Source organism: Primulina eburnea, chromosome 7, assembly GCF_022965805.1.
Source record: "Primulina eburnea isolate SZY01 chromosome 7, ASM2296580v1, whole genome shotgun sequence".
Classification (NCBI taxonomy): domain Eukaryota; kingdom Viridiplantae; phylum Streptophyta; class Magnoliopsida; order Lamiales; family Gesneriaceae; genus Primulina; species Primulina eburnea.
This window is the reverse complement of record NC_133107.1, coordinates 34925777-34997865: the sequence shown is the minus strand read 5'-3', so window position 1 is coordinate 34997865 and position 72089 is coordinate 34925777. Positions and strand designations below refer to the sequence as shown.

The following is a 72089-nucleotide window of genomic DNA, read 5'->3' as shown; positions in this document are numbered from 1 at the left end:
CATACCCGAAGGTAAGCGGTGAATCCCCGACTACAATGCATCGACTCCTATATGTTTCGACATGACACCCAACCTTGCCACCTGATGACCCCATAAGAGTCGGTAAACAAGTCAAAGTGAAATGCTAGCACATAGAGTCTCAATGTTGTCCCGGGTCATAAGGACTAATGTTGTACAACCATAAACTAGGACGTTTCCACTCGATAAGTGAGAACCACTTGGAAAGTCCTTTAATGGAGGGTTGTTCAGTGCACTCTACCAGGAGCACCTATCTGAATGCTCGGACATCACAATGTCCCCTACCAATGAAACATGGTACTCACATCGCAGATACTAGTCTCTAACTCGAGCGGCCTATATCCTTCTTAGTGGCGGCTGAATCGACTAGGAACCGTTTAGAATATACAGTATTACAAATATGAGTTTCATGATACTCATCATATGAGCATCTCATATTTTTTCTACTATTTGTATATTCAAGGGCTTTATCTATGCAACTAGCATGGGTATACAGATAAAGATGTGCCAAAATAATAATATCAAATATTACTAAAATAAAGATTGCTTATACATAGAGTTTCATTGTGAACACTCGGCCAACACTTGGCTCGACGGGCACCTGCTCTAACATATTTGTATGGAGAGAAGTGCCAGATCTTTACCGACCACAAGAGCCTCAAGTATTTCTTTACGTAGAAGGAGCTGAACATGCGTCAGAGGCGTTGGTTGGAGCTTGTGAAGGATTATGACTGTGCCATTAGCTACCACCCGGGTAAAGCTAATGTAGTTGCGGATGCATTGAGCAGAAAAGTCGCAGTGATGGCTCATTTGACGATTCAGAGACCTCTTCAGCTTGAGATGCAGAGGTTTGAGCTAGAGTCATATCCTCAAGGTAGAGTTCTCCGTCTATCTACCTTGGCTATTCGGTCCTCTCTTCTGGACCGTATTCGCAGTGATCAGCCATCAGATGAGCAGTTGACAAAGTGGAAGCAGAGAGATGAGGCCAGGGGAAGTGTCTTGTATGCAGTTAGTGATGGCATTGTGAGATACCGAGACAGGATATGGGTTCCTAGCAGTGATTCTATCCGAGCAGATATTCTTTCAGAGGCCCATAGGTCGCTGTACTCTATTCATCCATGAAGTACGAAGATGTACAAAGACATGCAGTTATTGTACTGGTGGCCAGGAATGAAGAAGGATATCGGACACTTTGTATCCGAGTGTCTGACTTGTCAGTTAGTGAAGGCAGAACATCAGAGACCAGCAGGTTTTCTCAAGCCTCTTCCTATTCCCGAGTGGAAGTGGGAGAATGTTACCATGGACTTTGTTACCGGTTTGCCGAAGTCAATCAGAGGAACAAATGCTATCTGGGTGATTGTTGATCGTCTTACCAAATCAGCGCACTTCTTGCCTATTAAGACGATTTTGACCATGGTTCAGTATGCAAAGTTGTACATCCGGGAGATAGTCCGACTTCATGGTATTCCAGTTTCTATCGTATTTGACAGAGACCCCAGGTTTACTTCCTCATTTTGGAAGAGTTTGCATTCGACGATGGGTACGAAGTTGTTATTTAGCACAGATTTCCACCTTCAGACAAATGGGCAGTCAGTGTGAGTTATTCAGATTTTAGAGGATCTTCTCCGTGCTTGTGTTATTGATTTTTCCGGGAGCTGGGAGTCGAACTTGCCATTAGTGGAGTTCACCAATAACAACAGCTTTCAGTCGTCTATAGGAATGGCTCCATATGAAGCATTGTATGGCCGTAAGTGTAGATCTCCTATTCATTGGGATGAAGTAGGAGAGAGAGCAGAGTTGGGTCTAGAGATTATTCAGCAGACTGTCAGTGTAGTAGACCAGATCCGTGATAGGATGAGGACTGCTCAGAGTCGACAGAAGAGTTATGCGGACCAACAGAGGAGAGATTTAGAGTTTGCAGTGGGCGATCATGTTTTTGTGTAGGTGGCACCTATGAAGGGTGTCATACAATTTGGGAAGAAAGAAAGCTCAGTCCGAGATTCATTGAACCATTTGAGATCCTCGACAGGGTTGGAACGCTAGCTTATCGTGTTGCTCTTCCGCCGAATCTGGCCGGAGTACACAATGTGTTCCACGTCTCCATGCTGAGGAAGTACATGGTGAATCCTTCGCATGTTCTGAATTTTGAGCCGTTGTAGCTTACTCCAAACCTGTCTTATGAGGAGAAACCAGTGCAGATCCTAGACAGACAGGAGAAGAAGCTTCGGAATAAGCTGTTTAAGCGAGTTAAAGTCAAGTGACTTAACCATTCAGAGGAGGAAGCTACGTGGGAGTCTGAGCCAGAAATGAGGAGTCGGTACCTCGAGTTATTCGGTAAGTCTTAATTTCGAGGATGAAATTTCTTTTAAGGGGGGAAGGATTGTAGAACCCGTAAATTAGACTACGTATAAGCCATGCATAATTCTAGTATTTAAATTAAAATGATTTTTATTGCATGAGAAATTAAATTCTTTTCTTTAAATTTAATTACTTATTTTATTCAGTAGTTTAGTTGCTATCTTTTCAGTTAATTAATTGAGGCCGGACTGGAGTTGGAGTAAAGAGATAAATTTTAATATTTAGAAAATATTCCTAGAATTTATTTAAGTTAAATAATAAGTGAATTTATTGTAAAAGATAGTTTAAGGAATTATTTAAATAAGTTGAGATAAGTAGCAAACAAAGTTCAATAATTAATTCCTTAATTCTCTAAAATATTTAATGAGTAGATAAAACACTAAAAATTTAAAATATAATATTTAAGAAATATTTTCCCTTTATTTAACTTAGAATTTTCGATCCTCTCAATTTTTAGGATTTAAAAGTTGTCAACTCACAATTTAATTGATCTCCTTCCTTATCCATTTTTAGGAGATAAGTCCCTCACTTTTAATTCTACAATAATTAGTAATTTAGTTGTCGTGTATTTCTTTTTGTTTTCTTCAAAACAAAAAATTTCCAGGCATGTATATGTCTTTATTTACTCCTCAATCAAGTCATATACTGATTTTAACATCCCTTGTGCACGATCATTAACCATGAAAATCGAAATGCATGACAGCAACTTTGGTACCATGTACAGAATTTTCTTGCCTTCTTGAACACTTCACGCCTTTTCTTTGTTTCAATGGTTTAAGGTGTTGGTTCGATTCCAAGCTTCCAAGGCTGCGTGTAGACACGTACTAGGGTGTGTCAAGACCATGTTGGTCCATTCAAACAAGCCCCATGCATGCTAGAAACCGAAAATGACAGCAACTCTTCATTCATGCCATTTTAATTTCGAAAAATTTTCTGTTTTGCTGTCAAGGAGAGTTTCTGATCTTGGCTGCCCTAAGGGCCTGTAGCCATGGTTAGAACACTTCCCTATCATTTCTAAGACGTGACTAAGTCGCCCTTTTGGAGGCTTGGTCCATGGTGAATCGGTTTTTAAATAAAAACACAAGAACAGTCCATAGCCCCTTCGCCCCTTTCGAATTCTGGTGGTGTAACTTTAGAGTTTAGTGGTGTGGTGTGAATCTTGTTTGGCCTCTGGCCCATATCCATGGTTCATACCATACCCCTTGATGTCCAGATCATGCCATGGTCAACCAAATGACCACTGGAATGGTCCATGACAGCAGAAGAGTAGCAACACCCCACGCGCACAGAATTACTCTCGGGTGGGACTTTTCGATAGTTTCTGGGTTTGGTTCGAATGTGGCTGGCCTAAGGCCCTTAGCCATGGTTCAAATCATTCCTTAGGATGTTGGTAAGAGGTTCTGGTCAGTGGTTCAAGCCCCAATGGCCAGTAGCCTCGCAAACGACGCAAAGGAAATGCAAGCATGCTGCTGTAACTTTTGACAGCAAGTGTGCTGTGGTTCAGAGGTATGCTCGGGGTTCTTGGTTGGCTTCTAATCTATGGCCTTGGATTGGACAGTACCTCATCATGTTGGGAAGGTCATGTTTTTGGCGTTTTGTGATTCGGATCATTTTAGAGGTCGTACGAGAATTTACAGTGCAATGTGCCAAAATGATTCTTGAAAGACCGTTTCACGTTTTTTGCCTCCATTCACTAAATTTCGAGTACTATAAATTTAGGAGCATTATTTCATCATTCTAGGCATATTTTAATCATGACTATATGATGGTTCAGTGTTGGTTCGGGTCGGTATGGAGTCATGATTAAATACGAAGTCGTTGGGCGTAATTGTCGCGTTTTCGGATTTAATTGCATAGTTTGGTTAAATAAATCAATTGCATATTTTTCATGTTAAATTTAAGTCGCACTGAGCCTGGGAGCGATCCAACCCAATAAGTAAAATTATTACAGGATATTTAATTATGTTATTTAATTATATTACGAGCAAAATATTCGTTTTGAAATTTATGCGATATTGCTTGCGGTCAGTTTACTATCATGGGATTATTACTTCACCCGGGCGTCAGTTACCGGTTAGTTCAGTTGTACCACCCAGTATACTGTGGCATTAGTCTGATCAGAAGATTATTATTTCACCCGGTCCTCAGTTACCGGTCAGTTCAGTTCAGGGACCACTTGCGTGGACTATAATCTCACCAGAAAATTATTGCAAGTTACTTAATTTCAGGGCTCCAAGGAGCAAACATTTTCACTTATGATATTTTCAGTTCATTTATGCACGTATTATAATTAATCATGACACGATATTTTACGTTACACCTCAGGACACGATATTTCCTCTTGCATGCGATTTTACTATCTATTTACTTGTTATTTACGATATATGCATGTTGAGTTTTTAGACTCACTAGACTTGATTGTTGTAGATACTGATGATGTGGGGACAGAGGGCGGGGACCAGTGAGCTAGTTTGGGTCGGCAGTAGTGGAACCCGAGGACTTCATTTGCAGCATTTACTATTTTTAGGCTCAAATATTTTCCTAGTTGTTGGATTATTTTAAATTATTATTTTTCAAACAAACATTTACTTCCGCTGCTATTTTGAATACTAAACTTTATTTATCAGCCTATTTCATGAGTGAGGCATTTTATTTAATTAAAGAGAAAATTTTTAAATTTTCCGCAAATTTTCAAGCACGGATTTAGAGGCCTCTACATTTCGTTTATTAGGGCTTTTAGCAGTATTTCACGCTCGAACGAGAAATAGAGACCAGGGACAGTTAAGGAAAATTTTTTTATTAAATAATTATTTTTAATTATTTATTATATGATGTAAATATTTGTGATATTTGAAAATGGGCCATTGTAGGATATTTTTACTCGTCGAGTCATTTTAAACCGGTATGCATTTTTTAGCAAATCGGAGAATATTTTGAGGGTTCGGGCAATATTTTCAAAAAATATACCTAAACCAAATTTTAACGGATGTGTGTTTGTGCTTAATGGGACTACTTTGATGTAGAATGGGCCTAGAATCCTACTCAACCTCATTATTTTAATTAAGGGCTCATTATGCACTAATTATTATAATTAACCCTACCTCCCAAAACCCTAAACACCACACACACATTTTGGCCGCCCCTCTCCCTACTCCAGTAACAGATTTTCATGAACCTCAGCAGCCATTCCCCTTGTCTTTTCTCGAAATATTTCAAAAGAACTCCTCCTGGTTCCTCTAGTACCCTTTCTACGCGATCGTATCAAGGTTTTTGAGCGTAAATATGTAAATGCACGTCCTATACCTTGTTTTTCTCATCATTCACATCATTATATGTCTATTTGTGTGTTTATGCATGAAAAATATCATATCTAACACTTAATGTGCATATGGACCGAAATTTCATGAAAAACGCTACATTTTCCTTCATGTAACCTCACGAATTTTGTTATGGTTGAAGGGCTGCTGGATCCTTGATGTTTAAGAATCATTTTATAGCAATTTTCGAGGTTCTATAAGGGGTAGATCAAATCAGATCACGTCTAGGTGAGGGTGTCGATCGTTTGGGTCATGTGGTGTACATATCAGCTAGATCGTGTAAAAAGGAAATAAAGCTTCTAGGTGCTGATTTAGGTCATGAGTGGTCCATTTCAGGGCTTGGGATGGTCCTTGGTTGGCTGGTAGTGAGGCAAGGCATGGATCAAAGCTTGATGACAAGCTAGGTCATGTTTTGTGGGTGTAACGTACCGTACTTTTTACCATTCAAAATTTGCGAAAAAATTAAAAATTTTCTTAAACATAAAATTTCATAGGTCGTCACTTGTCATTTAACTTAATAATATTAAAATCAACATTCCCAACTAATATTTTCCAACAAAGTACTTATTTCAAATCATCTCACATCCAACATAAAAACATAATATTTTAAAGTTTTCATAAAACATAAACATAGTGGTCCTCGGGTTTAGCCTTCCGCTCAGTCCAAGCCTGCAACATAAAAACTTCAAGAACACATTAAAATTCATAACTTTCTTAAAACACGATTTGAGCAGTCATACGAAAAACATCATAACTCACTCTTTTTTAATCCAAATAACTCGAATTTTATATCAAATCGAACGTATCGAAAAGATCTACGTTTTTGTAGTTGAAAGTTTTCTCAAAATATGTACCGAAAAATTGCAGTTTTCGAAAGAACATCAAAACAGAAATTTTCGGATCTAATTTGAGCAGTCATACTAAAAACACCATAACTCACTCGTTTTTAATCTAAATAACTCGAATTTTATATCAAATCGAACGTATCGAAAAGATCTACGTTTTTGTAGTTGAAAGTTTTATCAAAATATATACCGAAAAATTGCAGTTTTCGAAAGAAAAACAAAAACGTGAATTTGGTGATCCAAAATTGTTTCAAACTTGATCTAGACGTGATTGCTCAAACTTCTACGCATCGTGATATAGCCCATCAAATTGTTTAAAGGACTTATTGATAGGTTTAAAATTACCGAATAGACGACGAAATGGCGGAAGACGAAGGGTCGAAGTCCAAGATTCGGTGACCGACTTAGTTCAAGAGTGATCGAAGGGGAGTTCGAGTTCGAAGTAGTTCGGTGGATCCGATCAGAGGTTCAGAGGCGGAATGGCATGTTCACGGTCGAAGTATGATAATAAGCGAAAATGAACATAAAGTTCACTTCCGAAAGGTTCGAACAACACCTATAATTGGCGGATTTCCTCATTTTGACTCGCCAATTCAGAGAGTTCCATAGCATTTCAGTCGTTTCTGACAGGTTCTAGTCTTGTTCCGAGATTTGGGCACTAACGGGGAGCTGCTGGTCTTGTAGCAGAGCTGTGCTCTAGTTGGGAGCTAGCGGCATCAGCGGGCTAGCGACGGACGAAGGTGTGGAATTTTATCAGTATTTATCTCAGGATTATCTAGTTAAGTCTGGTAGATAAGTTTAGTGATGGTTTTCACTTGATGAATAGGCTTGGATTAGACCTGTTGTCTGGTGGTTCCAGTGGATTAGGATTACTGTGATAGAGGTACGAAAGTACTATCCGAGATATCCTGGTTGAGTATACATTCTTATATGTGTTGCATGATTATGTGGTGCATTGATATATGTCATATGATGCATGCTATTATGTCACGTTTATTACTGCACGTTGCATTTCATGTTGAGCCGTATTCTCCTTCGAGATAGCCTTTGCTGTTGAGCTGTATCTCTTTCGAGATAAGCTATATCTTGGGGCCGCTCAGCCCTGTCTTGTGGACGCATGGACACCGAGAGTACACAGTGGCCGACGGGTCGGGAGGGCTTCGGTGGTCCGGGACATTTTAGGTCCACGTCTGTCTTGTAGTGGATGCAGTGACCCAGAGGTTGGACCGCGCGGCACTATCCACTTGGCGCCTCTAGACTGAGCATTTTGAGATCCTTTGTGATTCCTGTTTCTTGACTACCCTGGTATCATATCATAGCATGTGCATTTCATATAGGTTTGTATACTCATACTTTTGTACTGGGCGTTCTTATCGCTCACGTCCTCGGTTTTGTTTATTCTTGGACACCCCATTCCCTCGGGGCAGACCTCAGGTTGGACAGCTCAGGAGGAGCAGGAGGAGGACGTTGAGTAGCTGGTTGGTTTAGTTTATCGGTATTGTTTTGATTCGATATGGTTGTATTGGATATTTTAGTTGAGTTATTCTAGACTTCGATTGGGTTGTATAACCATTATTTTGTTGACTATTTCCGCTGTTATCTCTGATTATATTTGATTAGGTTAATTGCATGCTTAGTTTTTGATTAGTAGGTGATTCTGGAACGGGTCACTACATTTATGGTATCAGAGCATGCGTACGATTTTGGGATATAGATTTCTGTTTTGGGATTTCCGTTGACCAATTTACTAGTTTTCCCTATTCTATCTTGTAGCGATGGCTGACCATTTTGATGACGAGAGTAGTCAGGGGAGTGTAGGTCGATGAGGTGATCAGGACGATAGTAGACGTCATCGTGAGCATCGTCATCGTCGGGATGGTCCTAGGCGTTTTGATTTGCATCGTTTTATTCAGATGGGGCCTAAGCCTTTAGTTGGTGGTGAGACTCCCGATGATGCTGAGGATTTGGTTAGGGCGCATGGAGAGTTGTTTCGTTTTGTTCATCCTCTAAGCTTGATTTCGAGGACGAAATCGTTTTAAGGGGGGGAGAATGTAGTAGCCCGAATTCCAAATTGGGTAATTAACGGAGTAATGGTGATTAAGAAGGTTTAAGGTGTAATTTTGACCGAGTCATGATCGGACGGACCGAAGATGGTTCGGAAGCACCGAAGGGTTCGGAAGGTCCGAAGTGAGTTCGGTGGATCCGATCATTAGGTGTCAAGAGTTGATCGACACGTGGGAGTTCGGACGTTCCGAAGTGAGTTCGGTGGATCCGATCATGAGGTGTCAAGAGCAGCTGGACACGTGCATGTTCGGACGGTCCGAAGTGTATGATCGGAGGATCCGATCATGAGCTGTCAAGAGCTGATGGACACGTAAGAGTTCGGACGTTCCGAAGAGGGTTCGGACGATCCGAACATGGCCTATAAATAGTGGTCGGATTTCCTCATTTTGACTCGCCAATTCAGAGAGTTCCATAGCATTTCAGTCGTTTCTGACAGGTTCTATTCTTGTTCCGAGATTTGGGCACTAACGGGGAGCTGCTGGTCTTGTAGCAGAGCTGTGCTCTAGTTGGGAGCTAGCGGCATCAGCGGGCTAGCGACGGACGAAGGTGTGGAATTTTATCAGTATTTATCTCAGGATTATCTAGTTAAGTCTGGTAGATAAGTTTAGTGATGGTTTTCACTTGATGAATAGGCTTGGATTAGACCTGTTGTCTGGTGGTTCCAGTGGATTAGGATTACTGTGATAGAGGTACGAAAGTACTATCCGAGATATCCTGGTTGAGTATACATTCTTATATGTGTTGCATGATTATGTGGTGCATTGATATATGTCATATGATGCATGCTATTATGTCACGTTTATTACTGCACGTTGCATTTCATGTTGAGCCGTATTCTCCTTCGAGATAGCCTTTGCTGTTGAGCTGTATCTCTTTCGAGATAAGCTATATCTTGGGGCCGCTCAGCCCTGTCTTGTGGACGCATGGACACCGAGAGTACACAGTGGCCGACGGGTCGGGAGGGCTTCGGTGGTCCGGGACATTTTAGGTCCACGTCTGTCTTGTAGTGGATGCAGTGACCCAGAGGTTGGACCGCGCGGCACTATCCACTTGGCGCCTCTAGACTGAGCATTTTGAGATCCTTTGTGATTCCTGTTTCTTGACTACCTTGGTATCATATCATAGCATGTGCATTTCATATAGGTTTGTATACTCATACTTTTGTACTGGGCGTTCTTATCGCTCACGTCCTCGGTTTTGTTTATTCTTGGACACCCCATTCCCTCGGGGCAGACCTCAGGTTGGACAGCTCAGGAGGAGCAGGAGGAGGACGTTGAGTAGCTGGTTGGTTTAGTTTATCGGTATTGTTTTGATTCGATATGGTTGTATTGGATATTTTAGTTGAGTTATTCTAGACTTCGATTGGGTTGTATAACCATTATTTTGTTGACTATTTCCGCTGTTATCTCTGATTATATTTGATTAGGTTAATTGCATGCTTAGTTTTTGATTAGTAGGTGATTCTGGAACGGGTCACTACACATCGCACATATAATTTTTGCATAAATAACAACACAACGCATAATATGACAAGATCGATGCATCAAGAACAGAATATACGTGCCTTTTGATATTTTAAAATACCGAAAAGACGATACCGAAACGGAGATGATACGGGAGACGATCCGGGACGAACTTGGCTCAATTTCTTCAAAGAAAACTTACTAAATATATGCTGGAAATTTTTAGAGGAGATGTGCTCGTTCAATGAAAAAAAAGAAGGAAGAAAATGAAATAAAGAAATTGAGAGAGGAGTGTTTTAAAAACACAACCTTCTCTTTAGTCAAAAATTTTAATAGCATGTTTTGTTTTGTGTTTTGTGTTGTGTGTGTACGTGTATATGTGTGTGTAAATGTGTGAGTGTGTGTGTGAGTCAAAGTGTGTGTGCTTGTGTGTTGATATATATATGTGTGTATATATATATACCTACATATATATAAACAATTGTAACATATGTATTTAATATACTAAAAATCTATTTAAAAACATTTAACATACTAATTTAAAATAAATCTCATATTAACCCCATTATAAATTTTAAATTTAAATAAGATGCACAAATACTACAACTCTAAAATTTTAAAATCAATTAATCATTTAAATAATTAAGCTCTTAAATTACTAAAATTAATTAAATTATTTAAAATACTCCATCCTTATCTTAAATAAAATACTGCATTAAAATTTACTAAAAAAATCGTCCCTATCTCCTTTCCTCGATCTCGCCTCGAATAATCGCCTGAAACATAAAACTCTAGAAAACATTTTAACATACATTAAATAAACATAAATAATTAAAATAATAAATTTCATAAATTAAATATATGCATGGATTTTACGTATACTGATTTTGGGCTTTACAATAGCTCCCCCCCTTATAAAAATTTCGTCCTCGAAATTAAGTCTTACCGAACAACTCTGGGTAGCGGATTCTCATATCTGCTTCTGCTTCCCAAGTGGCCTCCTCCACTGATTGATTCAGCCACTGGACTTTGACTAACTTAGTCGTCTTATTTCGAAGTCTACGCTCTTGTCTGTCTAAAATTTTAATCGGTCTTTCCTCATAAGACAAATCTGGAGTCAACTGCAATGGCTCATGGCTCAGAACATGCGAAGGATTTGCTAGATACTTCCTCAACATCGAAACGTGAAATACATTGTGCACTCCGGCCAAATTCGGCGGTAGGGCTACACGATAAGCTAGTGTTCCAACTCTGTCAAGAATCTCGAACGGTCCAATAAATCTCGGACTCAGCTTACCTCTCTTCCCAAATCTCATAACACCCTTCATAGGTGCTATCTTAACAAATACATGATCACCTACAGCAAATTCAAGATCTCTCCTTCTTTTATCAGCATAACTCTTCTGACGACCCTGGGCGGTCTTCATTCTGTCACGAATCTTAACCACCACATCTGCAGTCTGCTGAACTATTTCTGGACCAAGTTCTGCTCTCTCACCAACTTCATCCCAATGAACTGGCGATCTGCACTTTCGTCCATACAAAGCTTCATAAGGAGCCATACCTATTGATGATTGAAAACTGTTATTGTAGGTAAACTCCACAAGTGGTAGTTTAGACTCCCAAGTCCCCTGAAAATCAATCATACAAGCTCTCAACAAATCCTCTAATATCTGAATCACTCGCTCAGACTGGCCATCTGTCTGAGGGTGAAATGCAGTACTGAATAACAATTTCGTCCCCATGGCTGCATGTAAAATTTTCCAGAAGGACGATGTAAACCTCGGATCCCTGTCTGACACAATAGAAACTGGAATCCCATGCAAACGAATTATCTCCCTTATATAAAGCTCCGCATACTGCGTCATGGAGAAAGTCGTCTTCACTGGTAAGAAATGTGCTGACTTAGTTAGTCGATCCACTATAACCCAAATGGCATTGGATCCTCTGACTGACCTCGGCAAACCAACAACAAAATCCATGGTGATATTCTCCCATTTCCACTCTGGAATGGGAAGTGACTTAAGCATCCCTGCTGGTCTCTGATGCTCTGCTTTCACCTGCTGACAAGTGAGACATTCTGATACATATCTGCGGATATCTCGTTTCATCCCTGGCCACCAATACAAAATTTGCAAGTCTTTGTACATCTTGGTACCTCCTGGGTGAATAGAATACGGAGATACATGTGCCTCTGACAAAATATCCTGTCTGATTCAATCACCACTAGGCACCCACATTCTATCTTTGTATCTCACAATACCATCTGACACTGTGTAGAGAACACTGCCCTTCGCTTTATCTTTTAGTCTCCATTTCTGTAGTTGCTCATCTGAAGACTGTCCTGCTCGAATACGATCTAGCAAGGAAGATTTGACTGTCAGATTTGACAGCTTAGGAGCTTTGCCCTTGCGATAAACTTCCAAGTCAAACCTTTGAATCTCATACTGAAGAGATCTCTGAGCTGATAAATGAGCTATGACTGCAACTTTTCTGCTCAATGCGTCTGCGACAAAATTAGCTTTTCCCGGATGATAGCTAATTTCACAGTCGTAATCCTTAACCAGTTCTAACCAACGTCTCTGTCTCATATTTAATTCTTTCTGTGTGAAGAAATATTTGAGACTCTTGTGATCAGTGAAAATCTGACATTTCTCACCGTATAGATAGTGTCTCCAAATTTTCCATGCAAAAACAACGGCTGCTAACTCAAGATCATGTGTCGGGTAGTTTTTCTCATGTACCTTCAACTGTCTGGAAGCATAAGCTATGACCCGACCTTGTTGCATCATTACTGCTCCTAAACCGAGCTTAGATGCATCAGTGTATAACACAAAATCTCCTTGCCCTGATGGCATGGCTAACACTGGTGCTGAAATAAGAGCTTGCTTCAAAGTATCGAAGCTCTTCTGACATTCATCGCTCCACACAAACTTAGCATTCTTCTTAGTAAGTGAAGTGAGTGGCACTGCTATCGACGAGAATCCTTGAATGAACTTACGGTAGTAACCAGCTAAACCCAGAAAACTTCGGATCTCAGATGCATTCTTTGGTTCAACCCATTCTTTGACAGTTGCTACTTTCGCTGGATCCACCTCGATACCACTACTAGATACTATATGACCCAAAAACGCTACCTTTTCCAACCAAAATTCGCACTTATTGAATTTCGCAAATAACTTGCGACTCTGAAGAATCTGTAAGACTATCCTCAAATGCTGGTTATGTTCTTCATGGCTCTTCGAGTATATGAGGCTGTCGTCAGTAAATACTATGACGAACTGATCAAGATACTGATGGAATACTCGGTTCATTAGATCCATGAAAATAGCTGGAGCATTCGTTACTCCAAACGGCATCACTAAGAACTCGTAATGCCCATACCGGGTCCTGAAAGCTGTCTTGTGGACATCTGCATCCTTCACTTTCAATTGATGATATCCTGATCGAAGATCTATCTTAGAAAATACAGTAGCTCCTTGCAATTGATCAAACAAATCTTCTATTCTAGGCAATGGATACTTATTCTTGATCGTCACCTTATTTAACTCACGGTAATCGATGCAAAGCCTCATGCTCCCATCTTTCTTTTTCACAAATAGTACCGGTGCTCCCCAAGGTGAGAAACTTGGGCGAATAAATTCCTTGTCCAGAAGCTCCTGTATCTGTTGCTTGAGTTCTAACATCTCAGCTGGAGCTAATCTGTATGGTGCCTTAGAGATTGGCACGGTACCTGGCATGAGATCGATGGCAAACTCCACTTCTCTATCCGGTGGAAGTCCTGCAACATCATCTGGAAAGACGTCTGGAAAATCTCTGACTACTGGAACATCTGATATAGATGGAGTGGTTACATCAGGTGCTGACACAATACTGGCCAAGAAAGCCTGACACCCTTTGGAAATCAATCTCCTCGCCTGTATACAGGAGATCATGCGAGGAAAATTCCTCCATCTAGCTGGCTCGAATAGAAACTGCTCCATGCCTAATGGTCTGACCAACACTGATCTCTTCTGAAAATCAATAAGAACTCGATTCGTTGTCAACCAATCCATTCCCAAAATGATATCAAACTCTGGCATTGGCAATATGATCAAATCTGCATACACCAAGTGACCCTGCAGTTCTAGATCAATATCTCTGACCACACTGGTGGCTAACAACTCTTCCCCTGATGGAAGTGTCACTGAAAAGTTCACGTCTAGGCCAATTGATGCAAACGTGGTTGATCAAGTACCAAAGAAAGCATGGGAGTCGTTGGAGTTGCCCGAAGGACCTATAACGAGGGGACGAAGCAAGAAGTTTAAAGATGCACTTCAAGGACTCATGATGAGCTATCAAGGAAGTCCTACAAGTTGGATGTCTAAATTAGAGGAGGTTGGGAATCATGAGAATGATATTGGAGGTCTTTGGAATGTTATTCAAGTGCAATTGCCGAAGGTCCAGCGCACTCGTGCTAAAACAGAGACCGTACCCGCGGTCCAATTGCCGAAGGTGTAGCGCACCCGCGCTCAAAACAGGGCCGCACCCGCGGTCTTGTTAAAAAAAAAAAAATTTGTTTTTTTTTTTTAAAAAAAATTTTTCCCGAGGCTGTACCGCACCCGCGGTCCAGTCTTCAGCGCACCCGCGGTCCTTTGGCGCATTTCCGTGACAAAGTTGCTAATTAGCTCATTTAAGCTTTTCACACTACTTTTCTTGTATTTTAATGATTATACAATGCATGTATTATTGTTGAACGAATCATTATTGAAGATATATGAAATTGTATTGAGTTCTCTCAATCTTGCAAGGCTTGTGCTTTGTGTTTACTAAAAATCAAACTTATCAAAGATTTAATCTTTGTGGCGTTTGTCGATTGTTTCTCGCTCGGATTGTCATAGGCTTTGTTCTTTGAAGGTTCGTTCTCGATTCAATTGTTTTATCGTTGATATTTGTTGCTAAGTTAAATAACTTAGAGGGGAATATCACAAATCTTTACTTGTTTCAAAAGATCGGGACAAAATAATCGTTCCTTGTTTGTTAATGAATTGAGGGTGCAATTTCTATATTCGTGCTTGCCTTTCATTCGTACGAGGATTCTTATCATTTGGTATCAGAGCTTTGGCTCATTGAATTCAAGTAAGTTATCTTTGTTGTTATTTTCAGATCTGACTATCCTTTGTTCTGTTCTCATATCTGTGGTATTTTTTTTTTCTATCGTCATATCTATCAAAAACAAAAACAAAAATTCATTCTGTTTCAGTTTTGTGTTATCCTTTGTTCTATTTTAAGATCTACGTTATTTCTATCATCCTTTGTCATTTGATAATCCAGAATCATCGAAAAAAAAAAAATTTGTTTCAGTGTTATTCTATCGTTCTTGTTGTTGTGCAATCCAAGTGAGATAGTTGCAAGTGTTCACAAGTTGAATCTTGTTAGTTTGATAAAAAAAATATATATATAAAGATTGAGCACACCTTTGAAAGAATTATCAAAATTTGAGTGAAAAAAGAATTTGAGTGCGAGTGTTATTTCTTTGGAGTGATCGTGAGAATTTGGGTGAGGAAAATCTTTTATTTCTACTAACATTTTATTGCAGGTACAAAATCTGAAATTAAAATGGAGAGGGAAGTAGGAGAGAATTCGAACCAGGGGTTATCTAAGGTTCAAATGGAGGCGTTATTTGGGCATTCTAGTAGAATGTTGAGGGCCGAATTGGATCCTTTATATGAGAGATTGGAAAGGCTTAAAGTTAGTACGAGTGAAAATAAATCTAAGCCTAAAGGTTTGGGTAGAGTGGATGAAGAAGAGGATGATTATGAGTTGGAAGGAGAAGAGGAGAGTCAAAACGAGAATTGGGGTAGAAGTGGAAGAGGTAGAGGATTTGGTAGGGGAAGAAGAGAAGCCTTACGTGGTAGGTACGAAGATGTGAATAAAGAAGATAATAACATAGGTAGCATTAAGATGAAAATTCCATCGTTCCATGGTAAGTCGGATCCCGAGGCTTATATAGAATGGGAAAAGCGAGTTGAATTCGTGTTTGATTGTCATCAATATTCCGAACAAAAGAAGGTTAGGTTGGCCGTGGTTGAATTTGTTGATTATGCACTTATTTGGTGGGATCAATTAGTGACCACTAGGAGAAGATGCAATGAGAGGCCTATAGAAACTTGGGATGAGATGAAGAGTGTAATGAGGAAGAGGTTTGTACCAAATCACTACTATAGAGAAATGTTTAAGAAGTTACAAACTTTGAGACAAGGTGTAAAGAGTGTTGAGGACTACTATAAAGAATTGGAAGTAGTCATGATTAGAGCAAACATAGATGAGGATAGTGAGGCTACTATGGCTCGTTTTCTATGTGGTTTGAACAGGGAAATTCAAGACCAAGTGGAGCTTAGACATTACTTGGATCTAGATGAAATGGTGCAAATGGCGATAAAAGTGGAGCAACAACTCAAGAGGAGAGGAGTTGGTCGTACCACACAAGCTGGGAATACATCAACACCTTGGCGTTCCAATGTTGTTAAACGTGAAGAAAGCAAGGTAGTGGTCAAGCCCAAAGTTGACACTAAACAGGAGGCGCCTAAGCAGGGAATGCAAGGTAAACCTGAAACTCCTATTAATCGTTCTAGAGATATTAAATGTTTTAGGTGTCAAGGAGTTGGACATATTGCTAGCCAATGTCCCAATAAAAGGGTGATGGTGTTGAATAATTATGGGGAGTATGAATCTCATAGTGAGGGAGATGATGGAGAGGATGAAGATGATATGCCTGCATTAGAGGATCCTGATGAGGGATATGAAGCAGTTGTGGGTGAGGCATTAGTGACTAGGCGTATCATGAGTGCCCAAGTCAAAGAAGAGGAGACGAATCAGAGGGAAAATTTGTTCCATACTAGATGTTTTGTCAGTGGCAAAGTTTGCAACATTATTATAGATGGAGGAAGTTGTACCAATGTTGCTAGTCTTGAAATGGTTGAAAAATTGAGCTTGCCTACTTTGAAACATCCCCAACCATATAGGCTACAATGGTTGAATGACTGTGCCGAAGTGAAGGTGAACAAACAAGTTTTGGTTGCGTTTTCGATTGGGAAGTATATTGATGAGGTGTTGTGTGATGTGGTGCCAATGCATGCTTGTCATATTTTGTTAGGGAGACCATGGCAATATGATAGGCAAGTGACACATGATGGGTTTAGAAATAAATATTCTTTTGTACTCAAGAAAGAACCCATTGTTTTACTTCCTTTGTCCCCAAAGCAAGTATTGGAGGACCAATTGAAAAAGAAGAAAAGAGATGAGGCCGAAAGAAAGAGTGAATTAAAAAGTGAGATGGCCTTTGAAAAGAAAAATGAAATGGCTAAAAAAAAAAAGTGATAAAAAAATTGAGATAGCCATACAAAAGAAAAATGAGGAAAAAGAAAATGAGAGGAAAGAGGCCAAAAAGAAAACATATATGGCCCAAAAGAGTGAGTTGAAGCAATTGATGCACACACATGAACTACTTGTGTTGATTGTTTATAAGGAGATCCTCCTTAACACAAGTGATATAGCCCGGTTCCTTCCGAGCATTGTAATTTCACTTTTGCAGGAATTTGATGATGTATTTCCGGAGGAGCAACCTCAAGGATTACCACCATTGAGGGGGATTGAGCACCAAATTGATTTGGTACCCGGAAGTGTATTTCCAAATCGTCCAGCTTATAGAAGCAATCCGGAGGAGACTAAGGAGCTACAACTACAGGTAAGTGAGTTGTTAGATAGGGGTTTTGTGCGTGAGTCCATGTCTCCTTGTGCTGTACCTGTTTTATTAGTTCCTAAGAAAGATGGCTCATGGCGTATGTGTGTAGATTGTAGGGCAATCAATAATATAACCATCAAGTATAGGCATCCCATACCTAGACTAGATGATATGTTAGATGAATTGCATGGTGCTTGTATTTTTAGCAAGATTGACTTGAAAAGTGGTTATCACCAAATTAGAATGAGGGAAGGTGATGAGTGGAAAACGGCTTTTAAAACCAAGTACGGGTTATATGAGTGGATGGTCATGCCTTTCGGCTTAACTAACGCTCCTAGTACCTTTATGAGGTTGATGAATCATGTCTTGCGTGCTTACATAGGGAAATTTGTTGTAATTTATTTTGATGATATTCTTGTGTATAGCAAAGATTTAGAAGAACATGTTGAGCATTTAAGACTTGTACTGATAACACTTAGGGATGAACATTTATATGCTAATCTTAAGAAATGTGATTTTTGTACAAGCAAACTTGTCTTTCTTGGTTTTGTGGTAAGTTCACAGGGGATACAAGTGGATGAGGACAAGGTAAGTGCTATTCGAGATTGGCCAACGCCTGCTAATGTTAGTCAAGTTCGAAGCTTTCATGGCCTTGGAAGCTTCTATAGGAGGTTTGTAAAAGATTTTAGCACACTGGCGGCACCGATGACGGCGGTGATTAAGAAGCACGTTCCATTCCATTGGGGCGAGGAGCAAGAGAAGTCTTTTAATATTATTAAACAAAAGTTAATTAATGCGCCTTTACTTGTTTTGCCTGATTTTTCTAATACTTTTGAAATTGAATGTGATGCTTCAGGTGTAGGTATTGGTGGTGTTTTGATGCAAGGAGGACGACCAGTGGCGTACTTTAGTGAGAAACTCAATGGAGCAGCGCTGAACTATCCAACGTATGACAAGGAGTTGTACGCGCTTGTGAGGATCTTGGAGGTGTGGCAACACTACTTGAGGCCTAAAGAGTTTGTGATTCACACGGATCATGAGTCTCTTAAGCACCTTAAGGGGCAACAGAAGTTGAACAAGCGGCATGCTAAATGGGTGGCATTCATAGGTACATTTCCCTACATAATCAAATACAAACAAGGTAAGGATAATGTAGTGGCTGACGCACTATCACGGAGGTACGTATTAATCTCTACTTTGGATTCGAAAATCTTGGGATTTGAACATATGAAAGAGTTGTATTTGTTGGATGAGGATTTTAAGGAGATATTTGAAACATGTATGCATGGTCCACATGATAAATTTTATTTGCATAATGGGTTTTTATTTAAAGAAGATAGATTGTGCATTCCTAAGTCATCAATTCGTGAATTACTTGTGAGGGAGGCACATGGTGGAGGTTTAATGGGGCATTTTGGTGTGGCTAAAACTTTGAGTTGTTTGCATGAGCATTTTTATTGGCCACATATGAAACGTGATGTTGAACGTGTTTGTGAAAAATGCATTACTTGTAGACAAGCTAAGTCCAGAACACAACCACATGGCTTGTATACACCACTTCCCGTCCCTAGTGAACCTTGGGTTGATATTTCTATAGACTTTGTTTTGGGGTTGCCTAGGACAAAGAAGGGGAGAGATTCTATATTTGTTGTTGTGGATAGATTTTCCATGATGGCACATTTTATTGCTTGTCACAAAACTGATGATGCATCCAACATTGCAGATTTGTTCTTTAAGGAAGTCGTTAGGTTGCATGGTATGCCTAGGACTATTGTGTTTGATAGTGATGTTAAATTCTTGAGTTACTTTTGGTAAACCTTGTGGGCTAAACTTGGCACGAAACTGATGTTTTCTACTACATGTCATCCTCAAACGGATGGACAAACTGAAGTTGTTAACCGAACTTTAGGAACACTTTTGCGTGCTATCATTAAGAAGAACTTAAAGAATTGGGAGGATTGTTTACCATTTGTTGAGTTTGCTTATAATCGTTGCGTGCATTCTACTACAAATTATTCACCATTTGAAATCGTATATGGTTTTAATCCTTTGACTCCGTTGGATTTGATGTCTTTACCTGTGAGTGACAGGTTGAACATGGATGGCCAGAAGAAAGCTGAATTCGTTAGAAGTTTGCATGAGAAGGTCAAGGATAACATCGAGAAGAAGAATTTACAATACACGAAGCAAGCCAACAAGGGAAGGAAACAGATGGTTTTTGAAAAGGGAGATTGGGTGTGGTTGCACTTAAGAAAGGAAAGATTTCCAGAGAAGCGACGTTCAAAGCTTTTACCTAGGGGTGATGGACAATTTCAAGTAATTGAAAGGATCAACGACAATGCATATAAACTTGATCTGCCAGGTGAGTACAATGTCAGTTCTACTTTTAATGTTAGTGATCTTTCGTTGTTTGATGTAGGAGATGATCAAGATTTGAGGACAAATCCTTTTCAAGAAGGGGAGAATGATGCAAACGTGGTTGATCAAGCACCAAAGAAAGCATGGGAGTCGTTGGAGTTGCCCGAAGGACCTATAACGAGGGGACGAAGCAAGAAGTTTAAAGATGCACTTCAAGGACTCATGATGAGCTATCAAGGAAGTCCTACAAGTTGGATGTCTAAATTAGAGGAGGTTGGGAATCATGAGAATGATATTGGAGGTCTTTGGAATGTTATTCAAGTGCAATTGCCGAAGGTCCAGCGCACCCGCGCTAAAACAGAGACCGCACCCGCGGTCCAATTGCCGAAGGTGTAGCAGGGCCGCACCCGCGGTCTTGTTAAAAAAAAAATTTTTTTTTTTTTAAATTTTTTTACCGAGGCTGTACCGCACCCGCGGTCCAGTCTTCAGCGCACCCGCGGTCCTTTGGCGCATTTCCATGTCAAAGTTGCTAATTAGCTCATTTAAGCTTTTCACACTACTTTTCTTGTATTTTAATGATTATATAATGCATGTATTATTGTTGAACGAATCATTATTGAAGATATATGAAATTGTAATGAGTTCTCTCAATCTTGCAAGGCTTGTGCTTTGTGTTTACTAAAAATCAAACTTATCAAAGATTTAATCTTTGTGGCGTTTGTCGATTGTTTCTCGCTCGGATTGTCATAGGCTTTGTTCCTTGAAGGTTCGTTCTTGATTCAATTGTTTTATCGTTGATATTTGTTGCTAAGTTAAATAACTTAGAGGTGAATATCACAAATCTTTACTTGTTTCAAAAGATCGGGACAAAATAATCGTTCCTTGTTTGTTATTGAATTGAGGGTGCGATTTCTATATTCGTGCTTGCCTTTCATTCGTACGAGGATTCTTATCACCAATGGACTTGATGTCCAAATGATTAGCAAAGGTCTCCGATGTAAAGGAGTGAGTGGCTCCTGAATCTATCAGTGCAGTTGTGGCTAATCTCTTTATGAAAATATTTCTTGAGAGATGTTAGCACAACACCAAACTTATATCCCAAAATACTAGCAATTAACTTTAAGCATAGTTAAAATCAATATATTCCAAGTCAATCTAAAATCTTACTAGTACACTAATAATCTCAAATAAAATTTCCATATGCAAGGCAAATAATACCGAGCTTAAATAGAAATGATTACCGGTCAGTAGTGTAGTGTCTGGGTTCGCCTCCTGTGCGTGCATGGCGAATACCCTCCCTTGGGTTGGCTGCTTCCACTGAGGACACTGCTTCAGCATGTGATCCGTAGATCCACATTTAAAACACTTGCCTGATCCATACAAGCATGGTCCTGGATGCTGGCGGTTACACTTCGGGCACATTGGGAAAACAACGGGCCACTGAGGCGCCCCCTACTGCTGGATAAGACCCTTGCCCCTAGGTGGTCCTTGGTAAGGCTTCTTCCCAGGCTGCCCCTGAAAAGGTTTCTTGTACTGGGGTCGCTGATGCTGATGTTGTGGCTGCGGTGGTGCCTGGTAGGGCCTCTTGCCCAACCTATCAGTCTCAATGTCTCTCTGGTCTTGCTCCGCCGCCAGAGCTCCAGAAACGGCAGCTGCATATGTAGTAAGGCCAGTTACTCTCACATCACGGCGCAAGACTGGCCGCAAACCACCCATGAAATGCCTCAGTTTTGCTCGAGCATCATTAGCTATGAGTGGCACAAAGTAGCAACCCTGTTCAAACTTTCTCACAAACTCAGCCACACTACTATCTCCCTGTCGTAGTGTCATAAATTCCGTAGTCAAACGGGCCTGTACCTCCTCAGTGAAGTACTTAGCGAAGAACATCTCTTTGAATCCATCCCAAGACAACATCGGCAAATTAACTGCCACCGATGCACTGTCCCACCATCGTCTTGCATCCCCTGCTAGGAGAAAAATGGCACATCGGACTCGATCCACATCCTGCAATTCCATATACTCAAAGGTCACCTCTATAGACTTAACCCACTCTTCCGCCACCATAGGATTCGTAGTCCCTAAGAACTTCTGAGGATTCATCTTCTGAAATCTCTCGTACACTGCCTCCGGTTGAGTCCTCGGTCCTGTACCTCCTGCTGCTGGAGCTGGATTCCCCGCAACCTGTGCGAATAACTGCGTCATAGCTGCAAGCATCTGCGCCTGCATATCTGGAGGTGGAGGAGGAGGAGTGGCTCTTTCCCCATCACGAGACTCTCGGTCCTCATCCCTAGCTCCACGGGCAATCAAACGTCTAGGAGCCATACTGTTCTAAAATTACCCAATACGTAAACCCAACATGCATATGAACATGATATAAATAACATAGGATTCACGTAACTGAACTTAAAAGTATGGACATGCTGAAAATAATAACTTAATGCATACTACACTAACATAAATCTTTGAAAACTTAAAACTTACAGACTTGAGGTGTGACCTTATGAGCTTCTTGCGACTGGCAGTAGGCATAACCCTTTACAAGAACACCGCTCTGATACCAACTGTAACGTACCGTACTTTTTACCATTCAAAATTTGCGGAAAAATTAAAAATTTTCTTAAACATAAAATTTCATAGGTCGTCACTTGTCATTTAACTTAATAATATTAAAATCAACATTCCCAACTAATATTTTTCAACAAAGTGCTTATTTCAAATCATCTCACATCCAACATAAAAACATAATAATTTAAAGTTTTCATAAAACATAAACATAGTGGTCCTCGGGTTTAGCATTCCGCTCAGTCCAAGCCTGCAACATAAAAACTTCAAGAACACATTAAAATTCATAACTTTCTTAAAACACGATTTGAGCAGTCATACGAAAAACATCATAACTCACTCTTTTTTAATCCAAATAACTCGAATTTTATATCAAATCGAACGTATAGAAAAGATCTACGTTTTTGTAGTTGAAAGTTTTCTCAAAATATGTACCGAAAAATTGCAGTTTTCGAAAGAACATCAAAACAGAAATTTTAGGATCTAATTTGAGCAGTCATACTAAAAACACTATAACTCACTCGTTTTTAATCTAAATAACTCGAATTTTATATCAAATCGAACGTATCGAAAAGATCTACGTTTTTGTAGTTGAAAGTTTTATCAAAATATATACCGAAAAATTGCAGTGTTCGAAAGAACAACAAAAACGTGAATTTGGTGATCCAAAATTGTTTCAAACTTGATCTAGACGTGATTGCTCAAACTTCTACGCATCGCACATATAATTTTTGCATAAATAACAACACAACGCATAATATGACAAGATCAATGCATCAAGAACAGAATATACGTGCCTTTTGATATTTAAAAATATAAAAACGACGATACCGAAGTAGAGATGATACGGGAGACGATCCGGGACGAACTTGGCTCAATTTTTTCAAAGAAAACTTACTAAAAATATGCTGGAAATTTTTAGAGGAGATGTGCTCGTTCAATGAAAAAAAAGAAGGAAGAAAATGAAATAAATAAATTGAGAGAGGAGTGTTTTAAAAACACAACCTTCTCTTTAGTCAAAAAGTTTAATAGCATGTTTTGTTTTGTGTTTTGTGTTGTGTGTGTGTACGTGTATATGTGTGTGTAAATGTGTGAGTGTGTGTGTGAGTCAAAGTGTGTGTGCTTGTGTGTTGATATATATATGTGTATATATATATATACCTACATATATATAAACAATTGTAACATATGTATTTAATATACTAAAAATCTATTTAAAAACATTTAACATACTAATTTAAAATAAATCTCATATTAACCCCATTATAAATTTTAAATTTAAATAAGATGCACAAATACTACAACTCTAAAATTTTAAAATCAATTAATCATTTAAATAATTAAGCTCTTAAATTACTAAAATTAATTAAATTATTTAAAATACTCCATCCTTATCTTAAATAAAATACTGCATTAAAATTTACTAAAAAAAATCGTCCCTATCTCCTTTCCTCGATCTCGCCTCGAATAATCGCCTGAAACATAAAACTCTAGAAAACATTTTAACATACATTAAATAAACATAAATAATTAAAATAATAAATTTCATAATTAAATATATGCATGGATTTTACGTATACTGATTTTGGGCTTTACAGTGGGAGTTAGGGAACTTCCTTGAGAAACCGAGTGATCCGCGTGCATGGGGCTTTATGCGTGTGTATGGTTGCTCCAGAAGTTAGCCCATAGTTGGTTAAGGTCTGGTCACGTTGGTTTTTGGACTAGCACTGATTATGGTACCAAGAGCACAATTAGGGTTAGAGTTTAGGGGTGCCGAAAATTCCAGCAAGGTACAGCTGAGTTTATATGGTCCTAAATTTCTAGGACTTTGTTGTTTAGGGGATGGTAAGGTATGAATAAGTCATGGTTTAAGTTTGGAAAAATTTGGTTAAATTTCAGGTTGATTCGGGTTAAAACCGAGATCCCATTCCAATTTTAAAACGAATCGTAAAAGTTCCTGAATGGGCTCCAGTTTACGTCTAGGAAATGGTTATAAATATATTTTCAGGTGTTTCAATAAGTTTGGTTGTCTTCAGGTCGAAATTCTGAAGTCCAGAGGTAAAATGGTCAACTAGGGTTTCTAGGAGCAAAATTGAAACGACCTCGATTTTTTTCCTAATCTTAAATCATAAATTCTAAATTACTAAATAAAATAATTTAACATAATTAACCATCATAATAATTTAGCATATGAAATCTCAAGTGCATAAAATAAATCCTAAATAATCTCCTAAACAAAATTCCTAAATCGACCTTTGAAAAGATCACTAACAATATAAATAAAGCATAAGAATATCTCTAAATAAAATCATGAACATAAATCTGTAAATCATAAATCTAATAAGCTAGTGCGGAAACATAAAGGCCCTCGTGTTCGTACTGCTGCACTCGATCCCCTCAATCGTCACAGCCTCCCATAATCATCAAGTCCTACATCATACAAACTAATGAGTCTAAATAGTCATCAAGTTCTAAACATAGATAGCAAATAATACATATACAATCATATGCATTAAAAATCATAATTTTACTTAAATAGCTTTTGGACAATAATAAAGAATTTCGAAAATCATTTAAGAATAATTAAATCGTAAATAGTAAATCATTTTAAAATAACTTTAAGCATAAATAAATCATTTAAAAATCATATATCATAAATCGTATCTTTTGTCACAGTCAATTCACATCACTTAAAATATTTTTCCTTTTCTTTAAAACATAAAATAGCATAACTTTCCAAAATAACTTTTTAAACAGTAGAAATTGTACAGCTTTACCATAAATCTAAAATAATACATATTATCATCAAAATCATAACTTTAAATCATATAATATCATTTAACAAGCATATGATCCTTCGAGTGCTGCCAAGAATTTTCGTATTTTCCTAAGTGTAAAAAGATCGTTTTGCCCCTGAATGAAAAAATTATCGAATTTATCTTTTTCTCACATTTAATGACATGGAATTATTATAAATAATTAATTAAGTTTACATGAATTTTCTCATATTTTTATTTTGCTTAATCGATGACTTTTAAATTAATCTTTAAATAAGACATATTAACGCGTTTTAATCCCTAATTAATCCAAACCTTAATATAAAATTCCGAATTAAAAAATTAGACTTTTGATAATTATTTAAGCTTAAATACAAATATCCATAATTTTATTATGCATAAAACTAGGCGTTTCAATTAATTCTTTAATTAACGTTTCGTGAGGTGATAAAATCCTGAAAATTTCCAAAACTCGTTATTTTGATCTTAAATTTTAAAAACATTTTTAGTATTTATTCTACCCTTCCAAGTCATGAGCCACACCCGTGGACCCTTGGATTCGATTTTTATTCTTTAATTTTTGTTTTTGACACCTTATCGTACCACCCGAGCCATCTCCGAATTTACTCGAGCCACGACCGAGCCACCTCCAGCCAAACCTGAGCCAACCCATCTAGGCACCCTCTTGACCAAACCCAACCCAAAGAACCAGCACCTAGCTCAACCAATCAACCCTGGAACTTGGCCAAAAAATATGCATGTTGTGCGTGAGTCTCCTTGGCAAAATCCAGAACTCCTAACCCAACTAGGACTCTCCCAGCCGAGCCACCACCGAGCCCACATGACCCTCACCATCCTTGGACCATGCACAGCCCTAGCCTAGACCATCCCAGCCCCTGGAACTCATGCACGATGCATTGAATTCAGAAGACAGCCTGCGCGTTCCCTTGCTGCTACATGGTTCCATCGTTTTGTTCGAGCCAGCAGCGAGCCCACCACTCCAGCCCCTAGCCCGACCCCTTCCCATCATCCTAGGACCCTGATGAACCACCTAGCCCATCCCACAACCGAGCAACCCCCCTGAAATTCTCGGCCACACAGAAACACACGTGAAGACTCCCTTCATGCTAGGACTCTTCCAGCCCACCTAGCACGAGCCGTAGCCACCCTAGGACCCAACCCAGCCCTAGACTGAGACCACCCCTAACCCTGGACAAGCCCTGGTCGAGCCCCATCAACCCTGCAAAACAAACAAGCCACATCATCTTGTCCAAGCCAACACAACTAACGGCTCCTATTTTGAATTTTAATCCTACGGTTCGAGCACAAATTCCCTTTAAATTTAATCATGTTTTGTCCATATTTTATTATTGTTGGAACTTTTCAAGTTCGCAATCTTGATTTTGATGATAACAAAACTTGTTAATTGTGTTACTAATTATCTACCTTAGTTGTGAAGAATCTAGGATCACCTACGAGTTGTTTACATCGCAAAACTGAAGACCCAACTGATCGCTCAAAATGAATCAGTTCAACTGGCTACGTCATTTGAGCAATACAGTTGATTGATCAGTTGATAGGTAATTCAGCAGGAAAACCTCATAAGCCTGGCCAGCCGAAAGAGTGTTCCACTGATGAAGAAACCCAGCTGATCAGTCCAACTGAAAGAGTGTGAAATCAGTTCCACTGACAAGTCAACTGATTTCACCAGCCCAACTGAAAGATCAGTTCAAACTGACCAGTTCGAAGCATCAGTTAGAATCCTTCAGATATGGACGATGATAGATTCCTTCGAGGGGATTCTAGCTGTGCGAGAAGGTACAAAGCCATTGTCCAGTCAAAGGACAATAATGGACGTTGCATCAGAGCATTAAAGGCAAAATGCTTCAGATGGACAGTCAAAAAGACGAGACACATAGTCCAAGAAGACGATTCAAATTCAACGGATACAATTAATGAGTCTCACTGTACGATCAGCTTCTTTTGGCTATATAAAGAGAAGATCAGTGAAGACTCAATACAACAAAAGATAGTGGTGAGACATTCTTGAGAGTGAAAATAAAAACATAGAAGGGCACGCTCAGTTGCAAATTAGCTTATCGAAGCATTTAAGCCCAGAGGGGATTATTCATCGTGATATCTGCTTAGTATAGAAGCCTTTTATCCCTCAGTGTGTGAGAACGTTTCTGTTCAGTTCTCACACACATTCACTCTCAAAACCACCCAAATACAGTCTTGCACAATGACGTTAAAATTGTGTATGTATTCTTTCTCACATAGACGTTAAATAAGTGTTGACTGAAAGTGTTGTTTTCAGTCGTAGCTAGGAGTTCAGTTTAGGCAGTAGATAAGTCCTAGCTGAGTGGGTTTGTACACGTAGTTGTATAAATAAAAGTTTTCTAGTGTATCCAATCCGGGGAGATAGAATGGATGACTTAGGAGCAGTTGAAGTATCAGAACATCCATAAACATATCTTGTGTATTTAATTGATTAACTATCGCATTAAAATTGTTTTGATTAGTTAGAGTGTTCGTGTGTTTAGTTGTTACCATAACTGAAATACAAGAATGCAAAAACTAATATGTGTTCTTTCAGTTAGTCAGTTTACACAAGTTAAAATATTTTCTAACATTTCAGTTTTCATTACAAAGGATTACTTCGAGTTTCTTCCGCTTGTTTAAAACCAAACTCGATTTAATTCATCGGTGTTAATATTCTTAGAACACGAGCTATTGAAACTCATTGAAGGTTGTTGTGTGCAAAATGCCTTCGAAGGCGCTAACACACACGATCCATCAATTATATTTTGTCATGTATTGGCAGCGTGTCCGTTGGGTTCATATCTATTCTTTTAAAGCAAGCATACAATCGTAAAAACGTTGAAAATACGCAATTTACCGTAAACTAATCGAACCCACATATTTTTCATGCATAAACAATTATATCAAGCATATTATGATTTGTATGATGTTAAAAAAATTTACGAAACGTGCCTTTGCGTTTTAGAACGCTCGAATAAATGATATTCGGCGAGGGTACGACGTTGGACAACCGGACGACGAAGAACACAAGCTTTTCTTCTCCTTGAAATTCTCCAAAAATCTGAATTGTGTGTGGGAGGTGTCTTTCGGCTGATTGGTGCAAGAAATTGTGGTGTTTTCAAAACCTAAATCACTTATTTATAATTAATTTAACATGTTAATGAGCTTTGGTTTTGGGCTTGCTAATTTAAGGGTATTAGGCCTAATTAAATTAATTAAAATTGGGTCCAATAACAATTATTTAATTAAAATATAAAAATTTATAAAATAAGTTTCCATAAAATAATATTTTTGATATTTTAAAACTCCTTATTTGCCCAAAACCGGCTTCCCGTGAAAAATCGAGCTCGACTCGTAAAATAATTCAAACTCCAACGCTTTTAGAAAAATTAAATCATTTTTAAAACATAATAGAAAGTCTTCTCATTAATTAAATAAAATTACATATCCTTGTCTTGGTCGTTCCCGGTCTCCTTTCTCCTGCCTATTATCGAATATTCCGGTAAAATCTTTAATTACATGAAATCATGTCATATTATCATTTAATCATGCATTCATGTCATATAATCATATAATAAATATCATGCTAGCATTTAAAAGTAATTAAATAAAACAATTAAGCAATTAAAATAATTTTGGATGCATGTGGTTTACGTGGACTGATTTTTCGAATGCTAAATTCTCCCCCCCCCCCCTAAATAGAATTTCGTCCTCGAAATTTTCCTTGACTTGATGAGTGCAAAGCTTAGATTCCCTTATCCACCTCAAACTTAATCTCTAACTTAAACCTTAACCTTCAATTCGGTCCTCAAAATCTTGAAAATTGCAATTCTAACCCAAAAATTTCCCAAAGTCGACTCCTAAATCCAACTCGAGTAGTGCATGCAACCCTTTCTTTTCTAAGTTCTTCAATATCCCAAAACCCAATTTAACATTTCATGAAAGAAAGGCTTCGAAAAATGTTAAATAGCTGGGTTACCTCGAAATCTGTGTGAAGTGTCGGGTCTGTCTCATCCTCTGCAGCTTGCATCACATAGACTCTTTCAGTCATGGGTTGCCTAGGCTTTGTGCATTCCACCATCTTGTGTCCCAACTCTCCGCAATTGAAGCACTTGTAAGTGACCCACATGCACTTGCCACTATGTGGACGATTGCACTCTTTGTTTAGTGGTTTGTCATCAGTCTTCGGAACGTTCCTCTTGGAAGTTGTCCTTGTGGTTTTGGTGGTTCTGGTTGCTTAAGTGGTCCCACATAGGGCTTCTTGTTACTCTGATTAGCTTGCTGAGCACAGTTTCTCTTACGCTGCATCTCCCAATCTATATCTTTAAGTGACTGCTCGGCTCTAAAATCTTTGGCAATGGCAGTAGTATAATCAGTAGGATCGCCAAGTATCACATCACGATGGATAATCGGCCTCAACCCATCTAGAAAATGTCGTAATTTCTCCTCCGCAACATTCGCTATCAAGGGCACAAAATGACAGCCCCTGTCAAATTTCTGCACAAACTCTGCAACCGACGAATCTCCCTGGCGGAGACTCCTGAACTCTCTCTTCAACCTTGACAGAACATCAGAAGTGAAGTATTTATCATAGTACACCCTCTTGAAATCTTCCCATGTCAGTGTCGCCATATTCACTCCTCGCTCCGCTCCCTCCAACAATAAAGAAGCGTCGCCTTTCAACAGATAGATGGTGCAACGAACTCGGTCAGTGTCCGCCATATCCATATAACGGAAGATCACCTCTAAAGATCTAATCCATCCCTCAGCAACGAATGGATTAGTAGTGCCATGAAAATCAGTAGGATCCATCCTCCTAAAGCGCTCATAAACTGGCTCCGGTCAGACCATAGCAGCATCTCCCACGTGGTGCTTTAGTAAACGAGCCATACCCGCTATTACACGGTCACTGACATCCTGTCCAAGTGGAGGCTGTGGAATATTCTCATCATGTTTAACATCATCAGTCCTACGCACAATCCTTCTAGGAGGCATTTCTGTATACGTCGTCCAAACCATGTAACCAACGTGCATTTAAAAATTTTTCATGCAGCATGCAACTAACATTTATATCATGTATCATACAAATATTTAAAAGAATTTAAAGCATATAAAATGTAAATCAGTAAAACTCACATAGTTGAGGCGTGACTTCTTGAGCTTCTCGAAGTGACAGTACACAACCCTTTGGGGAAAACCTGACTCTGATACCAACGGAAACGACCTCGATTTTTTTTTTTCTAATCTTAAATCATAAATTCTAAATTACTAAATAAAATAATTTAACATAATCAACCATCATAATACTTTAGCATATGAAATCTCAAGTGCATAAAATAAATCCTTAATCATCTCCTAAAAAAACTCCTAAATCGACCTTTGAAAAGATCACTAACAATAAAAATAAAGAATAAGAATATCTCTAAATAAAATCGTGAACATAAATATGTAAATCATAAATCAAATAAGCTAGTTCGGAAACATAAAGGCCCTCGGGTGTGTACTGCTGCACTCGATCCCCTCAATCGTCACAGCCTCCCATAATCAACAAGTCCTGCACCATACAAACCTCATGACTCTAAAGACTCATCACGTTCTAAACATGGATAGCAAATAATACATAAACAATCACATGCATTAAAAATCATAATTTTACTTAAAATAGCTTCTGGACAATAATAAACAATTTCGAAAATCATTTAAGAATATTTAAATCGTAAATAGTAAAATCATTTTAAAATAACTTTAAGCATAAATAAATCATTTAAAAATCATTAAGCATAAATCGTATATCATAAAATCATTTTAATCGTAAGCTTTCTATCATATATCATTTTGGGTGAAGTTTGATCCTTGAAAGTGACTAGCTTTTATCCTCTGGTCGAGTGCAGTCTTTGCTCCACATGGCCCATGGGGGTGCGCACTAGGCTCCACCATGGAAATACGATCATTGGGGTTCTCTCGGGGGCCTTTTCCCATAGACAGGTTCCCTCTGTGGCCTTTTCCTATAAATGGGTTTCCTCGGGGGCCTTTTCCCATAAATGGGTTCTCTCTAGGGCCTTTTCCCCTCACGTTATCCCCACAAACTCATATGTCATAAATCATATCTTTTGTCACAGTCAATTCACATCCCTCAAAATATTTTTCCTTTTCTTTAAAACATAAAATAGCATAACTTTCCAAAAATAACTTTTTAAACATTAGAAATTGAACAGCTTTACCATAAATCTAAATTAATACATATTATCATCAAAATTATAATTTTAAATCATATAATATCATTTCACAAGCATTATGATCCTTCTAGACGCTGCCAAAAATTTTCGTGTTTTCCAAAGTGTAAAAAGACTGTTTTGCCCCTGGATGTAAAAATTCACAAATTTATCTTTTCCTCGCATTTAATTACATGGATTATTATAAATAATTAATTAAGCGTACATGAATTTTCTCATATTTTTATTTGGCTTAAATCGATAACTTTTAAATTATTCTTTAAATAAGACATATTAACGCGTTTTAATCCCGAATTAATCCAAACCTTAATATAAAATTCTCAAATTAAAAACTTAGACTTTTAATAATTACTTAAGCTTAAATATAAATTTCCATTATTTTATTTTTCTTAAAACTAGGTGTCTCAATTAATTCTTTAATTAACATTTTGTGAGGTGATAAAATCTTGAAAAATTCCAAAACTCATTATTTTGATCTTAAATTTTAAAAATAATATTTTTAGTATTTATTCTACCCTTCCAAGTCATGAGTCACACCCGTGGACCCATGGATTCAATTTTTATTCTTTAATTTTTGTTTTTGACACCTTATCGTACCACCCGAGCCATCTCCCAATTTACTCGAGCCACGCCCGAGCCACCTCGAGCCAAACCCAAGCCAACCCATCTAGGCACCCTTTTGATCAAGCCCAGGCCAAAGAACCAGCCCCTAGCTCACCCAATCACCCCTGGACCTTGGCCAAAAAATCTGCATGATGTGCGTGAGTCTCCTTGGCAAAATCTAGAACTCCTAACCCAACTAGGACTCTCCCAGCCAAGCCACCACCGAGCCCACACGACCCTCACCATCCCTGGACCACGCCCAGCCCTAGCCCAGACAATCTTGGCCCCTGGAACTCACGCATGATGCACTGAATTCAGAAGACAGCTGGAGCTCCCTTGCTGCTACACGGTTTCATCGTTTTGTTCGAGCCAGCGGCAAGCCCACCACTCCAGCCCCTAACCCAACCACTTCCCATCATCCTAGGACCCTGATGAACCACCTAGCCCAGCCCACAACCGAGCAACCCCCCCTGAATTTCTCGGCCACACAGAAACACGCGTGAAGACTCCCCTCATGCTAGGATTCTTCCAGCCCACCTAGTGCGAGCCCTAGCAACCCTATGACCCAACCCAGCCCTAGACTGAGACCACCCATAACCCTGGACGAGCCCAGGTCGAGCCCCATCAACCCATGCAAAAAAAACAAGCCACATCATCTTGTCCAAGCCAACACAACTCACGGGCTCCTATTCTGAATTTTAATCCTACAGTTCCAGCAGAAATTCCCTTTAAATTTAATCATGTTTTGTCCATAATTTATTATATTTTCTCATGTATTGGCAGCGTGTCTGTTGGGTTCATAAAGATTCTTTTAAAACAAACGTAAAATCATAAAAACGTTGAAAATACGCAATTTACCGTAAACTAATCGAACCCACATATTTTTCATGCATAAACAATTAAATAAAGCATATTATGATTTTTATGATGTTAAAAGAGTTTAGGAAACGTGCCTTTGCGTTTTAGAACGCTCGAATAAACGATCTTCGGCGAGGGTACGACGTTGGATGACCGGACGACGAAGAACACAAGCTTTTCTTCTCCATGAAATTCTCCAAAAATTTGAATTTTGTGTTTCGCTTATTGGTGCAAGAAATTGTGGTGATTTCAAAACTTAAATCACTTATTTATAATTAATTTAACATGTTAATGGGCTTTGGTTTAGGGCTTGTTAATTCAAAGATATTAGGCCTAATTAAATTAATTAAATAGGGCCCAATAACACTTATTTAATTAAAATATAAATTTTATAAAATAAATTTCCATAAAATAACATTTTTGATATTTAAAACTCCATATTCGCCCAAAATCGGCTTTCCGGGAAAAATCGAGCTCGACTCGTAAAATAATTCGAATTCCAATATTTTTAGAAAAATTAAATCATTTTTAAAACATAATAGAAAGTCTTGTCATTAATTAAATAAAATTACATATCCTTGTCTTGGTCGTTCTCGGTCTCCTTTCTCCTGCCTATTATCGAATATTCCGGTAAAATCTTTAATTTCATGAAATCATGTCATATTATCATTTAATCATGCATTCATGTCATATAATCATATAATAAATATCATGCTAGCATTTAAAAGTAATTAAATAAAACAATTAAGCAATTAAAATAATTTTGGATGCATGTGGTTTACGTGGACTGATTTTTCGAATGCTAAATTCTCCCCCCCCCCCCCCCCTCCCCCCCCCCCTTAAATAGAATTTCGTCCTCGAAATTTTCCTTGACTTGATGATTGCAAAGCTTAGATTCCCTTATCCACCTCAAACTTAATCTCTAACTTAAACCTTAACCTTCAATCCGGTCCTCAAAATCTTGAAAATTGCAATTCTAACCCAAAAATTTCCCAAAGTCGACTCCTAAATCCAGCTCGAGTAGTGCATGCAACCCTTTCTTTTCTAAGTTCTTCAATATCCCAAACCATTCCCAAAACCCAATTTAACATTTCATGAAAGAAAAGCTTCGAAAAATGTTAAATAGCTGGGTTACCTCGAAATCTGTGTGAAGTGTCGGGTCTGTCTCATCCTCTGCAGCTTGCACCACATAGACTCTTCCAGTCATGGGTTTCCTAGGCTTTGTGCATTCCACCATCTTGTGTCCCAACTCTCCGCAATTGAAGCACTTGTAAGTGCCCCACATGCACTTGCCACTATGTGGACGATTGCACTCTTTGTTCAGTGGTTTGTCATCGGTCTTCGGAACGTTTCCTCTTGGTTGTTGTTCTTGTGGTTTTGGTGGTTCTGGTTGCTTAAGTGGTCCCACATAGGGCTTCTTGTTACTCTGATTAGCTTGCTGAGCACGGCTCCTCTTACGCTGCATCTCCCAATCTATATCTTTATGTGACTGCTCGGGTCTAAAATCTTTGGCAACGACAGTAGTATAATCAGTAGGATCGCCAAGTATCACACCACGACGGATAGTCGTCCTCAACCCATCTAGAAAATGTCGTAATTTCTCCTCCGCAACATTCGCTATCAAGGGCACAAAATGACAGCCCCTATCAAATTTCTGCACAAACTCTGCCACCGACGAATCTCCCTCGCGGAGACTCGTAAACTCTCTCTTCAACCTTGACCGAACATCAGAAGTGAAGTATTTATCATAGTACACCCTCTTGAAATCTTCCCATGTCAGTGTCGCCATATTCACTCCTCGCTCCGCTCCCTCCAACCATAAAGAAGCGTCGCCCTTCAACAGATAGATGGTGCAACGAACTCGGCCAGCGTCCGCCATATCCATATAACGGAAGATCACCTCTAAAGATCTAATCCATCCCTCAGCAACGAATGGATCAGTAGTGTCATGAAAATCAGTAGGATCCATCCTCCTAAAACGCTCATAAACTGGCTCCGGTCGGACCCTAGCAGCTTCTCCCACGTGCTGCTCAAGTAAACGAGCCATACCCGCTAGTACACGGTCACTGACATCCTGTCTAGGTAGAGGCTGTGGAATATTCTCATCATGTTTAACATCATCAGTCCTACGCACAATCCTTCTAGGAGGCATTTCTGTATAAGTCGTCCAAACCATGTAACCAACGTGCATTTAAAAAATTTTCATGCAGCATGCAACTAACATTTATATCATGTATCATACAAACATTTAAAAGAATTTAAAGCATATAAAATGTAAATCAGTAAAACTCACATAGTTGAGGCGTGACTTCTTGAGCTTCTCGAAGTGACAGTACACAACCCTTTGGGGAAAACCTGGCTCTGATACCAACTAAAACGACCTCGATTTTTTTTTCTAATCTTAAATCATAAATTCTAAATTAATAAATAAAATAATTTAACATAATCAACCATCATAATAATTTAGCATATGAAATCTCAAGTGCATAAAATAAATCCTTAATCATCTCCTAAACAAAATTCCTAAATCGACCTTTGAAAAGATCACTAACAATAAAAATAATGCATAAGAATATCTCTAAATAAAATCTTGAACATAAATCTGTAAATCATAAATCAAATAAGTTAGTGCGGAAACATAAAGGCCCTCGGGTGTGTACTGCTGCCCTCGATCCCCTCAATCGTCACTGAAAGCGGACCGGTTACGGTGGCCGGAAACGCAACGGAAGCAAAAATTCGAAATTTTGAGGCACAAATTTCGGCCACCCCAATTTAAATCTTGTGTAATATTTACAAAATCAAAAACATACATAGGATGTTTAGAAGTTTTACCTATCAACTTTAAAAAGTTGATGTTGGCTCCAACTTTGTTGTCAAACAACAAAGCTCTTCAAGGCATGAAGATCTACAAGCTCCTCCTCCAAATCTTTGAAAAATTTCCTTCAAATTAGGCCCACCACCAACTAGGTAGATCCCCTCACAATTTGCACTAGAAAAATGTGAGGATTTTTCCAAGAGAAGTGTGTGTTTTCTCCAACAAATTGAAGAACACAAAAGAAGAAAAAAATGGAGAGAATAGGTTGATGAGTTTCGGCCATGTATGTTGTAGAATGAGGGAGGAGAATCTAGTCTTGGGGTTGCAAAAAGTTGATACAAAAAGTTGCATGCCAACCATTATTTTAATCAAAAATATTCCCCAACTCTTCACCTCCCATGCATGCATATAATATAGTTTTTAATCAAATTAAAAACTTTGGACTAAATTTAATTATCTCAAACATATTTGAGACTAATTAAACATTACTTGAATTTACCCAAGTCCCACTAGTTAAATAATTATTTTAATTGAGCTCTACAAGACTCGATATTATTTAATTAATCCAACACTTGAATTAATTTAATCATTTGGGCTCTACAAGGCCCACTAGTGTTTGATTAATTCAACACTTGAATTAATTTAATTTAGTCCATTATAATGTTTATGAAAATCACAATTTTCAAACACATTATTCTCTTGGCCAAATTTTAATTTAGGAACACTTCCATAAATCAAAATTTACATTTCTCTCATAGAAGTCATACTTCTATTTTTCTTTGCACTTATAAACTCATTTATAAGTCGTTCAACACATTGAACTATTTTCTCCTTTATAGAAGTCATACTTCTAATTTTCCTTACGCTTATAAACTCCTTTATAAGCCGTTCAACACATTGAACTATTTTTACTTCTCATCGGGATTTACAAAGCTAGTACTTGTGTGGCCCTCAATGGTTCATTGATACAACTAGCCGTGGGTTCACATCTCCATGTGATTCGGACTAAACATGTCCTTATTCGAGCATACCCCAATTGCTCCATTCTTACTTATCAACTCCTTGATAGTAAGAACGTCAGAACTCAAGTCTGATAGTACCCAACCAATCACGTTAAACGCCTAGCAGCATCGCTTACGTGATTCCCTAGGTATCAAATGATAGTGCCTGCAAGAACCATTCAATTATGGTTAGCGTACAGTACGGTCCCTTCAACTCATATATCCCGATCGATTCGACAACCATTGGTTTATCGAGAGTTGTCAATGAATCGATACTATGTGTCATGTCGTAGTTGCATCGATGGTGCAATCTATGAAACACCTTTCATAATTACAACCATACTCTGGCCAGAGATTTCAACCTACATACACATGATTACACATAGGATATCCATACCCGAAGGTAAGCGGTGAATCCCCGACTACAATGCATCGACTCCTATGTGTTTCGACAGAACACCCAACCTTGCCACCTGATGACCCCATGAGAGTCGGTAAACAAGTCAAAGTGTAATTCTAGCACATAGAGTCTCAATGTTGTCCCGGGTCATAAGGACTAATTCTGTACAACCATAAACCAGGACTTTTCCACTCGATAAGTGAGAACCACTTGGAAAGTCCTTTTATGGAGGGTTGTTCAGTGCACTCTACCAGGAGCACCTATCTGCATGTTCGGACATCACAATGTTCCCTACCAATGAAACATGGTACTCACATCGCAGATACTAGTCTCTAACTCGAGCGGCCTATATCCTTCTTAGTGGCGGCTGAATCGACTAGGAACCGTTTAGAATATACAGTATTACAAATATGAGTTTCATGATACTCATCATATGAGCATCTCATATTCTTTCTACTATTTGTATATTCAAGGGCTTTATCTATGCAGCTAGCATGGGTATACAGATAAAGATTTGCCAAAGTAATAATTTCAAATATTATTAAAATAAAGATTGCTTATTCATAGAGTTTCATTGTGAACACTCGGCCAACACTTGGCTCGACGGGCACCTACTCTAACAGTCACAGCCTCCCATAATCATCAAGTCCTGCATCATACAAACCTAGTGAGTCTAAAGACTCTTCACGTTCTAAACGTGGATAGCAAATAATACATATACAATCACATGCATTAAAAATCATAATTTTACTTAAAATAACTTTTGGACAATAATAAACAATTTCGAAAATCATTTAAGAATAATTAAATCGTAAATAGTAAAATCATTTTAAAATAACTTTAAGCATAAATAAATCATTTAAAAACCATTAAGCATAAATCATATATCATAAAATCATTTTAATCGTAAACTTTCTATCATATATCATTTTAGGTGAAGTTTGATCCTTGAAAGTGACTAGCTTTTATCCTTTGGTCGACTGCAGTCTTAGCTCTACATGGCCCATGGGAGTGTGCACTAGGCTCCACCGTGGAAATACGATCGTTGGGGTTCCCTTGGGGGTCTTTTCCCATAGACAGGTTCCTTCTGTGGCCTTCTCCCATAAATGGGTTCCCTCGGGGGCCTTTTATCGTTAATGGGTCCCTCTGGGGCTTTTTCCCTCACGTTATCCCCACAAAATCATATATCATAAATCGTATCTTTTGTCACAGTCAATTCACATCCCTCAAAATATTTTTCTTTTTCTTTAAAACATAAAATAGCATATGTGGGGACCCGGAAGCTAATCCAGTTCTTAATCGTCATTGGGACTAATTAATCACTTACAATAAACAGGGTCTAATTTTTTTTAAAAAAAATATACAGCGGAAACGTAATGTAATAAATTCAAATTACATATTAAACATAAACATACAAATCTGATGTTATCTACAATAATTCAACTAGGTTCAATTACATATCATTACTGAATCCTAAGTTGATTCTGAAGCCCGGATCTCCACGCTATCTAGTCCAGCCTCGTTCTCTTCCTGACCCTTATCATGTCCCACCTGTTGTCATGCACACATACAAACAAGACAACAGCCGGACAACTCGGGTGAGATATAAATATCCCAGTATAAATCATGTATACATGCAATCATATAAACAATATAAAAGCATATAACAGAAAATCATATCCCATATCAAAATCATGACATGAAATAATAACAAGAATAAATCATATTCTAAACATGTACCCTAATCAGGAAAATAATCAATATCAAGAATAACTCCTATTCTAAACCTGTACCAATATCAGGAACAACAAGGAACATGAACCCTATTCAGGAACATAATCAACATCAATAAATATAAATCAATATAATTGTCACTCAGACTCGTGACTCCACGTTTTAGACTAGACTCAGTCCTAGCCTAGGGATCCGATTTCCAGACATTGGCATTCCATATCGACCAACAGTAATAGAAAAGACTCCAGTTCTATCCACGTCGATATAGCATCGATCACCAGTAATAGAAGAAGCTTTGTTTCTATCCACATCGGTATAGTATCGATCACCAGTAATAGAAGAAACTCCGATTCTATCCACATCGATACAGTACCGATCACCAGTAATAGAAGGAGCTATGATTCTATCCACATCGATAGCCAATTATCCAGTGACAGACTATGGCACTACCGCCAATACAATATCTCATGACATCGTGCAATGTGCCCGTGGAGATCCCACCACTATCAGGAACTTCTGTCATAAGACTATTCGTCTAATACCTGTTATCTATAATTCAAGAGAACAAGTATATCAATCAACTCAATGCAAATATCAATGCAATAAAGTAAAGTATGTGATTTAGGGAAACTCGAGTCAAACCTCACTCGAGTTGTGCAATCCCAACTCAACATTAATTTATACCTTTATCTTCTCGCTCAGAAGAAGAAGAAGAAGTCCCGACTCTATCTCGGTCCATTCCCAATCTGGTAATAACAATATCGAACAGATATAGTATCAATAAACAACTCAATTCAATACCTGTTCTGATCAATATTCGGATCACAATAAAATCTGATCAATGTCAATTGAGATACGATCTAATCCATATCGACGATATCACGATATAATCAAAATCACTACCGAATCTGTTCAATATCAATCAACTGATGTTTCGACGGTATAACAATACAGTCTCGATAACTCCGTCAGTCCAAACATTACAGATATAATACCAGAACTCATAATTAATGTCGATACCAGTTGTAGCCTACGTAGCAAAACTTACGTCCAGTTGTAGCCTACGTTGATAGGAACTCGGTACTGTACTCAATTAGACGGGCGGATTTCTCGCAAAAAGGCGTAAGAATCTTGAGCTTCCCTCGGTTTCTTCTTACAATTTCTGAATAATGTTTGTATGTATGTATATATATATATATATATATATATATATATATATATATATATATATATATACATCTCACGCCTGCATACAAACGTGGCTTCTTTACGTTTTGCATGACTCGCGCTCGGGCGGTGATAAACTACCGCTCGAGCGCGGCATCCTCTGTCCAAGCACTCGGCGTGTTTCATCTTGGCGCTCGGGCGGTCAAAAACTACCGCCCGGGCGCCGCATCTTCTGCCCGAACATTTTTCCTGTTGAACATTGGCGCTCGGGCGGTCAAAAACCACCGCTCGGGTGCCACACTCTCTGCCCAACTTCCTTGAATTTCACATGTAGTCTTATTTTCGTGTCCCGATTAATCCTTTCATAATCATATCAAATTATATATCAATAATTATAGATTACTAGGATTAAATTTCCGGGCATTACAGCATAACTTTCCAAAAATAACATTTTAAACAGTAGAAATTGCACAGCTTACCATAAATCTAAAATAATACATACTATCATAAAAATCATAATTTTAAATCATATAATATCATTTAACAAGCATTATGATCCTTCGGGACGCTGCCAAGTATTTTCGTATTTTCCAAAGTGTAAAAAGGCTGTTTTGCTCCTGGATGTAAAAATTCTCGAATTTATATTTTTCTCACATTTAATGACATGGAATAATTATAAATAATTAATTAAGCTTACATGAATTTTCTCATATTTTTATTTGGCTTAAATCGATAACTTTTAAATTAATCTTTAAATAACACATATTAACATGTTTTAATCCCGAATTAATCCAAAGCTTAATATAAAATTCCCAAATTAAAAATTTAGACTTTTAATAATTATTTGAGCTTAAATATAAATTTCCATAATTTTATTCTGCTTAAAACTAGGCGTTTCAATTAATTCTTTACTTAACGTTTCGTAAGGTGATAAAATCCTGAAAAATTCCAACACTTATTATTTTGATCTTAAATTTTAAACATAATATTTTTAGTATTTATTCTACCCTTCCAAGTCATGTGTCACACCGTTGGACCCATGGATTCAATTTTTATTCTTTAATTTTCGTTTTTGACACCTTATCGTACCACCCGAGCCATCTCCCAATTTACTCGAGCCACGCCCGAGCCACCTCGAGCCAAACCCGAGCCAACCCATCTAGGCACCCTCTTGACCAAGCCCAGCCCAAAGAACCAGCCCCTAGCTCACCCAATCACCCCTGGAACTTGGCCAAAAAATCTGCATGCTGTGCGTGAGTCTCCTTGGCAAAATCTAGAACTCATAACACAACTAGGACTCTCCCAGCCAAGCCACCACCGAGCCCACACGACCCTCACCATCCCTGGACCACACCAAGCCCTAGCCCAGACCATCCCAGCCCCTGGACTCACGCATGATGCACTGAATTCAGAAGACAGCCTGCGTGTTCCCTTGATGCTACACGGTTCCATCGTTTTGTTCGAGCCAACAGCGAGCCCACCACTCCGGCCCCTAGCCCGACCCCTTCCCATCATCCTAGGACCCTAATGAACCACCTAGCCCAGCCCACAACCGAGCAAACCCCCCTGAAATTCTCGGCCACATAGAAACACGCGTGAAGACTCCCCTCATGATAGGACTCTTCTAGCCCACCTAGCACGAGCCCTAGCCCCCCTAGGACCCAACCCAGTCCTAGACTGAGACCACCCCTAACCCTGGACGAGCCTTGGTCGAGCCCCATCAACCCATGCAAAACAAACGAGCCACATCATCTTGTCCAAGCCAACACAACTCACGGCTCCTATTCTGAATTTTAATCCTACGGTTCCAGCACAAAGTCCCTTTAAATTTAATCATGTTTTGTCCAAAATTTATTATATTTTGTCATGTATTGGTAGTGTGTTCGTTGGGTTCATATCGATTCTTTTAAAACAAGCGTAAAATCGTAAAGACGTTGAAAATACGCAATTTACCGTAAACTAATCGAACCCATATATTTTTCATGCATAAAAAATTAAATCAAGCATATTATGATTTGTATGATGTTAAAAGAGTTTAGGAAACGTGCCTTTTGTGTTTTAGAACGCTCGAATAAACGATCTTTGGCGAGGGTACGACGTTGGACGACCGGACGACGAAGAACACAAGCTTTTCTTCTCCTTGAAATTCTCCAAAAATCTGAATTGTGTGTGGGAGGTGTCTTTCGGCTGATTGGTGCAAGAAATTGTGGTGTTTTCAAAATCTAAATCACTTATTTATAATTAATTTAACATGTTAATGGACTTTGGTTTAGGTCTTGCTAATTTAAGGGTATTAGGCATAATTAAATTAATTAAATTGGGCCCAATAACACTTATTTAATTAAAATATAAAAGTTTATAAAATAAGTTTCCATAAAATAATATTTTTGATATTTTAAAACTCTTTGTTTGTCCAAAGCCGGCTTCCCAAGAAAAATCGAGCTCGACTCGTAAAATAATTCGAACTCCAATATTTTCAGAAAAATTAAATCATTTTTAAATCATAATAGAAAGTCTTGTCATTAATTAAATAAAATTACATATCCTTGTCTTGGTCGTCTCCGGTCTCCTTTTCCCTGCCTATTATCGAATATTCCGGTAAAATCCTTCATTTCATGAAATCATGTCATATTATCATTTAATCATGCAATCATGTCATATAATCATATAATAAATATCATGCTAGCATTTAAAAGTAATTCAATAAAACAATTAAGCAATTAAAATAATTTTGCATGCATGTGGTTTATGTGTACTGATATTTCGGACGTTACAAAAATGTTCATTTTTCATATGAGTCGAGTTAGCAGTCCTTGCAGCGACCTGATCACCAGAATGCATGTTTGAAATGTATATGTCTATTATGAACATGAGGTTTTACTAAAATACGAAAAATACATTGCATGCTTTGTTTTAAGAAAATGTATGTATATGCATAAATTTTATAAGTAATGAATACGATGACATGTTTTTGAAAGAGGTGAGTTGGTTGTGACTAATACGAACACGGACACGTAAGGTCAAGGCTCAGTGGATGGGTAAAATTGTCGCTGATATCCCCGCCGCCATGTATCGCGGTTATACGTAGATGGATCCATCGACTTAGAGATGATACGAAAGTCACAACTAATGATTTGAATTCAATAAAAGAAAATGAACACTGGATATGATTACATGATGAGATGCGATTTGGATATGTTTATGTTACGATATGTTTAAGTTCATTTTTTTAATATCATGAAGTCTATTTTAATTATAGTACTTTTCATTGTTGTATGTTATGCATATGTACTTGTTATAAAGATTACGGTGTGTTGAGTCTTTAAACTCAATAGGTGTGAATGATGCATGTGAGAATGATCAGGTAGCGACTAGAGGCGTCGAAGACTGAATAGGCGGAGCTGGGAGTGCGCACGATAACCCGAGGAGTTTACGTTTTTCCGCACTTTATGTTTTTGAGACATGGTTGAAACATTATGTTTTATACAATTTGCATCCTTTTATACATTGTGATTTTTGACAGGTGTTGAGTTCTCCTAAAACAGTAGTCTTGGAATTTGAAAATTTTTAGATTTATTTAACTGCAGTTATTTTTATTCAGTCATTGAATATATTTTTAAAATGTACGGTTGACTGCTTACATTGCATGCATGCGTTTGAGCAATTTCGAAAGTAGCTTAAAATAAATTCTAGTAGTATTTTTTGCAGGAGTGGGTCTCATGTGAGACTGTCTCACGGATCTTAATCTGTGAGACGGGTCAACCCTACCCATATTTACAATAACAAGTAATACTCTTAGCATAAAAAGTAATACTTTTTCATGGATGACCCAAATAAGAGATCCGTCTCACAAATACGACCCATGAGACCGTCTCACACAAGTTTTTGCCTTTTTGCAGTAGAGGTCACTGACTTCTTCATGGCTCAACTTCCTCGATGTTCAATGGAGGGCAGTTTCCCTACTTTCACAAACCATGGTTCCTTTCATTTTCTCCATGATGTTGTACGTGGAGTTGTGATTGGTTACGAATTCATGAATTATTCAATCCCTCGCATGTCTACAATTCATCAGATTATGTTAATGGGACATAATTCACTTCTTCTTTGTAGGCTTACCCTTCACTTTCTTATATTTTTAGGGCCAACAAATGTCCCCGTAGGCAATTGACCAATGACCAACGAGCCATTTTTGCCTATATATTGATGCATTGACCCGCACCTTCATTCAGAACCCATGCATTAGACCTAGTGGTGTTTTGAATTTAGAGAGAAAATGTGTTACTAATTACCCATGAGTTTATACTCTTCAAGACCCCAAGCTGGAAAATGTGCTTGTTACAAATAATTATCAAGGTGCAACTCCAACTCTCCATACAATAGTTATATCTAAAAAATGACATTTGCGACAAGCTTTTGTTTACATCAACCTCATCCATTCTCGTTCTCATTCTCATCCTCATCAAATTGTCGTATTATGAAGTTGTGTTTTCTTTAGTTTCTAAATCATCACATCGGTGTCAAAGGGACACTAGAAAAAATGCAAGAAAACATAGGAAAATTCTAACATCCATTTCATCAAGCATATTGAGTGTATCAACCTCATCCATTATCATTCCCATCAAATTTTGTACCATAAAGTTGTTTTTTCTCCGGCTTTTAAATCTCATATCGGTGTCAATGGGACATAAGAAGAAATGCAAGAAAACATAAGAAAATTCTCACATCCATTTCATCAAACCTATTTTGGTACATCAACCTCATCCATTCTCAATCCCATCAAAATTTTTCATGTTTTCTCCAGTTTCTAAATCATCACATCCGTGTCAAAGATACACTAAAAAAATTGCAAGAAAATATAGGAAAATTATCACATATATTTCATCAAATATATTGTGTGCATCAACCTCATCCTTTCTCAATCCCATAAAATTGTCGCACCCTAAAGTTGTGTTTTCTCTAATTTCTAAATCATTACATCGTTGTCAAAGGTACACTACAAGAAATGCAAGAAAACACATGTAAATTCTCACATCTATTTCATAAAAAGATATTGTGTGCATCAACTATTGTTGGGCAAAATAAAAGGTGCTTGAAAATCACAAAACCGAGAAACATAATGCAATAACATATTCAGAAATAAAACCCAACAAAGAAATAACACAATTAAATAAAAATCTCTGTCACGTCCCGATACCGGGGTGAGTTGACATCCGGCGTTGTTTTACCATTATTCAATCGTAAATCAACAAGCCTCGTAGTACAGTGTACAACCAAACCAGTCTTTTTCATAAAACATACATTGTCTTTACAACGTAATCAACTTAACAAACGAGTGCGGAAGCGAACAACGTAAAAATAAAAGATAGCCAAATTCCAAAATATGTCTTGATCAACTAAAACCTTGTTACCATCCCTAGAAATGCATTTGATCTTCTTCTTCAACTTGTTTTTCATTCTTATCTGGGAGTGAGAGGTGTAAGGGTGAGTATTTTGTGAAATACTCAGCAAGTGGGGGCCGATCGATCACAATAACACAAGGATATACATATATAGATCTTAACAATTCGAGATTTTCCGTGTCTCAACAAACGTCGGAACAATAAATAGACAAAATGATAGATACGACATAACTTATATATATTTATGTAAATATTAAATGAATTTCATGTCACAATAATTATTCATAACAAAATCAAGACATGATAATAACAATGAGCAAACATAACTTATCATTTGCATATAGACATATCATATATTATTCGTATTGCACTGTTATTTCATCTTATTATCCATGGTGTTACTGATCAGTCCCCTATATGTAATTCCTCTAAGGGGTGAGGCCATATATCGGTTATTATTACCCACCGCATCAGGGCCATAAACTTGTCATATCTTATCATGTTTTAGGAAAATTTTCCTTTTTACCATTTCTAACTTGAATCATAACAGTGCTTTTAAACATAATTCTTAGAATACACCAAATTGGTGTTTAAGAACAATATTAGAAAATAACATGAAACGAAGACAAAATAATTTTGAAACGAAAGGAACATGCACTTGAATTTGATTTAAACATGCTTAACAATTTATCAAAACGAAATATTCATATATCAAATCGAAGGAATATATCATGTCGATCAAATTTTCGAAAACATACTTAAATACTTTAAAACATAAGCCCACTTACAGAAAGGTGTTCCAAAATTACGGAAGAAACAAGCTGGAATTTATCGACCGAAAATCCGTAAATTAACTAAACTCGTTTGGAATCCGAGTAGTTTTCTTGCCGAAGGGTTTCACAAAATTTGACCATATGGATGAGGCTGAAATTTGGATATGATGTTTAAAACATATGAAAGTGTAATATGAACAGTGGAGATTAGATTTGAATAAACCGTTGGACTGGAAGTTTCTCTCGAAAATGAACAGAATTTCTAGCTCGAAAATATCACTCAAGAAAAGGTTGATGGTGTTCAAGCTTCATTCATGCTCTAGTTTTAGAGGTTTATGGTGTGTCTTCCCTCATTCTCAAAACATCTATTTATAGGTAAGATTGGAGAATAATTCTTATAATTTAATGCATGCTTTAAAATATTTTAATTATTTTAGTCAAAAATTTGGGCACAATTGTTTTTCAATGTTTTGGACTCTTGTTTTTCAATGTTTTGAGCTCATGTTTGTCAATGTTTTGAACTCCATAATACCTAATAAGTATAATACTAATACTAATAATTAATAATAATAAATCATTTTCTTATATTTCTCCCTCCTTATTGGAAGTTTCGTCCCTGAAACTTGAGTTTTCTAGATTTTCGAACAGATAGGGATATTGCTCGAACATCTTCTCTTTTAGTTCCCAAGTAGCTTCTCTTTCGATATGATTAGACCACTGTATCTTAACATAGGAAATGTTGTGTCGCCTTAATGCTTGTTCTTTGGTGTCCAAAATTCGAATTGGAACTTCTTCATATCTTAGTTTTTCATTCAGATTACTTTCCATCAGGAGCGGTCCAGTTTCAAGAACATGACTTGGATATGGGATGTATTTCCTCAATTGTGAAACATGAAATACATTATGAATTCTTGACATATCTGGTGGCAATGCTAGTCTGTATGCCAATGTTCCGATTCTTTCTAAAATTTCAAAAGGTCCTATGTATCGAGGATGTAATTTCCCAGCTTTATTGAATCGAACAACTCCTTTCATGGGAGAAACTTTTACGTAAGCTTTTTCTCCAACGGTGAACTCCACTGGTCTCCTCTTTAGATCAGCCCAACTTTTCTGGCGATCTTGAGCAATTTTGAGTCTTTCTTTAATGATTGATACTTTGTCCACAGTTTCTTGGACAAGTTCAGGTCCAGTTATGGATTTCTCTCCTACCTCATCCCAGTATAGAGGTGATCGACATTTTTGGCCGTACAGAGCTTCGTATGGAGCCATTCCAATATTGCTATGATAACTGTTATTGTAAGCGAACTCAATTAAAGGTAGATATTCACTCCAATTACCACTGAATTCTAAAACACATGCTCGTAGCATATCTTCAAGGGTTTGTATTGTTCTCTCTGTTTGGCCATCAGTTTGAGCGTGATAAGCTATACTGAGAGTAACCTTAGGCTCCATAGCTTGTTGAAAACTTTTCCAGAACCGAGATACAAATCTTGGATCTCTATCAGACAGAATGCTTGTCGGAACTCCATGTAATCGCACAATATTGTCCATGTATATGGTAGCCAATTTTTCCAGATTATAATTCATGCGGACAGGTAGAAAATGTGCAGATTTTATGAGTCTATCTATGATTACCCATATTCCATTATGACTTTGCCTAGACTTTGGTAAACCTACTACAAAATCCATGGAAATATGTTCCCCATTCTGGAATTTCCAAGGGTTGAAGAAGCCCTCCAGGCCGTTGATGTTCAGCTTTAACTTGTTGACAGACCTGGCATCTAGAGATGTATTCTGCTACATCCTTCTTCATTCCACTCCACAAAAAAATTTTCTTTAAATCTCTGTACATCTTTGTACTTCCGGGGTGGACCAAAAATTTTGATTTATGTGCTTCAGACATTACTTCCTGTCGAAGATTCTCGATGTTTGGTACACACAATCGTCCTTTCATCCATAAAACTCCCTTCTCGTCTATATGAAGATCTTGTGACTTCTTTTCTTTGACTTGTTCTTTAAGTTTTGTCAAAGTAGGATCTTGATTCTGTCTTAACTTGATTGTTTCTTGAAGGCATGATTGTGCAGAAAGTGAAGCTAGGATCACTTTACCCATGTTTTTCCTACTTAAAGCATCAACTACCTTATTTGCCTTGCCCGGGTGATAGCTGATTGTTAAATCATAATCTTTTAACAATTCAATCCATCTTCTCTGCCTCATGTTCAATTCTTTTTGTGTGAACAAATACTTGAGACTTTGATGATATGTGAACATCTCGCATTTGGCGCCATAAAGATAATGCCTCCAAATTTTTAAGGCAAAAACTACCAGCAGCTAGTTCGAGGTCATGAGTAGAATAATTTTTCTCGTACGGCTTCAATTGTCTTGATGCATATGAAATTACTCTTCCTTCTTGCACGAGTACGCATCCTAAACCCTCTTTTGATGCGTCACTGTAAATGGTAAAGCTTTTGTCCTAAGTGGGTAGAACCAGTACTGGTGTAGATGCAAGCTTTTCCTTGAGCGTTTGGAAGCTCTTTTCACACTCCTCACTCCAGTTAAATTTTGAGTTATTTTGTGTGAGTTTTGTAAGAGGCGTAGCTATTGAAGAGAAACCTTCAACAAATTTTCGATAGTAACCTGCCAATCCCAGAAAGCTTCGAATTTCAGTTACTGTCTCAGGTCTCGGCCAGCCAGTGATTGCTTCCACCTTTTTAGGGTCCACAGATACTCCTTCTTTTGAAATGATATGGCCTAAGAAAGTCACACTTTTTAGCCAGAATTCGCATTTCTTGAATTTCGCGTATAACTCTTTTTCTCTTAACATCTGAAGAGTCAGGTGAAGATGTTCTTTGTGATCCTCTTCACTTGGAGAATATACGAGAATGTCATCGATAAATACCACCACAAATTTGTCGAGAAATGGCTTGAATACTCTGTTCATGAGATCCATGAAAGCTGCTGGAGCATTTGTCAATCCAAATGGCATTACTGTAAACTCATAATGACCATATCTTGTTCTGAAAGCTGTCTTTGGAACGTCTTCTGGTTTGACCTTCAGTTGATGATATCCTGTCCACAAATCAAGCTTGGAAAATACTATGGCTCCTTTGAGTTGATCGAAAAGATCATATATCCTTGGAAGAAGATATTTGTTTTTGATTGTGATCTTTTTGAGTTCTCTATAATCGATACACAATCTCATACTTCCATCTTATTTCTTTACAAATAATACTGGAGCTCCCCAAGGAGAGACACTTGGTCTGATTTGTTTCTTGTCTAACAACTCTTGGAGTTGTTCTTTTAGCTCATTGAGTTCTGATGGAGCCATTCGATAGGGTGCCTTTGATATTGGTGTAGCACCTGGTACCAAGTTAATCTCAAGTTCTATCTCACGGTCCGGGACCATTCCAGGTAGCCCTTCTGGAAAGACATCCGAAAATTCTTGTACCACTGGAATATCTTCTATCTTGAGCTCGACTCCTTCTTTTACTTCATTTACCATTGCTAGGTAGACTATTTCTCCAGACTTCATTGTTTTCCAGGTTTGAGATGCAGAAAGGAGGGATTTACGTTTCTTAGCCTTGCCATGGTATGTGATTTCTTTTTGGCTTGGAGTTCGGAGTTTGATAATCTTACGCCGACAATCTACTATTGCATGACTCTTGGATAACCAATGCATTCCCAGAATAACATCGAACTCCACCATGTTGACTTGAATTAATTCAGCGTTGAATGTGTGTTCATTGATATACACTATGCAGTTCCGATGTATCTTATGTGTTTCAATTGTTTTACTGGTGGGAGTAGCAATTCTAAAAGATTCAACAAGTATCTCTGGTATAAGCCCTAACTTCTTAGTGAATCTCTTAGAAATAAATGAATGAGTGGCACCACAGTTAAACAACACATAAGCTGAAATTTTATTGATTATAATGGTACCTGCCACGACATCGTTTGCATCATCTGTCTCTTCTTGAGTTATGGAAAACATACGAGCATTGATCTTATTCTCCTTTGGTCTGTTGGGGGTAGCATTAGTGTCTGACCATGTCATTTTCTTTAATGTTTCAGGACAATTAGCAATTCGGTGTCCCATCTTCCCTCAATTGAAGCAAGCACCAGTGTTCCTTCGACATTCTCCAATGTGTCAGTAGTTGCATAATGGACATGGTTTTATGCTTGAGAATGTCGTAGTTGAATTGGAAGGAGTTCCCTTGAATGGTCCACTCGATTGGTTTGACCTTTTAACTGGTTGTTTACCTTGAAAAGATTGTCCAGTGAGAGGTCGTTTATTTTTATTTTCATCTTCTCGGCGCTTGATATCAGTCTCAGCTCTAATGGCTGCTCCCATTAAATCATCAAAACTTGTGGGTTGGTAAACTGCCAGAGCTGATTGGATACAGCTGTTCAGACCACGTTTGAAACGATGCATCTTCAGAATATCATCTGCCATGATGGCAGGAGCATAGGTTCCAAGGGAGTTGAATTTAGAAGTGTACTCCACAATAGACATATCCGGGGTTTGAGTAAAATTCTCAAATTCACTCAACAATTTTAATCTCAACTCTGCTGGATAGTATTGTTTCAAGAATGCTTCTCGAAATCTTTTCCATGTTATTGGTCCGACTTCTGTCATATTTGCTGATATTGTCTCCCACCATTTGGCCGTCTTTTCTTCTAGGAATGGTGTCACCACAGTCACTTTTAGTTCATTTGGCACTTAAAGTAATCGGAGTTGTGACTCAATATTCTTGAGCCAGCCTTGACCAAATTCTGGGTCAGGGTTGCCGTCAAACGTTGGGACTCGATTCCTCCGAAGAGATTCATAATGGTGTTTGATTCCATTCGGTGGTGGAGGTGGTGGTGGCTGATTAGTGTTGGTATTTAAATGGCTCATTCCTTGGAGGGTTGTTGCCACAATGGTTGCTATGGCCATTAAATCTTCTCTGCTAAGGCCAACTCTTGCTGGTGGTGGTGTATCTTCGTTGTTGTTGTTGTTGTTGCAATCATTGTTGCGATTGGCATATCGCGGGTTGCGGTTGCTACGATGTGGTCTCTCTGTCATTTCCTACACGCATGAGAATTTCTAAGAGGTTTGAATAATTATGTACAAAAATATTGAAGATTATCTCAAATATGAAATCAATCAAGGAATAGATCAAATAAACTTTTTATCGATTCCAATGAAAAGGAAAAGCAATACAAATCAAAGTTTTCAGAAGTGCAATGATAAGAAGTAAAAGAAAGGAAATGGATTATCAATCCTTATTACAAATAGTCACGACACTAAATACTCAATCATCTAAAATCTCGCCATCTCCTAGTACTTCATCTTCCATCTGTTCTTCTACCGGTTCTACTTCAAGCTCCAATGCCATAATGATGGCATCCTCAAGATGATGAACATGATTCTGTAATTGTTCATTTTGCATAGTCAAATTCTGCACCGAATTCTGCAGTTCTTGAATGGTTGCTTCATCTTGCTGACGGCGTTGTTTTTCCATTAGTAACATTTGTTGAATCTGAGACTGTAGTGCTTGGGATTCCTCTAACATTCGTTGGCGTAATCCATCAATTTCATGGGCTATTGTTTGGGAAGCCTCTAGTTTGTTCTTGGTCATTTCGTGATGTTTTTCTTCTGAGTTAAGATAATAAGCAAACCTTTGCACGTCAGCCTGAAGATGATCTTTGATATCTTCTAGTTCTTGTTTTTCCTTCTTCAAGTTTTCATATAACAAATCTTTGGCTAACAATTGATCATGATATTTTTGTTGTTCCTCGTAAAGTTGCGCTCTAAAATGTGCCATTGCAATTTCATGGTCGCTAAGGGCGAGTTCACGCATACGTTTCGGTATTTCAGCACGAGTACGGGGAGCCATTTCCTGAAATAAAACAAATGGAAAGGCTTAGAACAAGGAGTTATGATATTCACGATTATTACCAAAAAGGGCAAAACGTGATTTTGGATGCTTCAACAATAGAATTTTGCGATTTTCAAATGTCACGATAAGAATAGTGAATATTGTTCATTGGTAGGAAGTCGCTAGGGTCTTGCCAAAAACTGACTTTGTAAAATTTTCTATGGCAATTTCCCAGCCGGATTATGAACCTGGAGGGCTCTGATATCCACTTAAATGTCACGTCCCGATACCGGGGTGAGTTGACATCCGACGTTGTTTTACAATTATTCAATCGTAAATCAACAAGTCTCGTAGTACAATGTACAATCAAACCAGTCTTTTTCATAAAATATACATTGTCTTTACAACGTAATCAACTTAACAAACAAGTACGGAAGCGAACAACGCAAAAATAAAGATAGCCAAATTCCAAAATATGTCTTGATCAACTGAAACCTTGTTACCATCCCCAGAAATGCATTTGCTCTTCTTCTTCAACTTGTTTTTCATTCTTATCTGGGAGTGAGAGGTGTAAGGGTGAGTATTTTGTGAAATACTCAGCAAGTGGGGGCCGATCGATCACAATAACACAAGGATATACATATATAGATCTTAACAATTCGAAATTTTCTGTGTCTCAACAAACGTCGGAACAATAAATAGACAAAATGATAGATACGACATAACTTATATATATTTATGTAAATATTAAATGAATTTCATGTCACAATAATTATTCATAACAAAATCAAGACATGATATTAACAATGAGCAAACATAACTTATCATATGCATATAGACATATCATATATTATTCGTATTGCACGGTTATTTCATCTTATTATCCATGGTGTTACTGTAATGCCCCAGATTGTCGTGGAATTGATCAGACAAGATTAATGAAATATCCCAAGACTTGTAGAATTGATCAGATAAGATTATGGGATGTTGCTCGGAGCAAAATATAAATTTTAAGAACGTGCAAGACCGCACCCGCGCCCTTGTTTACACCGCACCCACGGTGTAAGTCCAGTAGGGTAGGAATTTTGGGCGAAGCAAGACCGCACCCGCGGTCTTGCATACACCGCACCCGCGGTGCCAGACCGCACCCGCGGTATTGGAAGAGCCGCACCCGCGGTCATGAATTGTGCATTTTGATAGAATTGCCGAGACTGAAGCGCACCCGCGCTCCTTGCACTACCGCACCCGCGGTCATGCGTGTCGCATGAAAAATGATGCCACGTTTTATGATTTGCATGTAGTATATATAGATGAAGGACACGTTTAATCCTTCAGAATTGCAGAAAAGGGTCGAGGTTTTGAGAGAAAATCCTTGCGCCTTTTTGATTTGCGATTGTGGAAGATCCGTCTATCAGAATTCGAATCCGGAAGCAGTATCGTGCTCCTCGTGCTAAGAGCTACACAAGGACGTAAGTTTTGTTACGTTTTAAGATGTTTTGAGAATATGATGTTGCCAGAATTGCATGTGATTTAGATATGGCGTTCCTGCTATCGTAGCCATTATAGAACTGAAGACAGATTAAAGAACAGACTGTTTATGTAATTGTTATGAGTTGTGAAAGATATTGACTGAGATTTTGATATCAGAATTGTGTATTACTGATTTTGAATATACCGATATTCAGATTATGAGTTCTGATATTAATTATGTGATGTTCAGATTGACGGGGTTATTCAAATTGTATTATTATGCCGTCGAAACATCAGTTGATTTAGATTGATCAGATTCAGATATGATTTCGATTAGATTGTGATATTATTGATATGACTCAGATTGTATCTTGTTCAGACATTGATCAGATTGTATACTGAATTGAGTATTGATCAGCACAGATTGTGAATTGAGCTACACAGTGATACAGTGTATTTGATTTTGTCATTTCAGATCGGATATGGACAGACTGGACTTCAAGACTTCGTCTTCCTCGGATGGGGACGACAAAGGTATAATTCATGTGATATTCGGGAAGAAACAACTCAATTGAGATCACCATTTGAGTTGCCCAATAAATCACATACATACTATATTCTTGTTTATATATTTGTTTATAGAACTTGTATGCAAATCTTGCTATGCTTTGTTTACAGATCATGTTGCATTGCATTAAGATGATTATGCTTGTTTACAGATTTTGTATTCATGCATTAAGATAGGACAGTCTGGAGATCAGGCAGACTACTAGACGTTCGGCGATATCACAGCTTAGGGGAAGATCACCGCCCCTATTGTAGATGCGGATACAGATCAGGCCGAAGTCTAGGAATAAGACGTACCGTCACCCCGATTGGAGAGTAGGTGATAGATCGTCTTATTCACCCCGGGATCCCTAGAGTTATAGATCGAGTCAAGTCTAGACATGATTTAATTAGGACTTCATGCTTATATGAATGTGGCTCCTAGATCATGGGACCCATCGTTATTGCTTTCAGTTGTGCTAGCATGTTTTATGATTTAGATTGTTTATATGCATGTTTATCTGATTTGAGTTACATGCTTATTTGATTTATTTCATAGATTATGAAATATATACCGGATCGCATGTTTATGAATTAGTTTGTTTATATACATGCTTACCATGTTTTATACTGGGATTATTCTCACCGGAGTTATCCGGCTGTTGTCTTGTTTTGTATGTGTGCATGACAACAGGTGGGGCAAGATCGGGGTCGAGAAGATGATGAGAGAAGACGAGTTAGCGTGGTGATTCCGGACTTGGATAGATTTGGTTTTATTACTTGAACTTTAGTAGTTGAACCTTAGATTAATTAAAAAGACTTTTGTACATTATTGTATCTTTATACTGAAATGTAGTTTTATACAGATATGTATATCATGTAGATGCCATTACCTTCCGCACTTTATTTTAAAAATAAAAATTTTTAGACCCTGTTTATCAGAACTGATAATTAAATCCCAACGATGATTAAGAAGATGATTAGCGTCCGGGTCCCCACAACAGGTGGTATCAGAGCTTTAGGTTCCATAACTGAAGGGTCCTTTAGCGATAAATCCTTTAGATTGAGATAGTCAGAACTGATAGATCCTTTAGATTGAGATAGAAGGAAATGAACGGGGTAGATTGAATTTTCTTCCTTGCATGTGATTGCTAGCATGAGATTTATTTCAATGTTGATTTACATTGTGTGTGCTAGCATGATTTATTGCTTTCCCTATTACATGTTGTTGTTATCTGAGTTGATTGCAGCATGTAATTACTAAGCCTGAATCAGAACCGAGTCTGAATCAGAAGTAGATGATCAGAGGAGGGCTGAGACAGATTATATAAATTGTCTATTGATTTGTTTGACATTCAGATATACCGCCTCGGAGATTTCCAGAAAGGGGTAGTACTTCATCTGAACAGCTAGATGCATCAGAAGCTCAGGTAGAAGAAAAGATGAAAGAATTTGAGTTATTACAGACGCCGATTCTGAGTGGTACCGAGACATCTGAAGATTGTCAGAACTGGTTTGATGATATAGAAATTTTGTTCGATTTACTTGACTGTACAGATGAACAGAGGGTTAAAATGGTGCCTTACTAGTTACGAGAAGCCGCCAGGAGTTGGTGGATTACCAGTACAAGAATGTGGGCACAGAGAGGTACAGTGATGTCGTGGGAAATATTCAGAACTGAATTCTATCGAAGATTTTTCTCAGCGTCGTACCGGGAGGACAAAAGAGCAGAATTTGAGAATTTGAGCCAAGGTCAATTGAATATTGATGAATATATTGCCAAATTCTCTACTCTACTGCATTTTGCTCCTCAGATAGCTGGAAATGAGGAAGCTATAGTGAATCAGTTTATCAGAGGATTGAATTCGGAGGTAGTTGCATTCATGAATCTGCAGCGACCTTACCATTTTGCGGATATCTTGAGTAGAGCGAAGAGAGCTGAGGCAAGTCTTATTAGACAATTGACACGGCTGTGTGTGAAGCAACCCCAGACACAGCAATCCCCTCTTCGATTTGATCGAGGCAGTACGAGTGAAAAGCAAGATTTGCTGAAAGCTCGGAAGAAGCCATTCAAGAAGTTGGGAAGTGGCACCTCTAGCTCAAGTGGTTCCAGCGCAAGCCATACTGATGTCTATTGTAGGATTTGCGGAGGGAGACATTCTTCAGAGCAATGCCAAGGAGTGCTTGGTAGATGCAATATTTGTAAACAGCCGGGACACTTTGCTAAAGTTTGTCCCCAGAGATGGTCTCGAAGATCTTAGGGAACATCGTTTGGTGGAGAAACAGACCCAGAATTCGCAACATGTACTATTTCTTTTATGATTATATGCATAGGTATTGATATGTACTAATGCATTATTTATGAATACCTGTGATTGAGTAGCATGGAGATATGCTATAGCTGTTGAATCTGTGTTTACTGTAGTATTGGTTCCTTGGTTGTTGAGGAATATGTTGATATCAGAGATTTCTGTGACATGATATACCACGGTTAGATAAGACTGAGATTGAACTAGATTGTGATGTACTTGTGTTATATGATTCTGAGTGCATTATTGACATGTATATGCTAAACAAGTACAGAAATATCGTAGAATGTGTGCCAGAAATGGTAAGATTCAGACCAGATCTGGCTGATAAACGAAGATTGTTCGGTAAGGATTCTAGATCCAGAATTCCTTAGATTATTGTACTGTTTATGACTCGATTATTACAAAAAGGAACAGATGGTATCCTTATGTATTCAATGGGTCCATTGAAATCGAGTCTAGCACTGACAGAGTTGCTAGTAATATAATAGTTGACTGGTGTTTGTCTAGATAAGATTTCAGATGTGTTTGATATCAGAAAGGTATATTTCAGAATTGAATCAATACCGAGTATTGCTGGTATATTAGAACTTAGTACAGAATGATTGACAGAATTGATATAATTGACAGATAAAAGAACATTAGCTGAGAAATCCAGTTGATTGAGTATTTCTCTGGAAGATAGTTCAGTTCTGTTTCTAAATTGATAGATTTTATGTTCAGAGGTATTCTGAAAATTATGCTTGGTATATCTATGATTTATTGATATATTGCAGCATTTGATTGATTATATTGAATATTTGAAGATTGGGTTAAATATTCAGAGAACTATGATCATTGTATACAGAAATGGGTCAGGTATGAATCCGGTATGCAGTTATTGATACAGTGTTTATTCAGAATATGCAGTATCTGAAGATCGATTGATTTAGACAGTTAAGACAGAAAGATCAAGAATTCCAGAAATGTCAGAAATTTATTATCTGCAGATTATCTTATTCTGATTATTTATTCTCTCATTGATATATATCTGTTGAGTATTGTTATTGTTCTACCTCAGTATTTGCGATATCTTATATTGTCGGGAGCATATGTTATTTGCAGATAAGATATAGCAGTTGATCTGGACAGTATGAGGATTGGTCAGATAGCCAGAATTTACAGATTGCCTGATTTTGTTATTTTATGAGTTTTCTTAAACTCACTAGATCTGTGTAGGTTCTTTCTGTTCGGAATCTGTGTAAACAGTCAGACATGTGATCAGAATGTTCAGAACTTGTTTGTAATAATCAGAACAGAACATCAGTCAGATTAACAGATATGTGATTTTGTGTTGTATCAGATTGATTATTTTATGATATCAGATGTTTCAGAATTGTTTACAGATTTTGATATTGATAGTCAGAGCCGAATACCAGGTAGGTATTTCTTCTTTATTTTATGTTATTAACTGATTGTTTATACAGGATAGTTCAAATCTGAATTCACAGATAACGTCAGAACCGAACAGTTATGGATTCAGTTTTCATTCAGATAGTTGAGAATGTATGTTATTCGAACAGACAGTTGTGATATAAACAGATTAGATCAGTTGTAGCAGAATTTATACAGAAATATTGGCAGAAAGTGTACTGATAAGTCTGAATTGCTAACAGAAGAAGACAAAAAGATAGAAATCAGAAACTTATTACAGAATTTGTATATTTCTGAATAGAAATGGGAGTACATTTCTATGGCTTTCGTAATGAAATTACCGCCATTTTCTTTAGATTATGATATGATTATGATTGACAGATTATTCAATCTATATCTATCAGTTTGTATCAGATTATGTACAAACAGAACCAGATGACATAGATCAATGTCAAAGAAATAGTCAGATTGACAAGAATGCAAGAATTAAATGATATCAGATTGTGATTTTGACGGAGTTGTACTTGTGATAGACTATATCATAAGCTCTCTTGTGCAGATTTATTACAGATTGACAGATAGTCAGAGTATATTACCAGATATTGACAAATATTGGTAGAGCTTTGGTACTGGATGTTAGTACTAGTTGATATAGATTATTGTCATTGTGTGACTAACTATATGACAGTTTCTATCAAGATAGTTCAGAATGGATAGATTTAAGAAACCAATGTCGGATGATGACAATTGGTATTGGAAGATGAAGCTTGATTATGTTCTAGATTGGGATAAACAGATAGGATAACAACTACAGATGGTATTGTTTTGTTATAGATTGCAGATTAGCATATACGGATGTTGTATAGATGGTAATGCGGGATTGATTCGGCTAGAACGAGTTGAAGAAGGATTATGATATTATACTTCTTGACTTCTGATTCCAGACCAGAATCAGAGCTTGATCAAAGAAAAATACCTCAGAATGATGTTAGTAAAACGAGTTTGGATGTTAAACTCTGTTATATATTTCTTCTCATATATTTGATTGAATTGTCATGAGTTCGAGGACGAACTCAGATCTAAGAGGGGGAGAAATGTAATGCCCCAGAATTGTCGTGGAATTGATCAGACAAGATTAATGAAATATCCCAAGACTTGTAGAATTCATCAGATAAGATTATGGGATGTTGCTCGGAGCAAAATATAAATTTTCAGAACGTGCAAGACCGCACCCGCGCCCTTGTTTACACCGCACCCGCGGTGTAAGTCCAGTAGGGTAGGAATTTTGGGCGAAGCAAGACCGCACCCGCGGTCTTGCATACACCGCACCCGCGGTGCCAGACCGCACCCGCGGTATTGGAAGAGCCGCACCCGCGGTCATGAATTGTGCATTTTGATAGAATTGCCGAGACTGAAGCGCACCCGCGCTCCTTGCACTACCGCACCCGCGGTCATGCGTGTCGCATGAAAAATGATGCCACGTTTTATGATTTGCATGTAGTATATATAGATGAAGGACACGTTTATTCCTTCAGAATTGCAGAAAAGGGTCGAGGTTTTGAGAGAAAATCCTTGCGCCTTTTTGATTTGCGATTGTGGAAGATCCGTCTATCAGAATTCGAATCCGGAAGCAGTATCGTGCTCCTCGTGCTAAGAGCTACACAAGGACGTAAGTTTTGTTACGTTTTAAGATGTTTTGAGAATATGATGTTGCCAGAATTGCATGTGATTCAGATATGGCGTTCCTGCTATCGTAGCCATTATAGAACTGAAGACAGATTAAAGAACAGACTGTTTATGTAATTGTTATGAGTTGTGAAAGATATTGACTGAGATTTTGATATCAGAATTGTGTATTACTGATTTTGAATATACCGATATTCAGATTATGAGTTCTAATATTAATTATGTGATGTTCAGATTGACGGGGTTATTCAGATTGTATTATTATGCCGTCGAAACATCAGTTGATTTAGATTGATCAGATTCAGATATGATTTCGATTAGATTGTGATATTATTGATATGACTCAGATTGTATCTTGTTCAGACATTGATCAGATTGTATACTGAATTGAGTATTGATCAGCACAGATTGTGAATTGAGCTACACAGTGATACAGTGTATTTGATTTTGTCATTTCAGATCGGATATGGATAGACTGGACTTCAAGACTTCGTCTTCCTCGGACGGGGACGACAAAGGTATAATTCATGTGATATTCGGGAAGAAACAACTCAATTGAGATCACCATTTGAGTTGCCCAATAAATCACATACATACTATATTCTTGTTTATATATTTGTTTATAGAACTTGTATGCAAATCTTGCTATGCTTTGTTTACAGATCATGTTGCATTGCATTAAGATGATTATGCTTGTTTACAGATTTTGTATTCATGCATTAAGATAGGACAGTCTGGAGATCAGGCAGACTACTAGACGTTCGGCGATATCACAGCTTAGGGGAAGATCACCGCCCCTATTGTAGATGCGGATACAGATCAGGCCGAAGTCTAGGAATAAGACGTACCGTCACCCCGATTGGAGAGTAGGTGATAGATCGTCTTATTCACCCCGGGATCCCTAGAGTTATAGATCGAGTCAAGTCTAGACATGATTTAATTAGGACTTCATGCTTATATGAATGTGGCTCCTAGATCATGGGACCCATCGTTATTGCTTTCAGTTGTGCTAGCATGTTTTATGATTTAGATTGTTTATATGCATGTTTATCTGATTTGAGTTACATGCTTATTTGATTTATTTCATAGATTATGAAATATATACCGGATCGCATGTTTATGAATTAGTTTGTTTATATACATGCTTACCATGTTTTATACTGGGATTATTCTCACCGGAGTTATCCGGCTGTTGTCTTGTTTTGTATGTGTGCATGACAACAGGTGGGGCAAGATCGGGGTCGAGAAGATGATGAGAGAAGACGAGTTAGCGTGGTGATTCCGGACTTGGATAGATTTGGTTTTATTACTTGAACTTTAGTAGTTGAACCTTAGATTAATTAAAAAGACTGTTGTACATTATTGTATCTTTATACTGAAATGTAGTTTTATACAGATATGTATATCATGTAGATGCCATTACCTTCCGCACTTTATTTTAAAAAGAAAAATTTTTAGACCCTATTTATCAGAACTGATAATTAAATCCCAACGATGATTAAGAAGATGATTAGCGTCCGGGTCCCCACAGTTACTGATCAGTCCCCTATATGTAATTCTTCTAAGGGGTGAGGCCATATATCGGTTATTATTACCCACCGCATCAGGGCCATAAACTTGTCATATCTTATCATGTTTTAGGAAAATTTTCCTTTTTACCATTTCTAACTTGAATCATAACAGTGCTTTTAAACATAATTCTTAGAATACACCAAATTGGTGTTTAAGAACATATATTAGAATATAACATGAAATGAAGACAACATAATTTTGAAACGAAAGGAACATGCACTTGAATTTGATTTAAACATGCTTAACAATTTATCAAAACAAAATATTCATATATCAAATCGAAGGAATATATCATGTCGATCAAATTTTCGAAAACATACTTAAATACTTTAAAACATAAGCCCACTTACAGAAAGGTGTTCCAAAATTACGGAAGAAACAAGCTGGAATTTATCGTCCGAAAATCCGTAAATTAGCTAAACTCGTTTGGAATCCGAGCAGTTTTCTTGCCGAAGGATTTCACAAAATTTGACCGTATGGATGAGGTTGAAATTTTGATATGATGTTTAAAACATATGAAATGTAATATAAACCGTTGGACTAGAAGTTTCTCTCGAAAATGAACAGAATTTCTAACTCGAAAATATCACTCAAGAAAAGGTTGATGGTGTTCAAGCTTCATTCATGCTCTAGTTTGAGAGGTTTATGGTGTGTCTTCCCTCATTCTCAAAACATCTATTTATAGGTAATATTGGAGAATAATTCTTATAATTTAATGCATGCTTTAAAATATTTTAATTATTTTAGTCAAAAATTTGGGCACAATTGTTTTTCAATGTTTTGGACTCTTGTTTTTCAATGTTTTGAGCTCATGTTTGTCAATGTTTTGAACTCCATAATACCTAATAAATATAATACTAATACTAATAATTAATAATAATAAATCATATTCTTACAATCTCCCCAACCGACGACATCAAACAATATGAAAATGGGATCTTTATTCCCTTGAAAGAAGTTGGAGTTTCTCTCTTTTACCCGTTTATTTGCTTTAAGAAAATGTTGTTTGAATTTACGAAGGTGAAGTTGAATTTTATGAAATTATGTCAACTTACACTCTTCTTTTTTCATTGATTTAAGAGGAGTTATCAATTTCATGCTCCTTTAATTGACTATTAGAGTATGAGGATTGTTAATATCTTGGTTAATTACTTGAGATTGTTTATGATCCCCCAGCCTATATCGTAGTGATCTTCCATATTGAGCTCCAATCTTCGACATAAGCTTATTCCCTTGACTTTTGAAGGATGATGGTTTGAGATACTTTTGGTTTTTTTACTTTGAGACCAAGAATCTTCCACCATAATTCGTAATCCCCGAACTTTGAAGCTTTGATCCCCCATAATATTTTGGCTCCTTGATTTTATTGTTGATGATCCTCGATAGTATTTTTGGTTCTTTGGCCTTGTGGCCATGGATCTCCTACCTTATCGAACAACTTTTGTTATAAAATTCAATCCTTCTATCATAAAAATGATTCTCTCTGCTTGAACTTCTTTTGTATTTTCTGCTCTTCTAAAAAATCATGTTCCTAGGTACCCAACACTCTGTTATAAAATTCTTGAGGGAATTATTCATTACCCTATTTGAACATGATTCTATTGCCTCAAATATAATTTCTTTGGGAATCCAATACATTTCCGTCGTTCTCTTCATATTCTTGTTCATTCTTTTCTTTCTTTCCTTGATTAATCGACATCTCACGTTCCCTTGGTTTTGCCCCCCGAGCCATCCATATTTTTCAATACAGGCTCGAAAAGTGACAAATCTACTGTTACACCATCTTTTTGAGCAAAATATTCCTTCATATTATTGTATTTTCATAGCCTGAGTTGTGGATATCATTTTCCACATTTGTGTGTCATGGAAATGATTTGATAATGATATTATGAGAATTCCCGATGATTATCTTACCTTGGTATTTTATGTGTGGGCACAATTCTGCCCTTTATCCCCTTGGCCAAATTCTTCTACAGCTTCTTCCAATCCTCTCATTGAGGTTGTCATTATCTTGCTCACTTTTTTTGTCATGCGACTTGTAGATTCCTCTATACGTTTTATGACACTTGACATAATCAAAATTCAATTTTTTTTATTTCTTTTCTTGTGCTCCACTTCTAAAGTAACACGAGGAACTAAGGGACCTTCAAAAATTTATTTGGTGTGTTCTTTTTTTATATTCAACAATGTTATGAAAGAATCTTCCCATGAACTTTCTTGTTTCGTAGATCCTTGTTCAACCTTTCACGTAAAACTCACGTTACTTCTTTTGAGAAATGATCGATGAATCTGAAAAATCAAAAAACATGTAATCCTCAATATCAAACAATGCATTCTAGTTTTGTGCATGCATCCTTCTATGATAGCTTTTACCTACATTTTGCATGCTTTCCCTTGTAAAATGACATGAGGAATCTACATTTCATATCCAGAAACACCACATAATAAAAATGAAAAATTAGGATTAGCGTAGTATCCGTGTTCCAAAGGATTTATTCGTGCATTTAGTTGATGCAATGAACTTCACCAATAGTATTCATCATCTAATTCCTTCAATCTTTTCTCAGGCGCTGAAGTTGTTTAAGAAATTCATGTCTTATTTTGTGTTATATCCTTCATTTCAAGTATCAATTGAGTGCATTCTCTTCTCCGTGGTTCATAAACCTACTGGACTTTGTAGCATTCTTTGTCATTCTTAGTGCTTTCTTCACAACATAGTCCCACTGGGCATGCCAATTTGTTTATAATTACAATAATTTGTGAGCTTTCTAGGCACAAAATCATGCCAAATATGTGAAATCCGACTTCTACAATCAAACGATGTAGATCATGATTCGATAGTTATAATTTTCTCAGTAAACCACCAAAAACTAGGAAACTAAATTAGAGAATTGAGGGAAAACTCGTGAACAAAATTAAATTTAATATTTTTATCATTAATTGGTTCAACATTATTACAACCAAAATTGAAAAAAGCTAAAGGAATATAAGTTGAAACTAATGGAACACTAGATAAAAAAACTCGAAATAGCGAACTAATATGAACTAAAATTGAAGAAATCATGAAGAACATTTTTTCTTGAGTTGATGATTGATGAGTTGTGTGTAGACTCTATTTTTTCCAAGATCATCGGTCATGAATCATGTCCCACGATCATTTCTTCGTGGGTCGACTTCCTCGACATGCAGTGGAGGTCAGTCTGCGTAGTTTCCCCAAAACGGTTGCTTCCATTTATTCAACAATGTTGTACTCGAAGTTGTGACCATTTATGAAACCATGAATTAGTCAACCTTCAACTGTCTACAGTTCAACCGATGAAATTAATGGGTCATAATTCACTTCTTTTTTGTGGCTTTCCCTTTCTTTTCTTCATGCGCCAAAATTATATTTTTAGAGACAATACTAGTATTTTACCTATGCAATGCATAAATTATGATTTTATGTAATTAATTATTAAAATTAGTAAATATTAATGTTTGAAATTATTAAAACTATTGATGTTAAATAATGAATATATTTAAAATTTAAATATTATAATAAAAAATTATTGTATCGTAAATATTTATATAATTTGAGATAATGTTTAAATGAGGAAAACAACAGTCTTCTGCCTTTAAAATGATTTATTTATCTTGGTTGAATGGAACTATTACTAATAATATATATACATCTAAAAAATCAGATATTATTTTGTGTATCAAATTTTTTTAAAAATAGATTTTCTTAAAATAATGTTTTTTTCATTTATTAGAAGAATAAATTTTGTTTAAAAATTTTATTATTTTTTATAACATGTTAACAATATTTGTATTGATGTTCTAACTAAGATACTTAATAATAATAATAATAATAATAATATAATAATAATAATAATAATAGCAATTACAAACAGTCAATATACCAAAATTTACGACAAACTTTTTCAATAGTTAGAAAATGTAATATTATATTAAAACAATTATATTTTATTTAATATGTTAGAGAATAACGAGTTGACAAAATATATAAAATTAGGACGTGAGCGACTATAGCCCAATATTAAAATGTCCGAGTATACAAATGGATATGATGCATGTGAAATGCAATATGCTCGGATATCAAAGATCAAGTCAAGAATCTCATGCTCAGTCTAGAAGCACTAGAGTGTGTAGTTTCTAATCTGCCCTAGACATGTTTTGGCTCCCACACTCATCATCAATATGTGGACCTACAATGTCCACGGTCATTAGAGCTTATGGGTCCCGTCAGACACTATAGCTCTCGATACCCAACCGCCGACAATATAGAACAGGGCTAAGCGGCCCCGACAAACGAGGTATATCTCAAACGATATCAAGCCCAGCGTGATATGTCATGCATAATATGTCAAAACAGTAAAACATGTATCATGCAATAGATAAATATGCAGCATATAAAGATGTATATTACGCTTAGATATCTCAGTCAGTACATCATGTACCTCATTAAAACAATTTGACATAAAGTTTACACGTTTGAACCTAAACAATACCAAAATAATGAAATCACTATCAAGTCAGATCCTGAATTACCAAAAATGCTTCAAAGTTCTTCCTAATGATCCTTAATTCGCTATTTAAGGCTTTAGGATTATACCTACTTTCGTCGTCAACTCGCTGATGATGTCTCGATCTGTTTCTCCTCGTTCACGGACCCCTCTTCGAGTCGACACTAGCTCCAATGTTTTCCAAAACTAAACTGCCCTAGAAACCGACTATAAATTTTTTTCGATCTTACGGTTTATCGGTTTATCTAATTGACGAACCGACTTCAGTTCCGGCATATTTTTGGCGATGTCTGAAATTAGTCAACTTCTGAAATTAATACGATAAATTGTTAAATCATACAGAAATTGAAGATTGTTGGATAGTGTATAATTTTAACGAAGAAAAGAAGATTATAGTGGTGTTATTTGGAATGATTCCCAATTTATTATAATTAAAAATTTTACTTTTTGAATTGAAAGATGTTTATCAGCTGTTATTAATTCTGATTATATATTCGGATTCTAAGAAGCATAGGCTATATGTTGATATGAAATTTTTGTAGTTTAGATGGTGTTTTTATATAGCCTACTAATTGAAGTTAACTTATTAGCATATATTTAATGTTAGTATTGATAACTAAATACATCAGGATATTAATTGTTGAATGTTGAAGATGTATAATCGAGTTTTATATTTTTGTTGGATTAATTGTTGTTAGGCTATTTGATATTATATATTGAGGTTGTTATGATTGTGTTGATACGGTGACAATGATCTGATAATTATTATTAGGGGTGAGCATTCGGTTAGTTCGGTTATCGATCGAACCGAATTAGCCACAACCGAATCGAACCAAAATATTTAGCCATAAGCGAACCGGCAGAATCAATTTCCATAACCGATTAAAACCGAACCGAATTAAATCGGTTAATTCGGTCGATGACCGAATTAGCCGATTAGTTTTTAAAAAATTTTGTCATTTAACTTTAATTATATATGTAATTTTTTTTTAACAATACAGTTTACATAAATGCATAAAAACATAAAATCACACACATCACAAATGTAAAGGCCCTAAAACTCCTTGTTTGAAAATTTTGCGGAAAATTTACAATTTTCTTTTTAAAGAACTTAAATTGCCTCATTCATAAAATCAACTGATAAATCAAGTTCAATGTTAAAAAAAATATAGCAGCGGAAGAAAATAAAGTTTGCCAACAATAGCAATTTAAAAATATCCAACGACTGATAAAAATGTTTGAGCATCAAATAAAATGGCAAATGCTGAAACTGAGGTCCTCGGGTGCCACTACTGCCAACCCAAGCTGGCTCACTGGTCCCCGCCCTCGGCCCTGTCCTTATCAGTACCTACAACAATCAAGTCTAGTGAGCCTAAAGACTCAGCATGCATATATCGCAGGTAACAAGTAAAATCTGAAGTAAAATATGCATGGGATAAAATATAATGTCATGAGGCATGCTGAAAATAATCTGTACCGAGCAATTAAATATTTGATCCTTGGAGCCCTGTACTGAAATAACTGGTAAAATTTTCTGTTGAGATTATAGTCTACGCCTGTGGCCCCTGCACTGAGCTGAACTGGTCGGTAACTGGCTACCGGGGAGTATAAAACTGAACTGAGCTGGCCGGTCACTGGCGATCGGGTGGTACCAAACATAACTGATCGGTCACTGGCGACCGTATAAAATAATGCTCCCATCATAGTGAATTGACCACAAGCAATATCGCATAAATCTCAAAATAAGTATTTTCTATTTTCATGCACGTAAAATAATTAACTTGCATAATGAAAATATCCTGTGTATTTTACCAACAGGATTGGATTGGATCGTCCCCAGGCTCGCTGCAACCTAAATATGCCATGAAAAATATGCAATAGCTTAAAATTGGCCAACTATGCGCTTTAATTTCAAAAAATGCGACTATGACGTCTAATGACTTTGTATTTAATAATGACTCCGAACCAACCCGGACCAACACTGAACCGACGTATAGTCATGATTAAAATACGCTGAAAATAATGAAATGATGCTCCTAAAATGACGAGGGTCGAAATCTAGGTGAAATGGAGGCCAAAACAAGAAACGCTCTTTCGAGAGTCAATTTGGCACATCGCACCGTAAATTCTCGTACGACCTCCAAAATGATCCGAATCACAAACGGTCGAAAACATGACCTTCCTAACTCAATGGGGCACTGTCCAGTCCAAGTCCATAGGCTAAAAGCCAACCAAGAACTCAAACGAGCCTCCGAACTGACACAGCAAGTTGCTGTCAAAAAAATGCAGCAGCTGTACATGTGTTCTTCTTGCGTCGTTTTCGAGTCTTCCGGCCATTGGGGCTTGAACCACCGACCAGAGACCCTTACCAACATCCTAAATAATGATTTGAACCATGGTTAAGGGCCTTAGGCCAGCCACAATTTGCATCACACCATAACTCAACCGAAGGATCCAACCGAGAACACCTTTGTATGCGTGAGGTGTTTTGTATTGATTGTTGTCTCGTGTCGTTCCAGTGGCCATTTGATTGACCATGGCATGATCTAGACATATAGGGGCATGGTATGAACAGTGGCTAAGGGCCGTAGGCCAACCAAGATCCACACCAAACCAACCAAACCCGAAGCACAAGTGCTGTCCAACCGCAGGGGCGAGAGGGGAGGGGGCTGTTTTGGATGTTTTGCGTAAAAACCGATGAGCCATGGACCAAGCCACCAAAAGGGAGACTTAGTCACGTCCTAGACATGGTATAGAAGTGATCTAACCATGGCTATAGGCCCTTGGGCAACCAAGATCAGATCCCTTCTCCTTGGACAAAAAATCTGAATTTTTGAAGCTCAATATGACACTCATGGGGGATGCTGTCATTGACGAATTCTAGTGTGTATGGGGCTGGAACCAACGTTCTATCATGACCCTAACATGTCCTAGTACATGTCCATATGCAGCTTTGAGCCCCTGGAACGATCCATCCCTGAAATCGAAACAAAACATACCCATACGTGAAGCATGAAAGTCGATAAAAATCTGTGCAGAATTTTCGTTTCCTGTCTACTGAAATTTTCGGTTTTTGCAATGATAAAACCTGATCATGTACTGAAAAATAATTAATAATATGACTTGATTGAGGTTTGAAAGAAATCTAGACATGCCTGGTTTCGTTTCGAAAGAAAATGAACGAAACGACGACAACGCGGCGCGGAGGAGACGGAGTTGCTTCTCTACCTTTCCTTGCTCTCGATTTTCTTCCTAGCTTTCTACTGAATTCCCATGATTTTTAATCTGAAAAGGGCTGCTGAATGGTGTTGATTTCGGTGGTAGGGAGGGGGAGAATAAGTGGTTAAGAGGGTGAGGAGAAGAGGTGCACAATATAAGGGAGAATCAAGACCAAGTCTCCCTCAAATTTGAATTTGAATGGTTGTTTGATATCAACTATTGTTGGGGTGCTTCTAGAATGGTATGGCCGATTATTAGCTTGCTAATGTAGACCAGGATAAGCTCTAATAATTAATTAAATGGTGCTCCCAAAATCATAGAATTATCCTACAAATTAAATACCAAGAAGGGGTCAAAGTTTGATGAGTTGGCAAAGAGTTTGTCTAGCCAATAATGGGGTGAGCGAAATATTACTAATAAAAATGAGTGGGAAATGTTGATTATTTACTAAATTAATAACTCTAAAAAGCCTCACTAATCCCTTAAATAATTTAGTGCGCTAACCCCTTAATTATGCAACTTAAATAGGCTTATTTCTTAATCACCTCAAGTAATTAAATTAAATTCTCAAACCTCCTTTTTAACTTAAATGCACTTATTTGCTAGCTAAATTAACTTCTGGAAATATTTCTCAAATCTTAAATTCTATTTCAAAACTCCAACTCCAGTCCGGCCTCACTGAAATAAATGAAATGATAAAGATCAAACTACTGCATGAATTCATAGAATAATTAACTTCCAAGGAATGCATTAAAATAATCATGCAATGAAGTCGATTTAAATTTAAAAATCTAGAATTATGCATGGCTTATACGTAGACTGATTTACGGGTTCTACAATCTTTCCCCCCTTAAAAGAAATTTCGTCCTCGAAATTAGAACTCACCGAATAACTCGGGGTATCGATCTCTCATCTCCGGCTCAGACTCCCACGTAGCTTCCTCCTCTGAATGGTTGAGCCATTTGACTTTGACTCGCTTAACCAACTTGTTCCGAAGTTTCTTCTCCTGCCGGTCTAGGATCTGCACTGGTCTCTCCTCATAAGACAAGTTCGGAGTAAGCTGCAACGGCTCGAAATTCAGCACATGCGAAGGATTTGCCATGTACTTCCTTAGCATAGAGACGTGAAAGACATTGTGTACTCCGGCCAGATTCGGCGGAAGAGCCACGCGATAAGCTAGCATCCCAACTCTGTCGAGGATCTCAAACGGTCCAATGAATCTCGGACTGAGCTTCCCTTTCTTCCCAAATCTCATGACACCCTTCATAGGTGCCACCTTCACAAAAAACATGATCGCCCACTGCAAACTCTAAATCTCTCCTCCGTTGATCTGCATAGCTTTTCTGTCCACTCTGAGCAGTCCTCATCCGATCACGGATCTTGACTACTACATCTGTAGCCTGCTGAACAATTTCTAGACCCAACTCTGCTCTCTCTCCTACTTCATCTCAATGAACAGGAGATCTACACTTACGGCCGTACAAAGCTTCATACGGTGCCATACCAATAGAAGACTGAAAGTTGTTGTTATAGGTGAACTCTACCAATGGCAAGTTCGCCTCCAACTCCCAGAAAAATCAATGACGCAAGCACGAATAAGATCCTCCAAAATCTGAATAACTCGCTCCGACTGCCCATCTGTCTGTGGATGGAAAGCTGTGCTAAACAGCAACTTCGTACCCAAAGTCGAATGCAAACTCTTCCAAAAGGAGGAAGTAAATCTGGGGTCTCTGTCAGATACAATCGAAACTGGAATACCATGAAGTCGGACTATCTCCCGATTATACAACTCTGCATACTGAACCATGGTGAAAGTCATCTTAATAGGCAAGAAGTGTGCTGATTTGGTAAGACGATCTACAATCACACAGATGGCATTCGATCCTCTGGCTGACTTCGGCAACCCGGTCACAAAATCCATGGTAATGTTCTCCTACTTCCACTCAGGAATAGGAAGAGGCTTGAGCAAACCTGCTGGTCTCTGATGCTCGGCCTTCACTAACTGGCAAGTCAGGCACTCGGATACAAAACGCCTGATGTCCTTCTTCATCCCTGGCCACGAATACAATAGCTGCAGATCTTTGTACATCTTCGTACTCCCAGGGTGGATGGAGTACGGGGACATGTGGGCCTCTGATAGAATATCTGCTCGAATAGAACCACTGCTAGGAACCCACATCCTGTCTCGGTATCTCACAATACAGTCGGTGACTGTATACAAGACACTGCCCTTGGCTTCATCTCTCTTCTTCCACTGTGCCAATTGCTCATCTGCTGACTGACCAATGCGAATACGGTCAAGAAGGGAAGACTGAATGGTCAAGGTAGATAGTCGGGGAACTCTACCTTGAGGGTAAGTATCGAGATCAAACCTCTGCATCTCAGTCTGAAGAGGTCTCTGAATCGTCAAGTGAGCCATCACTGCGACTTTTCTGCTCAGTGCATCTGCAACTACATTAGCCTTACCCGGGTGGTAGCTAATGTCACAGTCGTAATTTTTCACAAGCTCACACCAACGCCTCTGACGCATGTTCAGCTCCTTCTGCGTAAAGAAATACTTGAGGCTCTTGTGGTCGGTAAAGATCTGGCACTTCTCTCCATACAAATAATGCCTCCAAATCTTCAATGCAAAAACTACGGCGGCCAACTCTAGATCATGGGTAGGGTAATTCTTCTCGTGGGTTTTTAGCTGTCGAGAAGCATATGCTATCACTCTCCCATGCTGCATCAATACTGCGCCAAGACCGAGCTTCGAAGCATCGGTATACAGAACAAACTCGCCGGGTCCTGACGGTGTGGCCAAAACTGGTGCTGAGATAAGAGCTTGCTTCAAAGTATCGAAGCCTTTCTGACACTCCTCGCTCCACACGAATTTAGCATTTTTCTGTAATATCCTGCTAGCCCAAGAAAACTGCGGATCTCGGATGCATTCTGAGGCACAACCCAATCTTTGACTGCTGCAACTTTTGCTGGGTC

General features: G+C 37.7%; 2 protein-coding genes across 2 annotated transcripts; one reads left to right on the top strand and one right to left on the bottom strand.

The window, feature by feature from the left end:
• The first annotated feature begins 15663 nt into the window (after nt 1-15663).
• On the top strand, nt 15664-21590 carry LOC140835887 (uncharacterized). The gene is made up of 7 exons (XM_073201298.1): nt 15664-15829; nt 16490-17103; nt 17573-18160; nt 18296-18412; nt 18848-19236; nt 19879-20150; nt 21496-21590. Exons 1-7 carry the CDS (start codon nt 15664-15666, stop codon nt 21588-21590), a joined length of 2241 nt encoding a protein of 746 aa, XP_073057399.1.
• Nucleotides 21591-48984: 27394 nt separating this feature from the next.
• On the bottom strand, nt 48985-51147 carry LOC140835886 (uncharacterized). The gene is made up of 3 exons (XM_073201296.1): nt 50772-51147; nt 49872-50552; nt 48985-49466 (listed from the first exon to the last, which is right to left on the bottom strand). The coding sequence occupies exons 1-3, from the start codon at nt 51145-51147 to the stop codon at nt 48985-48987; spliced, it is 1539 nt and encodes a 512-aa protein (XP_073057397.1).
• Between the last annotated feature and the right edge of the window lie 20942 nt (nt 51148-72089).

Coding starts and splice junctions, on each gene's coding strand:
- LOC140835887 (XM_073201298.1), top strand. CDS start 15,664: ATGGAGAGGGAAGTAGGAGAGAATTCGAACCAGGGGTTATCTAAGGTT. Junction 19,237..19,878: donor ACTTTGAGTTGTTTGCATGA/GCATTTTTATTG, acceptor TGTGAGTGACAG/GTTGAACATGGATGGCCAGA. Junction 20,151..21,495: donor ATATAAACTTGATCTGCCAG/GTGAGTACAATG, acceptor TGTGATCCGTAG/ATCCACATTTAAAACACTTG.
- LOC140835886 (XM_073201296.1), bottom strand. CDS start 51,147: ATGACAGAAGTCGGACCAATAACATGGAAAAGATTTCGAGAAGCATTC. Junction 50,553..50,771: donor CACTGGACAATCTTTTCAAG/GTAAACAACCAG, acceptor TGACATGGTCAG/ACACTAATGCTACCCCCAAC. Junction 49,467..49,871: donor TGAGATTAACTTGGTACCAG/GTGCTACACCAA, acceptor ATGCTCCAGCAG/CTTTCATGGATCTCATGAAC.